The sequence below is a fragment of the Pristiophorus japonicus genome, chromosome 15 (genome assembly GCF_044704955.1).
Source record: "Pristiophorus japonicus isolate sPriJap1 chromosome 15, sPriJap1.hap1, whole genome shotgun sequence".
Taxonomy (NCBI): domain Eukaryota; kingdom Metazoa; phylum Chordata; class Chondrichthyes; family Pristiophoridae; genus Pristiophorus; species Pristiophorus japonicus.
The window spans coordinates 44,295,826-44,361,318 of NC_091991.1; the positions used below are offsets into that span (position 1 = coordinate 44,295,826).

Here is a 65,493-nt window from a genome sequence, read left to right on the forward strand (position 1 = left end):
CTGGGTACAAAATGGAAAATTCTCTGATTCATATCTCTGTAATCTTTCACCTTGGTCAGCAATAAGTATAAGTAAACATAGAGGATAAGTACAAATAACATTTGGAAAATATACCAGGGTCACATTAATCCTCATTACTAATGAACACTACAGGTTCCGTATCACCAATGATCCAATACACACAACATACAAGTGTAATTTTTTAAACTGACAGATTTTTAAATATCTTGTACAATAAAGTTAATGTACAAACTTCATCTTGTGACCACTCTGATTGGAGTAGTTTTAATTTCTTGCATGATATCATTAAGATGATTTTGTTTGAAGAGTTACACTACGAATGATACACCACTGAGGGCAATTCACATTGATAGCATATATTTGCATGTATGTTGGAACAATGTATTTGATTAACTGCTTAGGTCATTATTTCATCCTTTCGGAAACAATGACCTATCCACAACAAATATTTAGAAGTTGCAGCTGTTTTTTATTTAAACTCTTTCTGCCCATTCTGAATCTCTGTGCTTCATACCAGCTTCAGGTTCTTTCTTCCCATTATCTTTCAATAATTCCTTAGTGGGTGCTTCCGTTTCTTCAGCAACGCTGTCACATTCTGCTGAATCTAGGAGAGATTTATACAGCAATAACTTGCCAGAAGTCAACATGTTTAAATTACAATGCTACTGCGTCAATAATTTCCAGAGAACCATTGTGTGAAGGCTTACTAAAAGGAATAAGCTAATTAATTAATAGTCTGTGTTGTCTTCTGATGTACTGTATAGCACCTCTGGGCCAACTCCTAAGCAGGGGCTGAATGGAGTCAGGAATGACATTTCCTTTAGGATTTTTCAGGTTAAAAGGAATGCAAACATTTTATGCATCATGGTTGCTGGATATGTCAATGCCACAGACCTATTCAGCTGCTTTGCAGCAATTTTTTTAAATATATATATTACATAGTATATATGATACAGTCAGGGACAATTGTGAAAAGGACATGTGGTATATGGTGGTTAGTGGGACCAAAGAAAGACTTGTAGAAATTGTACTGAATTGTATTGGCTGAGACTTTTGACACTGGTTCTGTTTATTTGTCAAATAATTATATCAAGAGGAGATGTAGCACCAGCTCTGGGCAGTGCAGTGGCGACAGTCCCTGGAGGATAATGGTACCAGTGAAAGTATCTCTGGAGAGGAAATGGAAGATTTGTAAGCAAGTCGCAGCTTCTACAGAGAAGTGATCGCAGGACCACTGGGGATATCGAGTAGTATTTCAGGGACAGTTGTGACAGCACCTTTAGTTAGTTGCTATGTTGGTGCAGGATGTGGCAGCAGCTTTGTGAATGATAACATCAGGCTCAGGGGAAGTAATTGCGGCAGCAAGAGTGGGATAAAAGGGTTGATGATAAGATTGGCTCTAACTGTATGTGTTGGAGGATACCACACACTGAACAAAATAGATGCAGTTCCTTTATTATCATTTGTGCGAGGGCACAACTATTTCATCAACTCAATCAAGAGTAACAACAACAGCAACAATAACTTGTATTTATCTTGTCTTTAACATAGTAAAACATCCCAAAGCACTTCACAGGAGTGTTATAAAACACAGTGAGCCACATAAGGACAAATTAGGGCAGATGGTCAAAGAGGTAGGTTTTAAGGAGCACCTTAAAGGAGAAAAGAGCAGTAGAGAAGTGGAGAGGTTTAGAGAAAGAATTCCATTGCTTAGGGCCTAGGCAGCTGAAAGCATGGCTACCAATGGTTGAGCAATTAAAACCAGAGATGCGCAAGAGGCCGGAATTAGAGACGCGCAGGGGAGATGTAAGGCTGGAGGAGAGGAATTTGAAAACAAGGATGAGAATTTTTGTATCAAGGCGTTGCTTAACCGGGAGCCAATGTAGGTCAGTGAGCACAGGAATGAAGGGTGAACAGGACTTGATGCGAGTTATGACAAAGGCAGACGGGTTTTGGAGGACCTCAAGTTTATGTAGGGTAGAATGTGGGAGGTCAGCCAGGAGTGCGTTGGAATAGTCAAGTCTAGAGGTAACAAAGGCATGGATGAGGGTTTCAGCAGCAGATGAGCTCAGACAGGGGCGGAGATGAGCGATGTTATGGAGGGGGAAATAGACAGTCTTAGTTATGGCACAGATATGTGGTTGGAAGCTCATTTCATATGTCAAATGTGTCACCAAGGTTGCGAACAGTCTGATTCAACTTCAGACAGATGCTAATGAGAGGGATGGAGCCGGTAACCAGGGAACGCAGTTGTGGCGGGGACTAAATACAATGGCTTCAGTCTTCCCAATATTTAATTGGAGGAAATTTCTGCTCATCCAGTACTGGATGTCAGACAAGCAGTCTGCCAATTTAGAGACAGTGGAGGGGTCGAGAGAAGTGGTGGTGAGGTAGAGCTGGGTATCGTCAGCGAACATGTGGAAACTGATGCTGTGTTTTTGGATGATGTCGCCGAGGGGCAGCATGTAGATGAGAAATAGGAGGGGGGTCAAGGATAGATCCTTGGGGGACACCTGAGGTAACGATGCAGGAGCGGGAAGAGAACTCATTGCAGGTGATTCTCTGACTACGATTAGATAGATAAGAATGGAACGAGGCAAGTGTAGTCCCATCCAGCTGGACGACGGTGGAGAGGTGTTGGAGGAGGATGGAGTGGTCAACCATGTCAAAAACTGCAGAGAGGTCAAGAAGAACGAGGAGGGATAGTCTACGTTTGTCACAGTCACATAGGATCTCATTTGTGACATTAATAAGAGCTGTTTCAGAGGCGAAAATCTGATTGGAGGGATCCAAACATGGAGTTCCAGGAAAGATGGGCATGGATTTGGGAGGCGACAACACATTAGAGGAATTTGAAGTGGAATTGGAGATCGGAGATAGGCCGGTAGTTTGCAAGGACGGAGGGGTCAAGGGTTGGGTTTTTGAGGGGAGAGGTGATGACGGAAGATTTGAAGGAGAGGAGGACACTACCTGAGGAGAGAGAACCGTTAAAAATGTCAGCTAATGTGGGAGCATGAAAGGAAGTTGAGTGGCCAGCAGTTTAGTGAGAATAGGGTCGAGGGAGCAGGAAGTGGATCTCATGGACAGGATGAGTGTAGAGAAGTCATGAGGGGAGATCGGAGAGAAACTGGAAAAAGATACAAGTTCAGGCCTAGGGCAGGGAAGAAACTTAGAGGAAATTTGGCCCGATGGGTTAGGGGAAGGAAGGGAAGTGGCAGAGGCAGCAGATCAGATGGCCTCAATCTTAGAGACAAAGAAATCTTTGAGCTCCTCATACTTGCTCTTGGAGGTGACAGGGGAGAGGGGTTTAAGAAGACAGTTTGCAGTAGAGAAAAGAAACCAAGCATTATTTTTGCAGTCCAGACTGATCCTGGAATAGTGAGCAGTTTTGGCAGGTGAGAGCAGTACCCAATAAAGTTTTATGTGCTCCAACCAGATCTGGTGGTGAATGGCTAAACCAGTTGTCCACCATAGAAACATAGAAATTTACAGCGCAGAAGGCCATTTCGGCCCATCGTGTCCACGCCGGCTGACAAAGAGCCATACGGCCCTTGGTCAGCAGCCCTAAAGGTTACATATAAACCTATGAACAATGACAGAATGGCAAAGAGCACCCAGTCCAACCTGTCCGCCCCACACAACTGCGACACCCCTTATACTGAAACATTCTACACTCCACCCCAACCGGAGCCATGTGATCTCCTGGAAGAAACAAAAACCAGATAAAAACCCAGGCCAATTTAGGGAGAAAAAATCTGGGAAAATTCCTCTCCAACCCATCCAGGCGATCGAAACTAATCCAGGAGATCACGCTAGCCGTATTCTATTCCCTGCAGTACTTACAATTATATCTGCCCCATCCAACAAAAAGTCATCCAGTCTAATCCCAATTACCAGCTCTAGTCCGTAATCCTGCAGGTTACTGCACTTTAAGTGCCCATCCAACCATCTCTTAAAAGTGGTGAGGGTTTCTCCATCCACCACTCTTCCAGGCAACGAGTTCCAGATCCCCACAACTCTCTGCATAAAGAAGCCCCCCCTCAAATCCCCTCTAAACCTTCCACCAACCACCTTAAAACTATGCCCCCTCGTTATAAACTCCTCCACCAATAGAAATAGGCCCTTACTATCCACTATGTCCAGACCCCTCAACATTTTGTACACCTCAATGAGGTCTCCTCTCAATCTCCCCTGTTCCAATGAGAACAAACCCAGCCTATCCAAGCTAGCCTCATAACTAAGATTCTCCATTCCAGGCAGCATCCTGCACCCTCTCTAGTGCAATCACGTCCTTCCGATAATACAGCGACCAGAACAGCACACAGTACTCCAGCTGTGGCCTAACCAAAGTATTATACAATTTAAGCATAACCTCCCTGCTCTTATATTCTATGCCTCGGCCAATAAAGGCAAGCATTCCGTATGCCTTCTTATCCACCTGGCCTGCTACTTTCAGGGATCTGTGGACAAGCTTTCCAAGGCCCCTTTGTTCATCTACACTATTAAGTGGCCTACCGCCTAATGTGTATACCCTTTCCTTATTAGCCCTCCCAAAGTGCATCACCTCACACTTCTCTGAATTAAATTCCATTTGTCATTGCTCTGCCCACCTGACCAGTAGATTGATATCCTCCTGCAGCCCATGACTTTCCTCTTCATTATCAACCACACAGCCAATTTTAGTGTCGTCTGCAAACTTCTTAATCATACTCGCTATATTCAAATCTAAATTGTTGATATATACCACAAAAAGTACTGAGCCCTGCGGAACCCCACTGGAAACATCCTTCCAGTCACAAAAACATCCATCAATCATTACCCTTTGCTTCCTACCTCCAAGCCAATTTTGGATCCAACTTGCCACTTTGCCCTGTATCCCATGGGCTTTAACCTTCATGACCAGTCTACCATGTGGAACCTTATCAAAAGCCTTGCTAAAGTCCATATATACTACATTGTATGCACTATCCTCATCAACCCTCTTGGTTATCTCCTCAAAAAATTCAATCAGGTTAGTCAAAAACGATCTTCCCTTAACAAATCTGTGCTGACTGTCCCTAATTAATCCTTGCCTTTCCAAATGCAAGTCCGTTCAAGTCTGCGCCCCTTGGACTTCAGGGAGCGACGATGAGGGTCATACCAGGGGTAATGGCCAGGATGAGAGAGAGTAATGGCTTTAAAAGGGATTCGGGCATCAAAGATGAGTGAAGAGTAATATAAGATGCTTCCAATTTAGCTGGATCATGCTTATTTTATTTCTGTAGTTTTTCTGCCTCTTCCTCTCCTCTCCTCTTGAAGTTACCAATTCTTATTGATGCATGATTGCACAGGCATCAGCAGTCCTCCAGTTCCTTGCCCACCTGGCCATTCTTTATGTCAACTGAAACAATGAATGTCGGCAGGCTAGTTGCCTATGTTGTGCATCGCAACTGAGTCTGAACCTGTTCTCAGTTAATGTTCACACAAACATGCTTTCCAGATGGATAACTGAATTATGATTGGGAGTGGGAACTTTGGCTGATTTTTTAACTCTCCACACAAAGGGTGCTGAGACAAGCTGTATACCCTTACCACTACCCTGGTTGAGATAAGCTAACTCAGCATAGAATAGTCAAAGCATTTTTAATTTCAATTATTTATCATAAGATCTGAGTTTTTGCCTCCATGTATCGTATTTAGGATCATTTCTCTACAGCTTCGATAGCACAAGGGAAGGATCTGAGAATACATTATGTATATAACTGTAAAGAATTCTACCAATAGTCAAAAAAAATTGAAGACTTGCATTTATATAACGCCATTCTCAACTTCAGGATGTCCCAAAGCACTTTACAGCCAATTAAGTACTTTTGAAGTGTAGTCAATGTAAGAAAGACAGCAGCCAATTTGCGCACAGCAAGGATCCACAAAAAGCAATGTGATACATGACCAGATAATCTGTTTTTGTGATATTGGTTGAGGGCTCAATGTTGGCCAGGATACCAGGGAGAACTCCCCTGTTCTTCTTTGAATAGTGCAATGGGATCTTTTACATCCACCTGAGAGGGCACACATAGCCTCGGTTTAACGTCTCATCTGAAAGACAGCACCTCTGACAGTACCACAATGAAGTATCCCCCAAGATTTTGTGCTCAAGTCTCTGGAGTAAGACTTGAACCCACAATCTTCTGACTCAGAAGTGAGACTGCTACCACTGAGCATACACCAGACAGTTGGAAAACACTGTTAAAATGTTATTTTGCAGCAATACTTACTTGCAAATGGGTCACGGGGATCTTCAGGGTCGCGGTGGTCTTCACGGGTACTTGCCCTATGCAGGTTATTTATCGAATCAACCACATAGAGTTTGCTGTCACCATCCAAGTCAAAAAGGGCTAAATCCTTGAAACCGTTCTGCATTTTCATCTGACAGAAAAGGGAAGTTTTGTAACAATCTAGATTATAAATCTGCAGTAGTTTACCCTTGATACACAGGATTCTATTATGCAAAGGGGTGATTTTTAGATTATTTCCATATGCATATTGCTTATGACTTGTTAAAACAGTCTTCTTATTAGTGAAAATAAGTTTGAGAGGAGTCTCTTAAAAAAATTAAAGATGTGAATAATATGGGCGTAAGCAGATTATTCATCTTGAACTGAAATGAAAAAGTAGTAAACTTTAAGCACAAATGCAGATTAGAACAGTTTTGTTCCCCACGAAGAGATACATTCAATAGATTTTCCATCAAAAATAAGGAGAAGGAAATCATGGTAGGGAATATTTTCATTTAAAAAGTAACCCCACTTCTATTTAAATAACGTCAAATTGTTTTACAAAACCTCCCATTTTCATTTATATTTTTCAGCTCAGATGGACTTGCATTATCAGGTCTCTCCTACCTGTAGGGGTGTGCTTGACTAACACTAGCTGATGTGAGCTGCAACAGCATCAGTAGGTAGCTCTATTCAGGGCCCCAAAGATTGGTGTCTGGGAAGATCCTGAATGCCAATCAAGAGGGTTGAAGCCAGGAAATGTTAGTACGAACATTTTGCGGCTTTGCACATTAATGAAAGCTTTTAGTCTAACCACTACAGCTGTACAGGAGGATTGAAAATACATGTAGAAAAGCAAAAACTTCTAACTATTGTACAAATGTGTTTAAAGTTCTAATGTAAAAATATAAATATGCTTCTTCATAATACTGTTATTGCAGTTTTTTGTAAATGTTATTTTTATAATTTTTCTCCTATTTCATGCTATCCCCACCACCACTTCCCTATTCAAGGCCCTGGGTTTCCCCCTTATCTACAGCTGTGGCACTTATACAAGGACTGATTCTCCAATCAGCTGCTTCTGATGAAGACAGCGCTCACAGGGAGTACTGGAAACTGCAAGCCCGCATTTTCTGTATATTTAAATTAAGTGATCGTAAATCAGGCACGGCAGGCCTGCAATTTCCCAACCAGCACTCTCTGTGAGCATTGCTACTTGTTCAGACCATCCTGTCGGGAAATCGACCCTAAAATTCTAAACACCATAAACCTATTTTCTTTGAGTTTCTAGGGTACAGGTGATTTGGTTTCGGTACCCTGTACTTATTTTGTTCCTCAAGTTTTGTGAGAACATATGCTTTACTGATAACTGAAAATGGATTTGAGCTAAAATTACTTGATCTGGAAGTTTTGAAAGGATCCATTTAACATCTTTGCCATTTCCTGAGCCTTTATATTTCTATCTTACTTATCTCTATAAGGACTCATCTGATCTTTTACCTCCAATCTGCTACCTAGAGTCCCCCTTGCTGATATTTACAGTGCACCTTTCTATACTTGTGACACATGATGGCACCAATTAATACTAATTTCCTCATATTGCTTGAATCAGTAAATTTTCTATGCCTGGATCCTGATAATGTCATCAAGGCTTACTATTTAGACAACAATATATTTTTTAAAGCAGAAATAGACATAGAAAACAAATATTGAAGTAAATTATAAGGATGTTGGCTTTCAAAAGTGGTTCCTCAATTTAGTCGCTTCCTTAAAGGTGTGATAATTTTATGAAAACATGACAGCTTTTCTCCTTCCCTAAGCAATAAGCAAACACTTTTCTCACTAAGGTTTTAAGGGTAACCTACTGATAACTTTAAAAAAGTAAATCAAGCCTACATTTATTTTAAACACAAGGCTGAAAGAGACCTACCCTACTGTTGTTAAACTAGCAGCTCTAAAGCATTTAATTCAGCAATGCCTGTCAGTATTATACACCTTTTCATTTTCCCCAAACCCACCATGATCCAATTATCTCTCTACCCTTTAATCCTGCTTGGCCCAAAGACTGTACTTGATCTCAACCCCCCACATGCAATGCCACAGGAGATCAACTAGTTACACAAAAATGTCATTTGTCTTACTATTCACACTTTGCATACCTTGGGAAAATGACTGCTGTTCCAGCACTTCCAATTAGGCCATAAATGTTCCACCACATGTATTCTGCTGATATCAGCAGCAGAAATTAGAGCTTAGTTAACAGCTAAGTTTAATCCTCTTCTATTTGATGCATCTTCTATTATGGGTCTAGGCAATTCGTGAACTGAGTGGAAACCCCACACCAGTGATAGCTTTAATTAACCAATAACAAAGTTGACTATTATAATTAGAGAAAGCTGAAAGTGTTACTTGATTGGATATTAAAAAAAAATGAGAAATAAATCCATATGGGGGCTTTGGAGAATTGTGAGATGGGACTTCTCAGTGGAAGAAAGTAAATAAAAACTGTACTTATTATTTTAAAACAAATAAATTATCCCGGCCTAATTTAACTAAAATTTCCAGAATCACTATCCTAAAAAACTGTATGCTTCAGGACTATTGCTTATTTAAACTTTTGTTTCACTAATTAACTTTTTTGAGCAACTTTATATTAAATTGAATATTATAGAACCAAAGTCTCAGGTTGCTATTCAGTCTCCATGAAGGGTGGTTGAAAACCCAGCGTCTTAATTATAGCAGTCACGACTCTCGCTACTGCCACCAGAAATAAAATCTACTTACCAGGCTTTATTTTGAATCTAATGGAATTCTGTGAAGCACAAATCAAACCAACGGGTTACTAGTCAGCGTTCCCCAGGAAAATTACCAAATTGAGGCAACATTTTAATTTAAACAGCATACTATTTGAAATCCCTTTCCTGAGGCAGGACTGTTCTGGACCAGCTGTGAGATTCAGGCGGGTTGCTCCAAATATAGATCTGACCACATTAAGTACTCGGGTTTCTAAATTTTAAAATATCAAACCTGACGTGGGAATATCCACTAGAATCATAGGATGGTTACAACACAGAAGGCCACTTCAGCTAGTCCTAATCCACTGCCCATTCCCCGTAGCCCTGCAAAAAAAATTCCTTCAGGTAGTTATCCAATTCCCTTTAGAAAGCCATGATTGAGTCTGCCTCTACCACACTTTCAGGCCGTGCAGTCCAGATCCTAACTACTCGCTGCATAAAAAAGTTTCCCCTCGTGTCGCCCTTGGTTCTTTTGCCTACCACCTTAAATCTGTGTCCTCTGGTTCTCGACCCTCCCGCCAATGGGAACAGTTTCTCTCTATCTACTCTGTCTAAACCAGGGGTGGGCAATTATCTGGGCGGGAGGGCAAGTTTTGGTGAGCTGTTGAAGGATGCCCAACAATGTTCCCCCTAAGGCGCGTGGCCATACAGTCGCGCAACAATCGCGCAAAAGCAGGCTGTTCCCCAGGTCCTGCCGCTGGAAGAGACACTGCGCATGCGCAGCTGCATTGTAGCCGATTACGCAGCAAATTTAAAGGGACCGCGTGCAGAAAAAACATAGAGGCAACATTGCATAAACATAAATTCAGATAGTAGTCAGATGTTATCTTACATACACAACATGTATTCGATACTGCTTAAAAATTAATCAAAGATAAAAGTGGAAATGTTATGGTATCTTCTGGTCTCTGTAGATCAGTGCTGTGAAATAGAACTGTACCATCTTCAGAGCCTGTTGTCAGCATCAATTCCCCACCTCAGTCATCCTTATACCCCTCTGCAAAGATTACTAATACCGTCCCAATTGGTGCCACCATCTCCCCTGCTGTCGTACTCTGGATACCGGGAGAGGAAAGATGTAACACCAGTCATTTTCTTCGGTAAAAGAGTTGTGGAGATGAGCAGCCATGGCTCCACGCTAAATTGGAAAGGGGATATTCGAGTACGTAGCGCATTCTGGGTACGGATTTCCACCATTGGGGCCAAAAATCACGGAATGGATCCTTTTAAGATCGGGCCAGGGAGAATCGCTGTTGCGAATTATTAATTTGAATGAAGTATTACTGTAGTTTTTCCTTGGCTGCAGTTCGGGTCTCTCTCTGACCCATGAGAAGTGAAAGTGGACAGATGGATGTGCAGCTCGAGCTCCGGCTCTCGTTCTAATTCTGGCCCATCCAGCGGGCCGGATAGAATGACCTGGTGGGTTGGATATGGCCCGCGGGCCGTATTTTGCCCACCACTGGTGCAGACCCCTCATGACTTTGAACACTTCTATCAAATCTCCTCTCAACCTTCTCTGCTCCAAGGAGAACAACCCCAGCTTCTCTAGTCTATCCACGTAACTAAGAATCATTTTTGCAACATATTACTGTATAATTTCTCTCAGTATATTAGAAAGAAGAGTTTGAACTCCAACTCTTTCTGATTTAAAAAAAATCTTATTTATGGCTGCACATCACTTTTTTTAATATAATAAGCAAATTCATGAAATGATAACAGCCCAACTCTATCTTGGTGTATATATATGGCCATAGCTCTCGGGAAATTCTGACCTGTATTTTTACTAGATGAAAATATTGATCTTTCAATCTTGTTTGCTGGTTCCCAAAATAAAACACAAATGGATCTTTAACCTACAATAACAAAGATCCCTCCTGAGTCTGATGTGGTTACACTGACTGGCAAGCAAATCATTGAAAATGTGTATAAGCAGAGTCAATCAAACTAGTGTCACAGAGATCAATAAACTAGGCCTACAGATTAAATTTCATCTTATCACTTTGAAAGATAGTCCAACATAGGACCTGAAATTGGTCATTGCATAAGATCCGCCCATTTCTCATACCGCTGAGACCAAAGAGGACAAAACTGGTCGATTTTTTTCCGCCGTTGTGTCGGCAGTATGTCAGCGGTCTGCAGCAGGTGGTAGGTAACATAGCAGTCGTTCCAGATCGACTTTGCTGGATTTTTAGGGGAAGTGTTGCGGGACTTTTTCATGCTTGGAATCGGCCACAAGGTCATTCTTCGCAAATTGCTGTCTGCCGAATCCCTAGATCTGAGCAAGGCCATCACCATAGACCAAGCTTTTATGTCCACGAATGATAACACTAAACAGATATCATTGCAGCATCAATATTCACCGGCAAGTACTATGCATAAAATAATGCCTTCAGCAGGCAGAACTGTACATGGCAGGGCCTACACGCCCGCAGAGGCCAGACCTAGGATGACTCAGAGCCCACCGTGGGGCGTGAATGTGAATCCATTAGCACCATGTTGGCGCTGTGGGGGTAATCATCGGGCCCATCAATATTGATTCAAGCACTATGTGTGCAAGGGCTGTGGCACAATGGGGCACCTCCAGCGAATGTGCAGACGTGCTGCGACTCACCACATGACAGAGTCGGCAGAAGATGACTGAAAAGGTGCAGATCACGTGAACGAGTAAGAGAGGCAACTCAACCCAAGGCTGAAGAGGAAGTGTATGGGGTACACATCTTCACCACCAAAAGCCCTCCGAAAATGTTAAAAGTCAAATTAAACAGCATTCCAGTTTCCATGGAATTGGACACGGGGGCGAGTCAGTCAATTATGAGCCAGAAGGCTTTTGTGAAACTGCGGGGCAACAAGGCACAAAGGCCAAAACTAAGCCGATCCACACCAAGCTGCACACTTACACCAAAGAGCTCATACCAGTCATTGGCAGTGCGGCAGTGAAGGTATCGTACGATGGAACTGTGCATGATTTACCACTATGGATTGTACCAGGCGATGGCCCAACGCTGTTCGGCAGAAGCTGGCTAGCAAAGATCCGACGGAACTGGGACGACATCAAAGCACTGTCTTCAGAGTATGATGCCTCGTGCGCCCTTGTGCTAAACAAATTACCATTGTTATTCGAGCCAGGCATCGGCAACTTCACAGGCGCCGAAGTGCAGATCCATCTAGTCCTTGATGCACGACCCGTTCATCACAAGGCCCAAGCGGTTCCATACATGATGCGAGAGAAAGTCGAGATCGAGCTGGACAGACTTCAATGAGAGGGGATCATATCGCCAGTCGAGTTCATCGAGTGGGCCAGTCCAATTGTTCCAGTGTTGGAAAGCGATGGCATGGTCAGAATCTGCGGGGACTACAAGGAACGATCAACCAAGTCTCGTTACAGCACTAGTACCTACTACCCGAAGCAGATGACCTGTTCGCAACGCTAGAAGTGGGGGGGGGGGGAAGTCGTTCACCAAGCTGGATCTAACCTCTGCTTACATGACAAAGGAGCTGGTTGAACCTTCGAAAAAATTGACGTGCATCAACACGCACAGAGGACTGTTCATATACCACAGATGCCCCTTTGGGATTCGCTCGGCTGCGGCCATCTTCCAGAAGAACATGGAGAGTCTGCTGAATTCAGTTCCGTGCACCATGGTGTTTCAAGACGACATCTTGATCACTGGCCTCAACACCACCGAACACTTGCACAACCTGGAAGAGGTTCTAAAGCGACTAGACAGAGTGGGACTCAGGCTGAAATGCTCCAAGTGTGTTTTCCTGGCACCAGAGAGCGGATTTCTGAGGAGAAAGATTGCGGCAGACGGCATCAGACCCACGGACTCCAAGACGAAGGCCATTAAGAATGCACCCAGACCACAGAATGTAATGGAGCTGCGTTCATTCCTGGGCTCCTCAACTATTTTGGTAACTTTGATGGAACCTTTGCATTTATTGCTACGCAAAGGTAACGACTGGGTATGGGGTAAGTCCCAAAAGACAGCCTTTAACAAGGCCAGAAACCTGCTATGTTCTAACAAATTACTTGTATTGTATGACCCGTGTAAACGTTTAGTATTCGCTTGTGATGCATCTTTGTACGGGGTCGGTTGTGTGTTACAGCAAGCCAATGTATCAGGCAAACTGCAACCGGTTGCATATGCATCCAGAAGCTTATCTAAGGCTGAAAGAGCCTACAGTATGGTTGAGAAAGAAGCATTAGCATGCGTATACGGGGTTAAGAAAATGCACCAATACCTATTTGGACTCCGGTTCGAGCTCGAAACCGACCACAAGCCGCTCATTTTGCTGTTCTCAGAAAGCAAAGGTATTAACACCAATGGTTCGTCCTGCATCCAAAGATGGACACTAATGTTATCTTCGTATGACTATGTAATCCGCCACAGACCAGGCACTGAGAACTGTGCTGATGCCCTCAGTTGACCCACCACCAGGGTTGAAATGGCGCAACCCGCAGATTTGCTTCTTGTAATGAATGCTTTTGAGAGCGAGGGGTCACCCGTCATGGCTCGCCAGATCAGGACCTGGACTGGACAGGACCCGGTGCTATCACTAGTAAAAAGCTGCGTCCTTAATGCGAGTTAGTTGCCGGTTCCCGGGGAAATGCAAGACGAAATTAAGCCGTTCCACCGACGCAAGAATGAAATGTCCATCCATGCGGACTGTCTCCTATGGGGGAATCGTGTAGTTTTGACAAAAAAAAGGCAGGGAAACATTTATACGCGACTTTCACAGTACCCACCCAGGCATAGTCATGATGAAGGCTATCGCCAGGTCGCACGTTTGGTGGCCCGGCATTGACTCGGATTTGGAGTCATGCGTACACCAATGTAACACTTGCTCACAGTTGAGCAATGCACCAAGGAAGGCCCCACTGAGTCTGTGGTCATGGCCCTCCAAACCGTGGTCCAGGATCCACGTAGATTTCGTTGGCCCTTTTCTAGCAAAGATGTTCCTAGTAGCAGTGGACGCTTACTCTAAATGGATTGAATGTATAATAATGTCGCCATGTACGTCCACTGCCACCATTGAAAGCCTCCGGGCCATGTTCATCACCCATGGTTTGCCCGACGTCCTTGTTAGTGACAATAGACCATGTTTCACCAGTTCGGATTTCAATGAGTTCATGACCCGCAATGGCATCAAGCATGTCAGGTCTGCGCCATTTATGCCCGCATCCAATGGTCAAGCGGAACGGGCAATCCAAACCATCAAGCAGAGCTTGAAATGCGTGACGGACGGTTTCCTGCAGACCCGGTTATCTCGGATTCTGCTCAGCTACCACACGCGACCCCACTCGCTTACCGGGGTTCTCCTTGCATTTTCTCCTCCGTCTCCTGCACGCTCTCCTCAGGTGGTCCCGCAGTCCCCTGCGGCAATTCCTGTCCCCACATGATTGCTAAATTATGCAGCATGCAGCACACCACTGTGAACTGAGCAACCTGCTCCAGGTGGCATTGCAGCCTACCTCCCGAGTGGTCCAAGCATCGAAAGCGCTGCTTCAGCACTCCAATTGTCTTTTCAATAATATTACGTGTGACTATCTAGCCCTTATTATATCGTTGCTCAGCTTCTGTCTGAGGGTTCCGCGGAGCGGAGGTGGGGTCAAGAGCCAGGTGGCGAGGCCGTACCCTTTGTCCCCCAAACATCCAGCATTTATCTTGTGGCTCAGACTTCAACAGGTCAGACACAGTGCTCTCACGCAAGATGTGCACATCATGGGTGCTCCCTGGAAAGTTGGCATTCACTGCCATTATGCGTTGTGTATGGTCGCATACGAGCTACACGTTGAGGAAGTGAAATCCTGTTATGTATGCAATAAAGGTTTAAACTGAGTACTGTTTAACTAAGCAAGATATAACCTTGCTTCTGCTTTATTTTGGCTCAAAGTACCTGACTCACAAAATGGCTGGCCTTTTATACCAGAGCAGCACCATGTGCATGCTGCTCAATGGCCTCCAGCAATGGCACCATCTGGTGGCTACAAACAGCATGTACATACATGTCAAATCCCTTATGATTTTGGTACACCTCCGCCTCCTGTAATGGTGTTCGCAGGGCAATATGGGTACAGTCAACAGCACCCTGCACCTTGGGGAAGCCGGCAATGCATCCAAATCTCAAAGCCCTGTCACTCTGTGCCTCCCTTGTCATTGGGAAGTTTATAAGTTTATAAATCCCATCTGGCGTGCACAGTGCTTCGGTTACCTGTCGAATGCACCGATGAGTAACGTGCTGAGAAATGCAGCATATGTTCCCAGCTGATGCCTGAAAAGAGCCGCATGCATAAAAGGAAAGTGCCGCAGTCACCTTCATCTCAACAGAGAGTGCAGTAATGTTGGTGGTACTGGGCTGCAGGTCTGCCTTAATGAGCTGGCAAATCTCATTGATCACCTCTTTTCGGAAGCGCAGCCTTCTAATGCACTGTCGATCGGTCAGGTCCAAATATGAACGCTTCTCCCTGAAAATCATTTGCGGGTAAGGCCTCCTCCTTCTCCTCATCAGTCTGCGACGTCCTCCATTACCCTGATAACTCTGCTCAATAAACCTTCTCACAGCTGTATCCTCCATTCGACAGGTAGTCAGCAATACAGGCTGAGATAGGCCCCATTCTTTTTAAATCTTCAGAATATTTTTCAATGAAAAAAATATAACTAAGTTAGTCAAACCCACTCCAGCCTCAATTTTCACAGGCTGAGCCTCATAGGAACAGAATGGTAGAGCCAGAGACTACCGCCCCCTTCCCGCTCTGTTCATTGCTGTTTTGTTTAGGGCCTTCACAAGGGAGGAGGGCAGAGGCACCTGTGTAGAATGTGAAGTGAGCAAGGAGTGCTGGGAGGAGTTGATGGCTGTGAGAAGAGATTGTTTTTAGTATTGGGGTGAAGAGAACAAAGAGGTGAACGTGTTTGGAATGAGAGATATGTTGCAGTCTAATTGGATGCTGAAAGATGTGATGGAGGGGAGGGATTTGTTGAGAGTGGTCGGGAAGAGGGCAAAAGAAGTGTTGGCAGGTGTCATTGAGAGACATGGAGAGATGACGATCTTTACTCACTCTTGCTGCTCTTGTGAGATTATTGAAACTCTTCCTACATTGAACTCAAGTCCCGGGGGTGATGCAGCTGGCACTGTTGCTCCCAACCACCGCTGTCCAGGACTGCTGGATAGTTGCATTGGGGAACAGTACCTCTCTCCTTCACCATGACCTCCAGGGAGGCACCTGAAAACTTGGGAGCTGCCATCCGACTCATGACTGCCAACAGAATTCTATGGTCGTGTTGTAAATGTGAAAGCTGGGAACACATCCCCGCTTTAAGTATGCCTCGGATGACCCGGGCAGGCTGCCCATTTTCCCCGATGTGATCCCGTCAATCTGAGGCCGGGGAGTTAATATCACGGACGTATGCTGTTCGATTCCCGCCCCAACTTAACATCGGTGTTTAGGATTCACAGACAATGATGCGCTTTTCAATTTTGCAGACACCGAACGGCTGGTGGCAGGGCATTCACCGTGTCCAACCAAATGCAGCAGGGGGGCCCGAACCATTAGCTTAGTCAGGATTCATTTAAAGTTCAGGGCGAGCTGCCCATACTTGTCACGTCCTCATATCGGCAGCTCCTCCATTGGGAGGGGTCATTGCGGCTGGGCTACTGCTGTTTAAAGGTAAACTGCCCCTATTAAAGGACTGGTGTATTTCCATATGGAAGACATTGGAGCAAGTTTTCACATTCTGAGCAGATGACTGCAGCCCCGGTCCTTAGGTTTTCAGATGGTGCTCTCGAAGTGTTTATTGAACAGGAAGAAGAACGTCCTGTTCCCCAGTGAGGGACACCGGGTGCCCAGACAAATAGACTGTAGGCAGAAAAAAACCCAATATAGATCAATTCTGACTTTTAACTTTAAATGTATTTACACCAGCTTTACCGGGCAATAAAGAGGTCTCTCTCACTGCAATGCTTTGATTGATAAAACAGCACACCGGAATAGTGCAGCATGTTAGAAGTACCAATTTATGTGCACTATGCAGTAGTGAGAATAGTCTGCTCCCTCTATTTGCTGAGTTCATAATTCATCGAGTAGGCAGAGACCAGAAATGCATGGCTAGATAAAAGAAGCAGCCCCAGAAGAGCAGCGTATAAAGAAAGCAACCCAATTCATGGGACAACATAGACTCGAATAATTCAGATAAAACACAAGCTTTAGAAACTAGAGCATGAAGTGCATTAGAGTCCCTGGAAACGTGGAATTTTAAACGTATGAGTCATGAAAATCATTTAGTATTTTATGTTTTGTATATTTGCTCACACACGGCCTATTAAGCTGCAAGTGGATGAATTTTTAATTTATACAGTTCACTGAAAGAACAAAAAGGGGAACGTGTAGCAGAAGTTTAAACTGGATGTTCTGCTTTATAGCTCACACTGCAACTAATCCACTCAGAGATAAAGGCCAAATGGGCTTTTCATAAACACAGAATTGGAAAATTCTCTAAAGCCTCCAGCTATATTCATTCAACAGCCCCAACACCAAATTGTTCAATTGGCCAATTTTACATATCAACCTGGAATTTCCACTTTGGGTGCAATCGGCGATCTGGGTGAAAACAGCGTCCAAAATTGCACTCGTTTTGAGAATTTTCTTTTCATGCAACATCAAAGCTGCATGATGCAAGATAGCTTTCTTTGGAAGTTCTCACACTTCTCCCCTCCAGACTTACATGTAGTTTAATTACTGCAAAAGTGGAAACAGTTTTGAAGTGATGCATCCTAAGTTAGCTAATTCAACAACAACTTGCATTTATATAATGCCTTTAACATAGCAAAATATCCCAAAGCACGTCACAAGAGCGTGATCAATTAAAATTTGACACTCAGCCACAGGCGGAGATATCAGAACAGATGACCAAAAGGTTTTAAGGATCACCTTGACAGAGAGGTAGAGAAGTGGAGAAGTTTAGGGAGGGAATTCCAGAGTGTCGGGTCGAGGTAACTGAAGGCACGCTCACCAACAGTGGAAGAATTAAAATCGGGGACGCGCAAGATGCCAGAATTGGAAGAGTGCAGATATCTCGAAGACTTGCAGGTCGGGAGGAGGTTACAGAGATAGGGAGGGCCGAGGTCAAGGAAGGATTTGAAAACAAGGAGGAGAATTTTAAAGTTGAGGCATTGTCAGAACAGAAGTTAATGTAGGCAAGCAAGCACTGGGTGCTAGTTAAGACACATGCAGCAGAGCTTTGGATGAGCACAAGCTTATGTCGGGTGGAAGATAGGAAGCTGGCCAGGAGAGCATTGTAACAATCTAGTCTAGAGGTAACAAAGGCATGGATGAGGGTTTCAGCCACAGATGAGCTGAGGTAGGATCAGAGTGGGGTAATGTTATGGAGGAGGAAGGCGGCAGTCATGGTGATGGAGCAGATATGTGGTGGGAAGCTCATCTCAGGGTCAAACACACCAAGGTTGCAAATGGTCTGGATCAGCTTCAGACAGTTTCCGGGAAGAGGGATGGCTCTCTGTGGCCAGGGAAGGGAATTTGTGGCGGGGACCAAAGAGAATGGCTTCGGTTTGCACAATATTTTGTTGGAGGAAATTTCTGCTCATCCGTCGGACAAGCAGTATGACAATTTAGAGACAGTAGAGGAGTCAAGAGAGGTGATGGTGAGAGAGAGCTGGGTGTAATCAGCTTACACGTGCAACCTGACATTGTGCTTTTGGATGTCGCCGACGGACAGCATGTGGATGAGAAATAGAAGGGGGCCAAGGATAGTATCATGGGGGACTCCAGAGGTAACGATGTAGCAGTGAGAACAGAAGCCATTCCACATCAGCCTCCTCCTGAGGTCCCCACGATCACAGAAGCTAGTCTCCAGCCACCACGTGATATCTAGAAACGGCTGAGCGCACTGGATTCAGTAAAGGCTAAGGCCCTGACAAAATCCCGGCTGTCGTGCTGAAGACATGTGCTCCAGAACGAGCTGTGCCTCTAGCCAAGCTGTTCCAGTACACATACATCATTGGCATTTATCCGGCAATGTGGAAAATTGCCTAGGTATGTCCTGTCCACAAAAAGCAGGACAAATCCAATCTGTCCAATTACTGCCCCATCAGTCTACTCTCAATTATCAGCAGTGATGGAAGGTGTCATCAAGAGCTATCCAGCAGCACTTACTCACTAACCACCTGCTCACCGATGCTCAATTTGGGTTCCACCAGGACCACTCAGCTCCAGACCTCATTACAACCTTGGTCCAAACATGGACAAAAGAACTGAATTCCAGACGCGCCTGACATCAATGCAACATTTGACCGGGTGTGGCATCACGGAGCCCAAGTAAAATTGAAGTCAATGCGAATCAGGGAGAAAATTCTCCACTGGCTGGAGTCATACAGGAAGATGGTTGTAGTTGTTGGAAGTCAATCATCTTAGCCCCAGGACATCACTGCAAGAGTTGCTTAGGACAGTGGCCTAGGCCCAACTATCTTCAGTTGCTTTATTAATAACGTTCCCTCCATCATAAGGTCAGAAGTGGAGATGTTCGCTGATGATTGTAGCGTACAATTCCAATTGCAACTCCTCAGATAATAAAGCAGTCCATACCCACATGCAGCAAAACCTGGACAACATTTAGGCTTGGGCTGTTAAGTGGCAAATAACATTTGCACCATACAAATGCCAGGCAATGACCATCTCCAACCAGAGAAATTCTAACCACCAACTTTGACATTCAATGGCATTACTACTGTCAAATCCCCCACCATCAATTTCCTGGGGGTCACCATTGACCAGAAACTTAATTGGACCCAGTCACATAAATACTGTGGCTACAAGAGCAGGTCAGAGGCTGGGTATTCTGTGGCGAGTGATTCATCTCCTGACTCCCCAAAGCCTTTCCACCACCTACAAGGCACAAGTCAGGAGTGTGATGGAATATTCTCCACTTACCTGGATGAGTGCAGTTCCAACACTCAAGAAGCTCGACAACATCCAGGACAAAGCAGCCCACTTGTTTAAGTAGGTGGATGGGGTGCCATTCACCCCCTCCACCACCGGCACACCATGGCTGCAGTATATACCATCTACAAGATGCACTGCACCAACTCGCCTAGCCTTCTTCAGTAGCCGCTCCCAAACCTGTGACCTCTACCATCGAGAAGGACACAGGCAGCAGGCGCATGGGAACATCTGCAAATTCCCCTCCAAGTTACACACCACCCTGACTTGGAAATATATTGCTGTTCCTTCATCGCTGGGTCAAAATCCTGGAGCTCCCTCCATAACAGCACTATGGGAGTACCTACACCACACAGACTGCAGCAGTTCAAGAAGGTGGCTCACTACCACCTTCTCAAGGGCAATGATGGATGGACAATAATTGCTGGCCTTGCCAGCGATGCACACATCCCATGAAGAAATAAAAAAAGTGTTTCTCTGGCTACGAATAGATAAAGAGATTGGCACCAGGCAAGGGTAGTTCCACCTAGCTGAGTGATGGAGGTGGTGTTGGAAGAGGATGGTGTGGTCAACCATGTCGAAGCCTGGAGATAGGTCGAAGGGTGGAAAGAGGTAGTTTACCATGGTCACAGTCACACAGAATGTCATGTGACTTTGATAAGGACATGTCAGTACTATGGCAGGGGCAAAAACCTGATTGGAGGGCATCAACCATGGAATTACAGGATAGATTGATGTCCTTGAGCGTGTTGCCTTCCGAGGAAAGTAACAGGTGACCGAGTCCTGTCTCCCTCTTCCCCCAAGCTCCCACCCCCCCTCTCTAAATAAGATCAGAGTTAAACACATGGCTCAAAGACAGGTGAGGGAGAAATCGGTCTTAGTTCATGGGGCACTGGCATCAGTACTGGGGTAAGAGGGAGCTGTTCCAGTGGGACAGGCTCCACTTAGAGCGTGCTGGGACTAGGGTCCTGGCGACGAATTAAATAACTAGGGCTGTAGAGAGGGCTTTAAACTAATTTGGGGGGGGGGGTTCAGGTGAGCGGAAATTAAAAAAGTCAAAGAATAAGGTGAAGGCAATAGAGAACGGTAGCTCTGGGGGAAATGAAAACCAAAGCATGACAGGAAGGGCAGAATGTATAAACATAAAAATGTATCAGAAAGTAGGGTCAAAGCAGGAAAAAATTCATAAAAAAACAAATTTTAAAGCTCTTTATCTGAACGCACGCAGCATTCGTAACAAAATAGATGAGTTGACGGCACAAATAGATACGAGCTGATAGCCATTACAGAGACGTAGTTGCAAGGTGACCAAGGCTGGGAACTAAATATTATGGGGTATTTGACAATTCGGAAGGACAGAAAGGAAAAGGATAAGATCAGTGAGAAACGCTATTGGCTCAGAAGGTCAAGATGTAGAATCAGTTTGGGTGGAGATAAGGAATAATAAGGGGAAAGTCACTGGTAGGCGTAGTCTATAGGCCCCCTAACAGTAGCTACAATGTTGGACAGAGTATAAATCAAGAAAGTATTAAAAAAGCAACGGCAATAATCATGGGAAATGTTAACCTTCATATTTATTGGACAAAGCAAATTGGCCAGAGTAGCCTTGAGGAAGAGTTCATAGTGTGCAACCGGGATGGTTTCCTTGCACAGTACGTTGCGAAACCAACCAGGGAGCAGGCTATCTTAGATTTAGTACTGTGTAATGAGACAGGATTAATAAACAATCTAGTAAAGGATCCTCTCGGAATGAGTGACATTTCAAATTCAGTTGCAGGGTGAGAAAGTTGGATCTCAAACCAATGTCCTAAGCTTAAATAAAGGAGACTATAAAGGTATGAAGGCAGAGTTGGCTAAAATGGACTGAGAAAATAGATTGAAGTGTGGGACAGTTGATGAGCAGTGGCAGACATTTAAGGAGATATTTCATAACTGTCAACAAAAATATATCCCAATGAGAAGGAAAGACTGTAGGTGAAGGGATAATCATGCATGGCTAACTAAGGAAATAAGGGATGGTATCAAATTGAAAACAAGGGCATACAAAGTGGCCAAGACTAGTGGAAGGCCAGAGGATTGGGAAACTTTTAAACGCCAGCAAAGAATGACTAATAAACTAATAAGAGGGAAGATAAATGATGAAAGCAAACTAGCACAAAATATAAAAACAGATAGTAAGAGTTTCTACAGGCACATAAAAAGGAAAAGAGTGGCTAAAATAAATGTTGGTCCCTTAATGGATGAGACTGGGGAATTAATAATGGGGAACAGGGAAATGGCAGAGATTTTCAACAAATATTTTGTATCAGTGGAAGACACTAAAAACATCCCAATAGTGAATAATCAAGGGGTTCGAGGGAGGGAGGAACTTAATACAATCATTAAAGTAGTTGTACTCAGTAAAATAATGGGACTAAAGGCGGACAAGTCCCCCCTGGACCTGATGGCTTGCATCCTAGGGTCTTAAAAGTGGCTGCAGAGATTTTGGTTGTAATCTACCAAAATTCCTTGGATTCTGGGGAGGTCCCAGTGGATTGGAAAACCACAAATGTAGTGCCCCTATTTAAAAAAGGAGGTAGACAGAAAGAAGGAAACTATAGACCAGTTAGCCTAACTTCTGTTGTTGGGAAAATGCTGGAGTCCATTATTAAGGAAACAATAGGACATTTGGAAAAACATGATTCAATCAAACACAGTCAACATGGTTTTATGAAAGGAAAATCATGTTTGACAAATTTGCTGGAGTTCTTTGAGGATGTAACGAGCAGGGTGGATAAGGGGGAACCGATGGAAGTGGTGTATTTGGATTTCCAGAAGGCATTCGATTAGGTGCCACATAAAAGGTTACTGCACAAGATAAACGTTCACGGGGTTGGGGGTAATAATTAGCATGGAAAAGAGGATTGGCTAACAGAAAACAGAGTCGATATAAATGGGTTATTTTCTGGTTGGCAAACAGTAACTAGTGGGGTGCTGCAGGGATCGGTGCTGGGGCCTCAACTATTTGCAATCTGTATTAATGACTTGGATGAAGAGACGGAGTGTAATGTAGCTAAGTTTGCTGATGGGTGGGAAAGCAAATTGTGAGGACACAAAAAATCTGCAAAGGGATATAGACAGGCTAAGTGAGTGGGCAAAAATTTGGCAGATGGAGTAGTGGGAAAATGTGAAGTTATCTACTTTGGCAGAAATAGAAAAGTAAATTATAATTTAAATGGAGAAAAATTTGCAGTACAGAGGGACCTGGGGGTAATTGTGCATGAAACACAAGAAGTTAGTATGCAGGCACTGCAAGTAATCAGGAAGGCAAATTGAATGTTAGTCTTTATTACAAGGGTGATGAGAGTATAAAAGCAGAGTATTGGTGAGGCCACACCTAGAGTACAATGTAGTTTTGGTCTCCGTATTTAAGGAAGGATAATACTTGCATTGGAGGCTGTTCAGAAATGGTTTACTAGGTTGATTCCAGAGATTAACTTATGAAGACAGGTTGAGTAGGCTGGTTCTATACTCATCCGAGTTCATAAGAATGTGAGGTGATCTTATCGAAAAATGCAAGATAATGATGGGGCTCGACAAAGTGGATAGAGAGAGGATATTTCCATTCATAGGGGAAACTAAAACTAGGGAGCATAGTTTCAGAATAAGGGGTCGTCCATTTAAAATTGAGATGAGGAGGAATTTCTTTTCTGAGGGTTGTAAATCTATGCAATTATCTGCCCCAGAGAGCTGTGGAGGCTGGGTCATTGAATATATTTAAGGCAGAGATTGAGATTTTTGAGCAATAAGGAAATAAATGGTTCTGGGGAGCGAGTCGGGAAGTGGAGCCAAGTCCATGATCAGATCAGTCCTGATCTTATTAAATGGCGGAACAGGCTCGATGGGCCAAATGGCCTACACCCTTTTTCTTATGTTATTATGTCCATCAGCTTTGCCACAGTTTTCATGAGATATTATCCAAAATATCCAAAGACATGGAATAGCTTAGCCGTGCTTCTGAATATTAATGCAGATTGTCTGCTGCTTAGAATGACACAAAACCAATAGACCAGAGTTATGATACCATCTCCACGTGACATTTATGTCCAAGAACAATGGAATTCTATGTGCATATGCAAAACTCCACAGTTCTGATGAAATGTGTTGCCAGCATTTTCTGTTTTTTAACTGAAGAACTCCACTCGACATCCACATTCATTTTATTAGAACTGTTCTGGCAGTTATCCTTAACAAGATACAGAATTCAATTCGAATGGAGTGGCTAAGCACTTTTTGAAACTTCCTTCTCTTCTGCAGCTGACAAGAATCAGAGTGATGCAAGACCACCTCAAACCACATTTGGATGCTGGGAGCAAAGCATGTGTGTGGTTTTAAGTTGCAGAGATGGGCATTTTCAAATTACAACAAACATTAGATACAATACCTGATCCACTCAGCCTATTAATAAAACTTTTAATAAACCCATTAAAAGTTGGCTGCGAGTTCAGGTTTTCATTCTACTCAAATTGCAACATAAATAAAATGTAGTTGCAGCCGCGTTAGGATTTGCAGTATTCTGGATAATAAAATTTTCAGGAGGAATAGGGAAGAGAGAAGGGATAGTGTGGTATGGACTAATTAACATAGGCCAGTTAGACACAAGCTGTTGGTAAATCACTAGTCTATGTAATGCAGCACAGAATGAGTCAGTTCTTGGAGAACAGTTAATCAGGCTGGTTAACAAGCTTTCTAAAAGGCTGGTGTGTTTGACTAAATTTATAGCATTCTGTGAATAACTAAGAGGATAAAGGAAATGCAATGAATTTCTTTAATATGGATTTTTAAAACATCATTTGATAAGGCACCATAATAATAATGGCACTTGTAATTAAGTGGACTGCGACCTTATGTGCAGAGATAGTTGGAGGACGGAAAAGAAGATGGGGTAAAGGGAGGTTTTTCCACCCTGAGAAGACGAGTGGTGTTCCATATACTTGCGCTGGGCTGTTATTTATTTATATTCATAAAATGACTGACACTTGGGAATTGAGAGAATATTAATTTGCTGATATCAAATTGGTACTTATAGCAAATTGTGACAAGGATTGGTGAAAAACTAAAGGAGAGCTAGACTCGTAGGCCAGACTGATGGGTAGCAAATGTAGCCTAATGTGGAAACGTGTGAAGCAATATATTTTAAAGAATGAAATAATGGCACAATTTTAAAACAGAGCAGAGGAACTTGGTGTGCAGATATACAGGCTTTTTTTAAAAAAAAAGGTGGCAGTGTATTTAGACATGGCCATAAAAAGGCAAACTAAATCCTTACTTTTGCATCTAGACAGAATACAAAATCAAGCAGGTAAATAAAATTTTGGGCACCCCATTACAGGGAAAATATAAAGCCAGTGGAAAAAGGTGCAGTTTAGCTTGACCAGCATGAAGGGTATAGTTATGGAGAGAGACTTGAGAAGTCTTGAGATTTTTCAATTAGATTGCAATGTTTATTATGAAGTGTTGTGACAAGGTAACTAAAATATTGTCTTGATAGCCCATTTTGAACAAAAATTCAAGATAATCAAAATACAGAAAACAATTAAAAGGGAGTTAGGAAAACATGGAGAGGGTGGTTAGAATTTGGAACTCTCTGCCATTAAAGCAAAACCCATAATTTAAAAAAAAAAATAATTGCTTGAAAGAGAAATTAGAATATGGGGAGCAAGGAGAATGGGATCAGCCGAGGTGATGAACAGGTGAAACAGCAGCAGACTTTTAGCCAAATTGCCTGTTTCTGTGCATATATCCTAAGTGTACACATATCCATCTCAAATTAACAGCGAATGAACAAAGGATAACTTAAAACTTCTATATGGATACATATGGTGCACTTTTTCAGTAATTGGAGGAGAAGTTGAAACCAGAAAGTGGCATTGTTAGTTTGTGCATTGATAAATTGTTTGCACAGTATACAACACATCTGCAGCAAACACAGGCTGGAATCAAAGAATAAAGTTAATTTGGCGCCATTTGCCACTTTAAAGAAAGAAATTCCAATTCTTGTCCATTACTACTGAACTACACCTTAAAGCAGAGCATCACATTCCAGAAAGAACAGGTTTTTGTGCAAGCAATTGTAATTAAAGATTGTTGAATGACTAATGGGCTGGGATATTCAGTTCCTATGGATACCAATTATAGTATGAAATCCCTTGGAAACTGGTTACTGATTCACTTAAGCTCTACATCCAACATAGTAATGAGATTGGATGACAAACAATCTATTATATATGGTTTCATAATTATTAATTTCCCTATTGCAAGTACAATATAAAGTGATAAAAATTCATAGCACAAATAAAAAATAGAAATTCAGGTCAGCCCATGCTACAGGTCTTCATAATCATTATCTGAAAATCTACAATTATACTCGGCTCGTGTCACATAGTTTAACTCAATACATTGAATCCTTGTGAAATGATACTCCTTTGGAACAGAATGAGAATATATTTGTAATAGTGAAATTTTAGAACCTTCACTCATCTTCTCTCCCTGTCCTCAGACAGAAGACTCAAATGGTAGGTAGTCACTGAAAATGTTGGCCATTAGTCAAGATGGCATCTCAATTTCATCTAACTTGCATAAAACTTTGTGGAGTGGAGTTGTAATGTACCATAGGCTAGAATTTCCACTCCATTTCCGCCGGTTTTCTTGGCGGTACTGCTCGTTTTTAGCGGAAAACCCAGCCAAAATTTCCACTCCATTTCAGAGTTCCGAAATATCGCTGGGGAGTGGACCACCGGCGTGCACCGCCGAAAAAACCACTGCCGCCCAAGTTTGGGCTCAGCGGTGACCCGTAGGTAAGATTTTAAAAAACGCCCACGAAAATCAGCCGGAGCTGGGCGGTAGGTAAGTAGCCCTGCAAAGAAAGATAAGTTAGTGTTTTTCATAATTTAAAAAAAAAAATTATTTTACAGCGATTAAGTTAAAAAGGGTCGAGAAAGTTTTCTGGTTTTTTATTTCTTGGGAAAAAAAAGTGTTTTTTTCCCCCCTCCCTAGGCCCAACCGCAGCCTCGATCTAAATTTGAGTAAGTACCGTCCATTTTGATTAAGGACTGCCAATTTTGCCCAGGATCGCTTTTAACCGGCGAGAATCTGCGAGACATCAATTTTCTCACCGGGCACTATTTTTTTCCTTTTTTGTGCAATTTGGGTGGCAATCCGGCAGTGGTGGGTTTTATGGAAATTCTAGCCCTAGTGCTTTATCGATTGAAGCAATACTCCAGTTATCAAATATTCCTCATCCGGTTGCCGCTTACTTATCAACACTAAATTTTTTTGTTCTCTGTTGTTGGAGATGCTGAAAAGGCCACATTTATTGCCCATCCTTAGTTCCTTTGATATGATGGTGGACCTTCTCCTTGTGGTAATGGTGCTCAGTCGGGAATTCCAAGATATTGGCCCAGCAACAATTAAGGAATGACAATATGTTCAAGTGTGACTTGGAGGTGATGATGTTCCCATGACATTGCTGCTATTGTCCTTCTCTGTTGTAGGAAAGTACATTGATGTGAGGTACAAGACTTTTGAAAGCTACTAACTTGTTTTCCAGTACAGAGCAGATGGATGTAATGGAGTTGCGCTATGTTTGTGTACATTGGGTGGGGGACAGAACAGGGGGCATTTAATAAAAAAATAAAGTAAAAGTATTGTGTGGGATATTAAGATGGCTGACGTCATTGAGCTTGGTTAAAGATATACATCCTGTCCACTATAAAACATGCATTCTCGACATGGTTCCAGAAAATTAAGGGGATGGATTTTGTATTTAGAGCGCACATTTAAACATTTACCTTCCAATAAGGATAGTGCACATAATTGTATCTCTAATGCTGCGTTTAATGGGTTGTTTTCTGAAGTTTCCTTTTCGATTTACATTCATGAAAACTTCAGAAAATTAATGAGACAATATTTTGCCATCAGTTTTTTTTTAATGCAGTTATTAATCAAACAGACACCAGGGTCAGCACAAAGTGGACGTGATATTCATTTTATAAATTTAAAAATCAGGTCACATTAAACATGAACAGCACTTCATTATAGCATTATATAGTACCAACTGTAAATAAAGCTAGAGTTACAAAAGTTTACTTACACCAATTAAAGTCATGTACAAATTAAGTAGCATCATTCTCATCTGTGCAAAATTCAGTTACAAAATAAATAGAGAGGAAACCATTATACCCAGTTTCAGGTGGTTAGTTGAGATTTAGAAATGATTGGAAAGTTAAGCATGACTAGGTAAACATTTTTATGGGAAGGAGGATTGGGAAGAAGAGGAGAGAGAGATATTTCCTCCATTTACTATGTCTAAAAAAAGATCAAGTATAATGGTTACATATGGTTCACAGAAAACCTCCCCCTAAATTCTGGCAAGAATTTAAATATATTCTCCAATGTCTGCTCTCTTGTCACGGAATTTGTTCCTGGCCTTTGTCCTAGCTTTGCAAACAGCAGCATTGTAAAAGTGCTGAAAAACAGAGCAAATGAAGAAAACTTAAGACTGAAAAGAAATCTGCACCAGTTAAAACCTATATAATCTAAAATAAAAGTCTAACACCTCATGTATGACAATCAACAGTAGCAGTACTTTTCGTGATCAGAGGCAAATAGTTGGAAATACACATGTTGGCAATCACCTGATCAGAAAATAATCTAACATTTAATTTGCACACAGTCAACCTCTTTTTCAAATACTGACTTTGTGCATTTGGTTTTTTGCAATCACATTCTGAATACAGGAAGGTTTATGTTCAATTTTCTAGTGTTAAAACAATTTTTTGGCCTTACCCGTTCAACCCGAGAAGTTTTGGTTGCTTTAAGAGTAGCAGCATCAAGCAACAGTGGTGGGCCAAGTTCAAAGACACTTCGCACAAATTCATTGGCCTGTTTCACAAAAACACATATTAAATCAAAAGCTTTTAGCTACTTTCAAAATGGTTTGGCCATGTTGAGCAAGCAAGTCACTAGGCAACCATCAGTACGGAGGATTTTTCAGGAAATTTATATTCACCTCATTCCATCAGAGAAGCAGTTTCACAATGCAGCGTGTATGCCTAGTGACTATAATGTAAGTCAAAAAGACTTTGGTTTGTAAGCTAAAGCTAATCCATCATCCTTGAAAGTTTTAAAATGCAACTTCCCACTTAATATTCATTGATCATCATAGAAAATAAATAGAATCAAGTACTTCAGGAAGAGAACATTCTGGGACACTTAGAGAAATAAACTTTCAAAAGAGAGATTTTCATTTTCTTTTATTGGATCTCTCTACTCCATCACCAGCCAAAGAGTAACTAGGCAATCTGATCTGAAGCTTCTGCCAAATAGACTTTAAAAGCAGCTGCAAGCAGTTCTAGGTCACATTGCTCTGGGGAAAGAGTGCCACACCTCCACCTGGAGCCATCTACAGCTTCACAACTGAATGGAGATCAGCATTAGGGGTTGGGACAAACCTAGCTTCTCCTACTCCATAAAGTGTAATGCACCCTGGTTACAGAATTTCCTCCTCCAAATGGCTCAAAAGCATAGTTAGTTTGTAATTAAGTTCATTTTTCCTTGCTTAGCTTATGATTGCTAACCAGTGATTCCTACTGGAAAGTCTGCTTGGACATAATTAAGCTCTATTTCAATGTCTGCCATGCTCAAATGACTCACAGCTAGTCAATTCCTAAGGGATCACACTAATACCACTTGGGCTAGCTCCAAAGAGCAGCTGGCACCAAGAAATTATAGCCTGCATGGATCAATGCCTTTGGGGAGCCAGCAGATGAATAATAGGGAAATTGTAGAAGCTTTGCAATACAAAGCTAAAAATGTGCAAGAAAAAAGTGAAACTAGTCACTTGATGCATTTAAGGGGAAGCTAGGTAAACATGAGGGAGAAAGGAACAGAAGGTTATGCTGATAGGGTTAGATGAAGTGGGTGGGAGGAGGCTTGTGTGGAGCATAAACACACCGGCATGGATCAATTGGGCTAAATGGCCTGTTTCTGTGCTGTACATTCGATGTAATCTATACTTTCAAGGTGTCACAAAAAAAGGCCAGTTTGTAAAATGAAAGCATGTTATTAGAAGGAGTGTGACAGCATAGATAGCAAGTTGGTTAAAAGAAGTGAGTTGTTTTTGGTCAGAGGGCTATAAACAGTAGTGTCCCCATAGGGTCAGTAACTAGAGGGCATAAACTTTGAATCATCAAAAGGAGGTTAGGTTAGGAAAATTTTGTTTTAATAAAAAGAACATGGAATATATTACCAGAAACACCGGTGGTAGCAGAGTACAGAATAGTTGTTAGAGAATTGGGTAAATATTTGCAAAAGAAAATTAGAAAAGGAAATGTGGAAAGGGCAGAGCGATGGGGGCTAAGTGAACAGCTCAGAAAACTGGGGTAGTCAGTCTTATTTCTGCAAGCTTTGGTAAGGAATGTTTAGAATACCCAAGGAACTGGATTGAAGGAGGTTCTGAAACCAATGCTGTAAGTGGTCTCAGTGAGTGAGCACAGCTGCTAATACACCCAACCTACCAAAGACAATGCCCATTGTTGTCGTCTGCATGTGGAAGATTAATTTTGTGCGCTTTTGACCGAAATACACAAGTTGGGAAACTGTCCTATTTCTCTTTTGGAATGGTGGATTCGGATTTTCTCCATTCCCCAATTTATCCCATCTTTGGCATTTTGTCTGATTTTTATATTGTGAACTAAGTACAAAATAAAAACACTGGTTACGATGTAGACTAGGCTCAGTTCTTGTGGCATTCCACCTTGCTCAAAGAGTTTTATTGAAAAATATATATATTTTTTAAATTTGTAAAGTAAATGGATCATTATCCAGCTAGAATCAACACCGAGTGGGTTCAAACAGCATGCCAGGACTTGAGCATTTAACCTAGGCTGACATTTCAATGCAGTATTGAGGAAGTGCTGCACTGTCAGCGACACTTTCACAATGCTAAATCAAGACCCTGTCTCCCTATTCAGGTGGATGTAAAAGATCCCATGGCACTATTTGCAGAGCACGGTAGCTTCTCTAGTGACCTGACCAACATTTATCCCTCATACGACACCACCAAAACATTAAAATATCACCTCATTGCGGTTTGTGGCATGTTGCTGCATACAAATTGGCTGCTATGTTTGTCTTGCACAACAGTGACTACAATTCAAAAGCAATTCATTGGCTGGAACTTGTTTTGAGACATCTTGGAGGACCTCAAAGCTGGGCCTTTCAACGACCTCACAAAAGCCTTCGACACTGTCAACCATGAGGGATTATGGAGCGAACTCCTCAGATTCGGCTGCCCCCAAAGGTTTATCACCATTCTCCACCTGCTCCACGATGACATGCAAGCCATGATCTTGACCAACGGATCCATCACAGACCCATTCCACATTCGGACTAGGGTCAAGCAAGGCTGTGTCATGGCACCAACGCTCTTTTCGACCTTCCTTGCTGCAAAGTTCTATTTCACCCCGGCAAGCTCCTCGCTGAAGTGGAGTTAAATTACAGGACAAACGAGAATCTGTTCAACCTCCGCCACCTCCAGGTCAGATCCAAGGTCGTTCCATCCTCAGTCTTCGAACTACAGCATGCAGACGACGCCTGCGTCTGCCAACACTCAGAGGCTGAACTCCTAGCCATCGTACGTGAGCATGGGCCTTACACTAAACATCCGTAAGATAAAGATCCTCTACCAACCTGTCCCCACACAGCACTGCCCCCTCAGTTATCAAAATCCACCACGAGGCCTTGGACAACATGGACCATTTTCCATACCTCAGGAGTCTACTGTCAACAAGGGCAGAAATCGACGATGAGGTCCAACACCGCCTTCAGTGTGCCAGTGCAGCCTTCGGTCGCCTGAGGAAGGGAGAGTGTTTGAAGACAAGGACTTCAAACCCGGCACCAAGCTCATGGTCTACAGAGCAGTGGTGATACCCACCCTCTTATATGGCTCAGCGACATGGACTATGTACAGCAGGCACCTCAAAACACTGGAGAAATACCATCAAATGTTGCCTTTGCAAGATCCTGCAAATCCATTGGCAGTGTCCTCACTCAGGCCAATATCCCCAGCATCGAAGCATTGACCATGCTCGATCAGCTCCGCTGGACGGGCCACATCGCCTGCATGCCTGACACGAGACTCCCAAAACAAGCGCTCTACTCGGAGCTCCGGCCTGGCAAGCGAGCCCCAGGTGGGTAGAGGAGATGCTTCAAGGATACCCTCAAAGCCTCCTTGAAAAAATGTAACATCCCCACCAACACCTGGGAATCCCTGGCCCAAGACCGCCCAAAGTGGAGAAAAAACATCCGGGAAGGCGCTGAACACAGAGTCTCTTCGCCAAGAGCAAACTGAAGCCAAGCATCGACAGCGGAAGGAGCGCGTGGCAACCCAGGCACCCCACTCTTCAACCACCGTTTGCCCAACCTGTGACAGAGACTGTAAGTCCAGCAATGGACTCTTCAGTCACTTGAGAACTCATTTCTAGTGTGGAAGCAAGTCATCCTCGACTCCGAGGGACTGCCTATGATGATGATGATGATGTTACGTTATTGCTCAAACTTGAATTAAATTAAGATCTACTAACCTGTAGATGGAATCTTATACCAGATGCAAGCAATTCCTTGAAGGTTTCATAGGTGCGCTTTTTAACCCAGCTATCAATATACATGCATTCAGGACCAAATGTAATAGTTTCAGGGTCAAAGTCTCCCTCCTGTGGAAAGCAAAAGTAACCTATTCAGGAGCTTATTACAACATTTTGGATCTCTTGTGTTGCAGTGCAGGTTTCAAGGGCACAGATTCCCAGATCCTCCAGAAGATTAATAGCTCCAGTGATTCAGAACATGCCAAACTTGCCTAGCAAGGACTGATGTTTAAGCTTCAACCAAAACCACCGTATATTTCCCCATTTGTACCACTCGAACATTAGTTCATACATTTGCTTTGTATTTGATTTGTATGGTGGGAGAAATGGGAAGTTTCTCAGCTACATCGTCACATTCTGGATTCCTCAGGATAGCTCTGAATGAGATTTGAGTATGTTAGAAAATGGTCAACATGAAGTACAGTGTTGGGGAGGGGGGGGGGGGGGGCGGGAGAGAAAGAGAAAGAGAGTTAGTTAAATAAGAATTTCAGGAACTGTAATTTAGTTATTTAAACATTTTTCCCACCAACAATGTGGTTTTGAACGTGACTTTTTCCACCATTTAGCAAATGGAGCATCAGCTTGCCAGTATGTTCTCACGCTATTTATTTACTGTAACAGTTCTTGGATATTAGGTGCACCAACAAAACCAAACTTCAGTTTACTGAGCCAATGTGGCTTAAAAACAGAGAGCAATTGCAATGTTGTACAAAGTAGCCACGAAAAAAAAATCTTAATTCCCTTAGTACAGATCAAATACAAAAAGCAACCACTTGAATCGAGAAAATAATCTAATATTTCATTTACACAAATCAATGTTCAATGGATACTTGCATTCAAGTAAAAAGTAAAACTTCCTCCAACAACAATTATTCTTTCTAAGAACATTATGCAATTAGACAAACTTTTAAAAAAGTGAGCACACACTAAATCCTTCAAACATTTCAAAAAATGCATTCCCATTAATATTTGGACTAATTTTTGGTTGGGTGGACAGCTTCATTGATAAGAATATACTATATAATTGATAGAGTATCTGATGTAACTCTTAAAAGCTTGTGTTTCCAACTAAAGAGCATACTACAGTATTAATTTACAACACTGTTCTTGGTTTAGTCAAACTGCCAAAAATCAGGCACTGATGTAAAGCAGAATGCAGATCATAAAAACTGAGACCTTCTGGAGTGTTCATTTTATTGTATGCATCCAGAAGCGAATGTTCAAAAAATTTGGCTGCTATGTTGCCACGTAGTAATGGGTCGTAATTGGTTTTGGAGTGAACCTAACAGCATCTGCCATTAGTTAGACTTGGCCTTGCACGTTTAGATTTTTACTTTTTTGCGTGGCAAGTTGCTGCAAGTGCGAGCTGATAATGTTGCAGTGAGGGAAACCGGGCATCTGGGACCCGAGAGAACAGGGCAACCAACTGTGTACCTCTTTCACCAGTCAGATTGAAGGATTCTGAAATTAACAGAGCAAGGGCTGAGAAGGAAGTGTAAATTAGAGTGGGTGAATTCATTGTCAAATCAGGTACAGAAAGAGAAATAAAGAAAGAAGGAGGGAAAGATAAAAATGGGATTGAGACACAAAAAACAGAAAGGAAGTTAAATATATATATATATTTTTTTTAATTTTAGGTTTTTAAAATCTACAACATTTAAAACCTGAAGGAATGAGACTCAGCATGTGTAATCGTTCATTTTCAGTGCCAGAGGTTGATTGGCAATAATTAACACTTATCACGACATTAAAAAGGTATTTAACTGGACACGACAACTTTATGTGGCGAGTTAAGTTAGTATGTGCTGCACAAATACAAAAGTTTCATGTCTTTCAATGAATTTCAATGGTGAGGCAGACAACGGATGCCATTTTCACAAAGTTAACGGCACACTCATCTCTTGTATGGGATCTTGTCAAAAGCCTTTTGAAAGTCCAAATACACCACATCCACTGGTTCACTCTTGTCCACTCTACTAGTTACATCCTCAAGAAATTCTAGAAGATCTGTCAAGCATGATTTCCCTTTCATAAATCCATGCTGACTTGGACCGATCCTGTCACTGCTTTCCAAATGCGCTGCTATTACATCTTTAATAATTGATGCCAACATTTTCCCCACTACTGATGTCAGGCTAACCAGTCTATAATTCCCCGTTTTCTCTCCCTCCTTTTTTAAAAAGTGGGGTTACCCATTAGCTATCCTTCAATCCATAGGAACTGATCCAGAGTCGAAAGAATGTTGGAAAATAACCACCAATGCATCCACTATTTCTAGGGCCACTTCCTTAAGTACTCTGGGATGCAGACTATCCGGCCCAAGGGATTTATCGGCCTTCAATCCCATCAATTTCCGCAACACAATTTCCCGACTAATAAAGATTTCCCTCAGTTCCTCCTCCTTACTAGACCCTCTGACTTCATCTAACTCCCTTTTGAATACATTTAGTGAATTGGCCTCAACTACTTTCTGTGGTAGTGAATTCCACAGGTTCACCACTCTCTGGGTGAAGAAGTTTCTCCTCATCTCGGTCCTAAATGGCTTACCCCTTATCCTTAGACTGTGACCCCTGGTTCTGGACTTCCCCAACATTGGGAACATTCTTCCTGCATCTACCCTGTCTAAACCCGGCAGAATTTTAAACGTTTCTATGAGGTCCCCTCTCATTCTTCTGAACTCCAGTGAATACAAGCCCAGTTGATCCAGTCTTTCTTGATAGGTCAGTCCCACCAACCCGGGAATCAGTCTGGTGAATCTTCGCTGCACTCCCTCAATAGTAAGAATGTCCTTCCTCAAGTTAGGAGACCAAAACTGTACACAATACTCCAGGTGTGGCCTCAACAAGGCCCTGTACAATTGTAGCAACACCTCCCTGCCCCTGTACTCAAATCCCCTCGCTATGAAGGCCAACATGCCATTTGCTTTCTTAACCGCCTGCTGTACCTGCATGCCAACTTTCAATGACTGATGTACCATGACACCCAGGTCTCGTTGCACCTTCCCTTTTCCTAATCTGTCACCATTCAGATAATAGTCAGTCTCTCTGTTTTTACCACCAAAGTGGATAACCTCACATTTATCCACATTATACTTCATCTGCCATGCATTTGCCCACTCACCTAACCTATCCAAGTCACTCTGCAGCCTCATAGCATCCTCCTCACAGCTCACACTGCCACCCAACTTAGTGTCATCCGCAAATTTGGAGATACTACATTTAATCCCCTCGTCTAAATCACTAATGTACAATGCAAACAGCTGGGGCTCCAGCACAGAACCTTGCGGTACCCCACTAGTCACTGCCTGCCATTCTGAAAAGTATCCATTTACTCCTACTCTTCGCTTCCTGTCTGACAACCAGTTCTCAATCCACGTCAGCACACTACCCCCAATCCCATGTGCTTTAACTTTGCACATTAATCTCTTGTGTGGGACCTTGTCGAAAGCCTTCTGAAAGTCCAAATATACCACATCAACTGGTTCTCCTTTGTCCACTTTACTGGAAACATCCTCAAAAAATTCCAGAAGATTTGTCAAGCATGATTTCCCTTTCACAAATCCATGCTGACTTGGACCTATCATGTCACCATTTTCCAAATGCGCTGCTATGACATCCTTAATAATTGATTCCATCATTTTACCCACTACTGAGGTCAGGCTGACCGGTCTATAATTCCCTGCTTTCTCTCTCCCTCCTTTTTTAAAAAGTGGGGTTACATTGGCTACCCTCCACTCCATAGGAACTGATCCAGAGTCAATGGAATGTTGGAAAATGACTGTCAATGCATCCACTATTTCCAAGGCCGCCTCTCGAAGTACTCTGGGATGCAGACCATCAGGCCCTGGGGATTTATCGGCCTTCAATCCCATCAATTTCCCCAACACAATTTCCCGACTAATAAAGATTTCCCTCAGTTCCTCCTCCTTACTAGACCCTCTGACCCCTTTTATATCCAGAAGGTTGTTTGTGTCCTCCTTAGTGAATACTGAACCAAAGTACTTGTTCAATTGGTCTGCCATTTCTTTGTTCCCCGTTATGACTTCCCCTAATTCTGACTGCAGGGGACCTACGTTTGTCTTTACTAACCTTTTTCTCTGTACATACCTATAGAAACTTTTGCAATCCGCCTTAATGTTCCCTGCAAGCTTCTTCTCGTACTCCATTTTCCCTGCCCTAATCAAACCCTTTGTCCTCCTCTGCTGAGTTCTAAATTTCTCCCAGTCCCCGGGTTCGCTGCTATTTCTGGCCAATTTGTATGCCACTTCCTTGGCTTTAATACTATCCCTGATTTCCCTTGATAGCCATGGTTGAGCCACCTTCCCTTTTTTATTTTTACGCCAGACAGGAATGTACAATTGTTGTAATTCATCCATGCAGTCTCCAAATGTCTGCCATTGCCCATCCACAGTCAACCCCTTAAGTATCATTCGCCAATCTATCCTAGCCAATTCACGCCTCATACCTTCAAAGTTACCCTTCTTTAAGTTCAGGACCATGGTCTCTGAATTAACTGTTTCATTCTCCATCCTAATGCAGAATTCCACCATATTATGGTCACTCTTCCCCAAGGGGCCTCGCACAATGAGATTGCTAATTAATCCTCTCTCATTACACAACACCCAGTCTAAGATGGCCTCCCCCCTAGTTGGTTCCTCAACATATTGGTCTAGAAAACCATCCCTTATGCACTCCAGGAAATCCTCCTCCACCGTATTGCTTCCAGTTTGGCTAGCCCAATCTATGTGCATATTAAAGTCACCCATTATAACTGCTGCACCTTTATTGCATGCACCCCTAATTTCCTGTTTGATGCCCTCCCCAACATCACTACTACTGTTTGGAGGTCTGTACACAACTCCCACTAACGTTTTTTGCCCTTTGGTGTTCTGCAGCTCTACCCATATAGATTCCACATCATCCAAGCTAATGTCTTTCCTAACTATTGCATTAATCTCCTCTTTAACCAGCAATGCTACCCCACCTCCTTTTCCTTTTATTCTATCCTTCCTGAATGTTGAATACCCCTGGATGTTGAGTTCCCAGCCCTGAACATCCTGGAGCCACGTCTCCGTAATCCCAATCACATCATATTTGTTAACATCTATTTGCACAGTTAATTCATCCACCTTATTGCGGATACTCCTTGCATTAAGACACAAAGCCTTCAGGCTTGTTTTTTTAACACCCTTTGTCCTTTTAGAATTTTGCTGTACAGTGGCCCTTTTTGTTCTTTGCCTTGGGTTTCTCTGCCCTTCACTTTTCCTAATCTCCTTTCTGTCTTTTGCTTTTGCCTCCTTTTTGTCTCCCTCTGTCTCCCTGCATTGGTTCCCATCCCCCTGCCATATTAGTTTAACTCCTCCCCAACAGCACTAGCAAACACTCCCCCCCTAGGACATTGGTTCCGGTCCTGCCCAGGTGCAGACCGTCCGGTTTGTACTGGTCCCACCTCCCCCAGAACCGGTTCCAATGCCCCAGGAATTTGAATCCCTCCCTGCTGCACCACTGCTCAAGCCACGTATTCATCTGCGCTATCCTGCGATTCCTACTCTGACTAGCACGTGGCACTGGTAGCAATCCCGAGATTACTACTTTTGAGGTCCTACTTTTTAAATTTAGCTCCTAGCTCCTGAAATTCGTTTCGTAGGACCTCATCCCTTTTTTTTAAAACCTATGTCGTTGGTACCAATGTGCACCACGACAACTGGCTGTTCTCCCTCCCATTTCAGAATGTCCTGCACCCGCTCCGAGACATCCTTGACCCTTGCACCAGGGAGGCAACATACCATCCTGGAGTCTCGGTTGCGGCCGCAGAAACGCCTATCTATTCCCCTCACCATTGAATCCCCTATCACTATCGCGCTCCCACTCTTTTTCCTGCCCTCCTGTGCAGCAGAGCCAGCCACGGTGCCATGAACTTGGCTGCTGCTGCCCTCCCCTGATGAGCCATCCCCCCCAATAGTACTCAAAGCGGTGTATCCGTTTTGCAGGGGGATGACCACAGGGGACCCCTGCACTACCTTTCTTGCACTGCTCTTCCTGCTGGTCTTCCATTCCCTATCTGGCTGTGGACCCTTCTCCTGCGGCAAGACCAACTCACTACACGTGATACTCACGTCATTCTCAGCATCGTGGATGCTCCAGAGTGAATCCACCCTCAGCTCCAATTCCGCAACGCGGACCGTCAGGAGCTCGAGGCGGATACACTTCCCACACACGTAGTCCCCAGGGACACCGGAAGTGTCCCCGAGTTCCCACATGGTACAGGAGGAGCATATCACGTGACCGAGCTCTCCTGCCATGCCTTAACCCTTAAATTGGTAATAACAATGTTACAGTTCACTTACTGATATAAAAATAAAAAGAAAAGCTACTCACCAATCACCAGCCAATCACTTACCCCATTGGCTGTGACGTCACTTTTTGATTCCTTTCTACTTCTATTTTGCTTTCTCTCCCGCTGTAGCTGCACTTTCTGTCTATCCTTCCTGAATGTTGAATACCCCTGGATGTTGAGTTCCCAGCCTTGGTCACCCTGGAGCCATGTCTCCGTAATCCCAATTACATCATATCCGTTAACAGCTATCTGCGTAGTTAATTCATCCACCATATTACGAATGCTCCTCGCATTGAAACACAGAGCCTTCAGGCTTGTTTTTTTTAAACACTTTGTCCTTTTAGAATTATGTTGTAATGTGGCCCTTTTTGATTTTTGCCTTTGATTTCTCTGCCCTCCACTTTTCCTTATCTCCTTTCTACCTTTTGCTTCTGCCCCTATTTTACTTCCATCAGTCTCCCTGCATAGATTCCCATCCCCTGCCATATTAGTTTAAACCCTCCACAACAGCACTAGCAAACATTGGTTCCGGTCCTGCCCAGGTGCAGACGGTCCAGTTTGTACTGGCCCCACCTCCCCCAGAACCGGTTCCAATGTCCCAGGAATTTGTTTGGAGACATAATTAGTGCCCATGCTGAACACAGAATATGAAGTATTGCTACTAACCTAACTCACTGCACCATATCCAGCTTTGCAAGAAAGTTTTGTTATCATGAAAACCACTAGACAAAAGAAATGCCTCATTTTCAGGGGATCCATGACCAGAGGTAATTTCAAGCCTGCTCCTCTTTATTTATAAAACCGACACTGATTCAGTTCTTGCGAATTATTCTCAACTGCTCGGCACGTCTCCTCTGAGGTCCACAGCTCCTACTCACTTTGCAACAAGCGCTCCCTGCCAGTTAAGCGGTTTCCTCTCCCTGGTGCCGCGACCTTTTGATCAGAGCGCCTGCGTGGCCCTTCAAACACTTAAACGTGTTCACGCAAACATCTACAATTCCAGTGCAGCTGTTACAGAACATGTCAATGGAACAGTATGGCGGTGAGCAATGCTCCAGGGGTCCCGCGCAGCTGGTGAGGCGGCTTTTAAATTGTAAACAAAACACGCAAATGTAGAGTTTTGAATGGGCCACGCAGCCCGTTAAAGGGTTGGTGCAGCCCCCCCAAAAAATGACGGGGAACATCAGCTATGAGTCATGCTTCCAGCAGCATCCTGGCATGTGCATGGGTGCTCATGCCTGCCAGCCTGCTGACTAAGTGGCTAAAGTGGTCATCTGTTGCTGTGGAGTACCCAGAATTGATGTGAAAAGCAGGCACATCCATCTCACTTATATCTAAGTAAATACCTGTTTTCTTAAAAGCATTATTAAAACACTCTTCACATGCAGCACTTTCATATGATGAGTATTATATAGGTACAACGTCTCAAATCCAGCAACCTCGGGACCAAGACCCTGCCAATTTTTGGGATTTTTCCAGATTTCAGACAAGAAAATCAAGAGTGTACAAATGCTACTAATACAGACAATGTACAAATGGTGGCGTGGGTCAGGTCGGGTCGGGGGTTATTCCGCAAGGCTCGGACTGATCGCACGCCATTTAAAATATAGCGGCGAAGCCGATAACTAGTCCGCCCCGCCAATTTGTGGACAATAATTCCGGATTTTATTTTACTGAATATCAAATGGGATTTTCTAAAAAAAAATGGCCAGTTTTCTGACAGCCGGTTCGGAGACGTTGTACAATTTAGATGAGAGTGTCAGAGATTAGTAATCAATTTGAAAAGGGGTCCTTCAACCAAATGTTTGAGAACTGCTGTCTTAGAAGCCACCACCACCAATGCATTACAACATTAATTTTAGAAACTGTTGAAGCAATCTCTTGCTCTCTTCCTCAGTTTCTGGTTTTAAGAAAATGTGTTGCACATGAGTTACAGAGCAGCAAGTCAACTGAAATGGAAAAAAACTGTAGCTACAAGACCAGCAAGTTGAGCCCAAATAAGATCTAATTGACCCAAAGCAGAGCTGAAGTTTCAAACCAAGAGGCAAGACAAAACATAAATAAGTCAAAAGTATTCTAACATCTGAAATAAAATGAAGACCTTAAGTTATTTAAGCAGAAATATACCTCTACAGTCTTCAAGACATCTCTAAATACAGAGCGCTGTTTCTTCCGGTCTATTTTGGCTCGATATTTGTTACCATCTGTAGCCAGACCTTTCAGCTTTCCACATAGAAGTTCCATATCTTCGTACTCAAAGTCCTGTTGAAAGATGTGTAACCATTACAGAGTGCCCTACAATACCTGACAATTTGAGGAGTTGAAATTGTATATGAAATTCAAATGAAAAATATATATGTACTTCAGCAAGGTCTCAAATTCAATCATTCCTGTAATAAATTCTTGATACCTTCAGCCACTATGTCACAGCCTCATTGAACTAGAGGAAAGTGTGCATAAGACAGCATATTACTTTTAGTTCCAGGAACAACTTTGCATCCCATCTCTAACGAAGTTCATCATAATGAATGATTTATTTATGATCCAACAAAGATCAGTGCAGATGAGGGAGCCAGTATTGAATGCTTGAATCTTGCAAGTTTCTCTAACAAGCGGGCAAAATGGTTCACTCGGTTTGAGATATACATGCTATCTTCTGCAAGCAACACACACTTCTAAATTTGTGGCAGGCACAAGTTATGCAATTTAAACCTTCCAATATAGTTCAGCAGGTCAGTTGCAATTCTCAGTGGTTTGAGCATTTCCACCTCTTCCCAATTTTCTCTGTTCCCTCAAGGCACAGGCTCCTTACTGTACACAGTTCCATAGTGCGGCTCATCTTTTGGCACCTTATCCAAGTTGTCATTAATCCTTTGTGAACTTTGACAGTGAACGTCAGCATGAAATTTGATGGTACAGCTATCACAGCAAAGCCCAATCAGGTCCCCACCCATCTCACATACATGTATAAAGTTAGCGAATAAGAGCACTGGTTGGTTGATACTTTCCCCCTCACTAATCCAGAGCACTGAGGCCAACAATAGTGTTGCCACTTCCAAGATCAGCTAACCCAGCACAGACCAGGAGTCAAACCAAGGGCCGCCTTATTCAGCATGGCTCAGCTATTCACTTAATAAACCATATTTTACATCTATTAACAGATTTATTTTGTAAAATTATTCCAGTAAACTCTAAGCTTGCCACACTCATCCTAATTTTACAGTATTGGCATTACACATGAAGGACTAATTTTTTGTATCAATGAGATCCAACACATACTACTTTAGGATAAAATAAGTTATCTACAAATTCTCAAAAAAGTGCAAAGAAGATTTACACGGCTGATACCAGAACTGCAGACATAAAACTATCAGGAAAGACTAAACATGCTAGAGCTCTTTTCTTTCGAAAAAAAAGAGAAAAGGGGTTGGAGAGGGTAGACGTAGAGGTGTTTCCACTTGTTGGGGAGTCCAAAACTAGGGGTCATAAACACAAGGTAATCACTAATGAATCTAATAAGGAATCAAGAGAAACTTTAACTAGCATGATTAGAATGCACTTGCTACAACATGGAGTATTTGAGGCGAATAGCATAGATAAATTTAAGGGGAAGCTCGTACATGGCGACCCAACCCGACCTGGGAGGGAACACTACCACTGGCAGCAGAGGATAAAAGAGCGCCGCCCCAGGACACAGCACGCTGACCCAACCTGGGAGGGATGACATGCAAGCCGTGATCGTGACCAATGGATCAAGCAAGGCTGTGTCATCACACCAACGTTCTTCTTGATCTTCCTTGCTGCAATGCTCCATCTCACCCTCAGTAATCTACAGAATAAACGGGAAACTGTTCAACCTTCGTCACCTCCAGGCCAGATTCAAGGTCGTCCCAAATTTTATCATTGAATTACGGTACGCAGATGACGCTTGCGTCTGCTCACACTCGGAGGCCAAACTCCAAACCATCGTCAACACCTTCACAGAAGCATACGAGAGTGTGGGCCTTACACTAAACATCCGTAAGACAAAGGTCCTCCACCAACCTGTCCCCGCCACACAGTACTGCCCTCTGATTATCAAAATCCACAACGAGGCTTGGACAACGTAGACCATTTTCCATACCTCGGGGGCCTACTGTCAACGACGAAGTCCAACACCGCCTTCAGTGTGCCAGTGCAGCCTTCAGTCATCCGAGGTAGTGTGTTTGAAGACCAGGACCTCAAACCCGGCACCAAGCTCACGGTCTACAGAGCAGTGGTGATACCCGCCCTCCTATATGGCTCAGAGACAGGGACTACGTACAGCAGGCACCTCAAAGCACTGGAGAAGTACCACCAACACTGCCTCCACACGATCCTGCAAATCCATTGGCAGGATAGGTGCACCGTCACAGTGTTCTCGTTCAGGCCAACATCCCCAGCATCGAAGCATTGACCACACTCAGTCAGCTCCGATGGACAGGCCACATCGTCCGCATGCCCGATACAAGACTCCCAAAACAAGCGCTCTACTCGGAGCTCCAACACGGCAAGCAAGCCCCAGATGGACAGAGAAAACGCTTCAAGGACACCCTCACAGCCTCCTTTAAAAAGTGCAACATCCCCACCAACACCTGGAAATCCCTGGCCCAAGACCGCTCAAAATGGAGGTGAAGCATCCGGAAAGGCACCGAACACCTAGAGTGCCTTCACCAGGAGCAAGCGGAGGCCAAGTGCAAACAACGGAAGGAGTGCACGACAACTCAAGCACCCCACCTACCCGTCTCTTCGACCACCATCTGCCCCACCTGCGACAGAGACTTAGGTCCTGCATCGGACTCATCAGTCACCTGAGAACTCATTTTAATGTGGAAGCAGTCATCCTCGACTCCGAGGGAGTGCCGAAGAGAAGTAGTACATGAGGGAGAAAGGAATAGAAGAATATGCTGATAGGGTTAGATGAAGTAGTTAGACGAAGGGTCATCGACCTGAAACGTTAACTCTGTTTCCTTGCCACAGATGCTGCCTGACCTGCTGAGATTTCCAGCATTTTCTGTTTTTATTCCAGATTCCAGCATCCGAAGTATTTTGCTTTTGTATTAGTGTGGGAGGAGGCTTGTGTGGAGCATAAACACCAGCATCAACCAGTTGGATGCAATGGCCTGTTTCTGTGCTGTAAATCCTATGTAATTCTAATTTGCAGAAGACAAGAAGTGAAACTTACAATATTCCATGGAGTATGCAAGAAAGAGACTATATTTATACAGATGAAGTTAATTTTTAAAGCAAGGTCTGTGAAAAAGACGGTATATTTTGAGCTAGCTTTCAGCATCATTGAAAAACTCCATCTGCAATAAAATATAGGTTTTCAAACAAGTGTCCCAGAACTCCCCATTGTCAAATTTCTGTCCACATGTGACCAGATATGCTACAAGCTAAAAGTGCAACATCTTCATAATTTAGGTTTCTATTTTTGTGACATTCTGTTGCTATATACTAAAAAAAAGTATCTTCGATAACAATAGTTTTCCTTTGGGCAGCAGGCACGGCCTTCTGGAACACGGGACAGGTGGTGCTCAGGTAGAATTAATATTTGCAGTGGTTCCTCACAGGGAAACGTTTGAAACCTATTGCACTGCAGAAGGTTAGAGGGCCTCATGGTTTTGCTATTAAGCCGCAACGTAGTGCATAACTTAAGTGAATAACACAGTCAAGAAGGTCATAAAGATACTGATAGGCAAGTTGATCAATTCAATAAAGGACAAAGGGGACACTTTTCTAAACCCTTTAAGCCTAGAGAAATCTGGATGAAACGACTATATTTGGGGAAAATAAATACAGGTACAATTAACTCAATTTAGGCCAATTGGATGAAATTGTTGCACCATACAAATTGTGGCATAACTATTGGTCATTCAGGGACCTGGTTCGAATTGCTTTTAGTCCAATATCCAAACTGCAGACTTAAAACTATGGCTACTATTCTAACTATACCAAATGTGTTTGCCAAGTTAGCTATATTGCAGCAAATCAAAAAACAATTTTTAGTCACTTAAACAACAGTCATCACTTAAGTTCTACTTCAGTGAAACACAACATTCTCAATTATTACTATCTTTCCATTCTGCCCTTTTACCAAATTCAATGCTATATAGATTTCTGATGGTAGTAATGAGTACAAGATAAACAGCTTCAAAAATAATACTTACATCACAGATATCCCTGGCCAGCTCAAATAGAACAGCCATCGTCTCTCCAGCAGCAATTCTCATGTTCACGTCACCACAAGAAAGAAGACTTGGAAGTTTGGTCAAATGGCTAAAATGCAATTCAGTTGGAAGGCATTACTACCTGTGTAAAAATTAATTTGTTCTCTGATAACCGTATATATCCATTTAACGATACTGTATATACTTGTAATATTTTCAGTAATGAATGTTTATTTACAAAACATTTATATTTTAAGATGAGCTTTACATTTGTATTGGAAAAAAACCCTCCTCAAACATGAGGTTAAATGCAGTCTTGCAATAAGATTAACTTTTAATTATATTGCAATTGCTATTTAAAATAGAAATAAAGCTAATTCTGATCAGGGTACTGGCTTGCAAGATTTACTAAACCAACATCAACCAATAATGATCAGAGGTGTGTTAGCTGTACACATGGTGATTCAGTCCTACATCAGGAATGAGTAATTTTGTGGTAATCCAAAATATTAGCAGCACTCAAAACAATTTTACAAAAAAAGTATGGAAACAAAAAAAAGTTCATATTCTTGGCTGGCTGACTTTGAACAGTCAACTGGAAGGCAAGATTCCCAATAAACAGCATTATGTCATCTAGGACACAGAGAATAATCTTACGGAAAACATTTTGTCTGTTTGTTTATTAAACTACTTAATTAGAATGAACATACATTTCAAATATTTTCTTCATTAATGAGGGTGGACAAACTGTTAGCAGCAATGTCCATGCTACCAAAGTGCTGATGTCCAGAATTGTAGTTTGGGCACTGTGAAAACAGTCAGTCTGATCCCCCTTCTGATAGGATGCAGTGAAGACACTCTCAAGGTAGGTCATTGTTAAATGCAGATCCTGTTGGCAATCAATTTGCAACGGTTAAGTTTTTGGCATCATTCTTCAAAAGGATCTACTTCACATCCATCTGTTTAGTAAAGTACGTCTATGCTTACCTCGATATCATCAGCTGCAATATAGCAGCAAACAGCCAAACTGGTGGCACACTTGAAGGAAAGCAGAAATGAAAGTTAACAACAGAAGGCAATTACTTCAACAGACATTTAAAGAACTAAAAGTCTACTTACAGCTCTCCGTGTCTGCACACTGACTGATTCATCGGTAAGGATGGTCTTCAAAATGGGCCTCAAACTTTTGAAGACCTCTTCACTTTCAATGCTAGATCCCAGCTGAATGCAAAGAAGAGAAGCAACTTGGGCAGCAACACATTGTTCTTCACTTTTTCCTTTACAATTAAAATAGGCTAGTTATTGTTTCGCAACTACTCAGTAGTACAAGCAGCTCAACTTCCAGTTAACTTGTAGTTTAGGCAATAAATACACCAATTAATGCCATTGCTTCAATGCTTACAGAAATAAAAAGTTACGCAACCATCAATAACTAAACTGAAAAGATCTTAAAGATTTATGCCAAGTTCGAAACTCGGAAGAACTCAGTAATCACATCGTACCAGTTGTTCATATTTAAATAGTTTTCATCACAGTGTCAAGATTACCAATGATCTTCAAGAGGAGACAACCCTGATTTCTTTAAATATTACCTTGCTTTGTTTTTAAGCTGCAGGAAAGAGAAAATTAAGAATTCCTGCATCAGTTACCTTTCTTCAGACAGCGTTCAATACTGTCCGTTAAGGTCACTCTTCTTTCCAGGATAAAGTCAAAAAGGATTTTAGAAGAGAAGGCAGACTTTAGTCCCTCGAGAGCAGACAATCTGATCTTTGCACTGTGGAAGTAATTATATGTAGATTAATGAAACATGTTTGAGTTCTACAAGATCCATATGGATGGAAGTAGTAGCAATGCCTGTTGGTGCATTATTACACAGTACTAATGGGTACAACCTCTAGCACTAAGCTCAACTGTACCAAGCAGAAGTCATACACTTCCCGACAATAAAAAAGTTATCCCTGGCTTTCACAATTTTTGGTGGCCAGCTCAGTGAAGAGATGGAAGTATGGGAGGTGACCTGCCTGACCCAGGGAGAAAAATAATTGTCATACTCAACATACAGGTTACCATTACCAGCTGGCACAAACCTTCAAGAATCCCAAACTTCCAAGCTATTGCAGTAACTCGCCCAGATTCGAATGCCGTGCTGCCTAGCAAATGAAGTATTTCATAATGCCAAGTGTACGCTTTAAGGGGTTTAAGAACAAAAACTTGTCCGATACAGATATAGAAAACCATATGTTCAAACATCTGCATTTTCCATAAGAAAACAATTTCATGTTGAAACTCAGAACTAGTACACTTCACTAATTATGTCCCTTTTCTGTTTACAGTATTTTGCCATAGATTTTCATGAGTAGGAGCAATAACTAAACCACTGTATAACTGATCAGAGTATACAAATGATTAATTGAATGCTCAACAATTTCCTGGGGGGGGTGGGGGGGGGGGGGTTTACAGTAGCTCACTTCTGTTCAGCTCCTCCCCAGACAGTTCCAATTGACAGCTAACTCACTAAGAAATGAGAGCTTGAGTTTGAGTCCGACCGGTATACTGGTGGTCTGAACTGCTGAATCAATAATCCATTACACTTTCAAACCAATTATTAAACTATTGGTTATGAAACAATTATCTTACAACTATTTCTAAAGCAAGGACACTTAGTACCCAGTGATACATGTATTTAAGTTCACCTTTTATCAAGAGTGCTGTCAATAAATCCTCTCAGTTTATATTCATAATCCTCTTGGCTTGCTTCTTCGTCAACATCTTCAACAGCTGGAAGATAGATTGGTTTTCTGTTAGAGAGTATGCTGCCATTTTAGTCATTTGAAAAATGTATTTGTGTGCTAGTTTGCAGTCAAATATGTTGGTGCTGCTGCGTGAATGTGTGTGTAAAAGGCATGGGCTAAAATGCTCTCCTTTTACTGCTGATGTCTCCTGTAACTTTACTTCAAAGAAGTTATAGACAAAGATGATCTTCTAAGTGACCTGCTTAGGTAGACTCCACCTGGTTCTCAATAGGCTAAACTTGACACCAAAAGGAGTAATTTTCTGACTTTACTTTCCATTAAATGGTTAGAAAATTGTCCAGTCAAACTTTGAACATATGCTCCCAACAGTGGCTCCACTAGGAGCCCAAAGTCCAAATGCTATTGCTAACTGTGGAATCTCAAGACCTAAAATTTAGTACAGGCTTCATCATTCTATTTGTGGTTCAACTCCATGTTGATATAGGAAATTGCAGCCATCCAATGTGTGTGGAATTGAATGAGGAATAAAAAGTGTGCGAACTGGAGGGGTGGAAACCAGTGGTAATACGTGGGTTGGGAATCTTTGTTTGGAGTTTAAGTTGCTGGGGAGTTCAGCAGTAATTCAATTACACTTGCAGAGTTACCCAGAAAAAGTCAAGTTTTATGATGATCAAGTTGAAAACTTCAACAATAAGATATCCAATTTCTTGAAAAACAATTAAGTGGGGATCTTCGCGTGAAAGTGGTGCCTATTTGCATGGAGCTACTTCGAAAACTGAATTAGAGGTGCAACATTAACTGCTTATTTAGTATTGAATTGCAATACTAACCACCATCATATAGAACATAGGAATTGCTAGCCAAAAAACAGACACATCTTGCTTTGCCTTCTACCATCCTGGTAGTTGCATGATACAATGATAATAGGAGTTGTTGACTAATCGTGGAAATCAATCTCTATCAGTCTACAACAGACCCAGAGATGATGCAAGAAAACCCTAGTGGTGGAGAGCTTTGGGAACCACAGGTTCAAAGTCATCTGCTCCTCACAAGCATACTACACCTCCCAGATATTGGGGTCAAGTTTCGGCCTGAGTTGCTCCTGTGTCTTTGGAGCAACTGGTTTAGAATGGAGTATCTTAGAAATTGCAATTCTCGACATTTAGTTTGCTCCAGTTCTAGTCAGTTAGAACAGTTTCAGTTTGGAACAGATTTTTTTTTCCCCAAAAGGGGGCATGTCCGGCCACTTACGCCCGTTTTGAAAGTTTAGGCAGTGAAAACATACTCCAAACTAACTTAGAATGGAGTAAGTGTAGATTTTTGTACGCTCAGAAAAACCTTGCCTACACTTAGAAAATCAGGGGTAGGTTGCAAATCAGGCGTAGGGAATGGGGAGGGGGGGGTTTTAAAGGGAAGTTTACAAACATTAAACACTTCAGTTTTACAAATAAAGAGCCATCATCAATAATAAATGATAAATATATCAATAAATCAACCAATAAATCAATCAAAAAAAATTAATAAAAAATAAAAAATTATCAATAAATAAAACATTTTCTACTTACCGACTGCAGCACCGGGAGCCCTCCAACAGCGTGTCTCTGTCAGTGTCTCTATCTCTCTGTCTGTGTGTGTCTCTATCTGTCTGTCTGTGTCTCTCTCACTCTGTCTGTCAGTGCCTGTGTTTCTGACAGCGAGGGGAGGGGGAGGAGGGAGGGAAGAGAGGAGAGAGGAGAGAGGAGACTGAACGGGCCCTGCCCGGCCCAAGACTTCGGGCGGGGTCCGCCCCCAGCACCGGAGTTAAAGGTAGGTGGCCAGGTCAGGTCCGGGGGTGGGGGAAAAGAGTCGAGAGTCGAGTCCAGGGGGAGGGAGCAGGGGTCGGGGGGGCCGAGTGTCAAGTCCGGGGGGGAGGGGGTTTGAGAGAGCCCGCTGAAGGGAGGAAGCAGGAGCTGGGCGTGCGAGGTGCAGCCTGATCCACGCCGCAGCAGTGAGCCCATTCGGCCAGGGCTAGGGGCTGCGTGCTTCGGTACCCTCCCACACAGTTTTGGGCACCTGGAGCTACTGCACATGTGCACCCATTGTAGCGCGCCTGTGCAGAGGTCCCGGCACTGTTTTCAGCGCAGGGACCTGGCCACGCCCCCCACAGCTCGTGCTGCGCCACGCCCAGCTCCAGAGGACCTGCAGGGAGCCAGAGAATCTGTAAGTATTTTTTAGGCGCACTTGTGGGCGCGAAAAGCGGGCGTCCAGGTCGGGGCTGCGCCGTTCTAGGCGCGGCCTGAAATTTGGGCCCATTATGTCTCAAATTACTCATATACCTATAATCCCAAAATGTTATTTTCTGAAAGAAATCCATCTAATTTGCATTTGAATGAATCAATACAAGGTCTCCCTCGGAAGCCTGCTCCACGCAATACTTGCTCAATTAAATATTGTTTCTACACATTTAGTTCGGAATTTAATCCCCTTCAAGCACCGGCCACGTCCTCCATTCTGGAAAAGGTGAAATAGTTATGCATTGAATTCAGGAGTTCCCGTTCGTCCTTATGACGGATACTGAATTTTAAGTTCCAAAAGTATCTTTACAGCAGGAATTTTAGACCAGAAGGGCTACTTAGAATTCAATGATACTTTTCTTTGACCAGTTACTGTACCTTCATCGGCCAAGCTGGTTGAATCACTAAAGCTGCTGCAGTGGCTCATTGTTTCAATGGATGCATCCTCATCACTGAAAGGCTGCACTGCTCGGTGCTGTCTACCTGGCAGGGAAAAAAAACATTATTTGGCTAGTGTTCAAAGATTGATAATCCATTTTTCCAACAGATGCTACCGCATGAAAGCAAATCCACTAACTGTTAAAAAACATTTGTATATAGATTTAAGGAAGTCATTTAAAGAACTTCAATTTGGTTTAACTGTAGTGAGCAAACTTCATATTCTGCCACAAGTGTTGATTAAAAGGAAGCAAATGACAGAGCAAAGGAAATTCAATCTAATTGAGCAATATACGTGTATTCACAGGTTACTAGATTTACTATTTTTCTTGGTTATACACCATGTCCCCTCCCAACAGTCAACAAATTATACTAGAGGCCTGAAATTGCGGTTGAAGGCTTCATTCGTACGAATGCCTCCGACCCAAAAAAAAAAATCTACAAAAGTAGCTGGTGGTCTCGGAGGAACGCAAGATCCCAGTCGGAGGCCTTCATTTGCTGTGCAGCACAAGGGGGCCTGTCTGAGGTGCGCAAGTCCAAGCTGGACAACCAATCACGATGCAGTATTCTGATTGACAATAATGGGAACTTCGTTTGTCCGAGTTCCCATTATTATCAATGAGAAAAACCCCAATAACACCCAAAAACAGCAAAAATAAATAAATAAAACATCTCATTTAAAATTAATTGAAATTAAATGTAATTAAATATTTTAGAAAAAATATATTTTTTGAATTTTTTTTTTTTAAATTGGCTTTTACCAGTGTTAAAAATAAACTTACCTTAATGGACAGGGTTTTTACTATAAAAATGTGTATTTAATTTTTATATGTTTTAAAACTCTTAGCTGGTAAAAGTAGGCTCTGCGCCTGCTTTCACCAGGCGTAACAGTTTGAAGGACATTCACTGGGCAAATAGCCCAATCTCACCCGAGCGAATGTCCTTCTTCCTGGGATGCAAAGGATCGGTCAAGAGAAATCTTGACCGATTCAGAAAAAACGGTTTTCGGCAAATGCGCATCGAGCCCTGAAAACCGGCTTTTGCGATGCCTCGCCGGGTCCCTGCGCACTTCATACGGACCCTGTGAGGCTGGAATTTTAGGCACAATATTGTAGCAGCAGACCACATGCCATTATGAAACCTCAATTCTTGCAAATGAATATTTCTTGACCAAACATAAAAAACCTCTGTCCTGTTTCATCAGTACCTGGCTACCAAGGTTTTTTATTTAAACAGTGCAACTGAAAGCTATCAAGATTTGTTTAATGATCAAGATAAACTGATGGAAAAGAATCTCTCCCCTGAAGGATCCCCTCAAAGTTGGCCTGATCAGCAAGATTGGGAAATTCAAAGTTCAAATGTTATTCCTGTTTCTAAAACTAAAACTGAACTCAATCAAATTAGTACTTGAACTCTGCAATGGAATTCTTGCCTTTGTTAAAAGGCTAAATTCAAGCATCATAATCTAACCGGACACTTCACTGTAATACTGAGGGAGTGCTGCATTGTTGGAGGAGCTGTCTTTTTAAACATCTCCGTGCTCAAGTGGACATTAAAATTCTTGTGTCAATACTTGAAGAGCAGGGAAATTCTCTCCATGTGCTGACCAACATGTGTCCTTCTACCAAGAGATTAACTGATGATGTATCTTGATCACTGCTTGTGGGATCTTGCTGTCCACAAATTTGGCTGCTGCATTTGGCTGCATCACAGTGACTCTACTTGAAATTAATTAACTGACTTTAGTCCTTAGGACTCAATGGGGGCTATATAAATGAGAGTTCTTTGTTCCTCTTCGAGGACAGTACAGCATTTCATTTCTCAGATGAAGGGGATTTAAAAGTCATTTAGGTTCTTTGGGAAGTTGATTCTTTAAAAGCTTATAATGTCATGATTGATTAGGGAAGAAAAAAAAATTAAGTTGATTTTCAAAAGCCAAGCATCATTGCATATGCTACAATATATATGAATTCAGTGCCCAATTAAATATTACTAAGCTATTTTAAATTACTAGATTTTAAACCAGGCTTCAAATATGCTCTCTTCCTTCATCTTACAAGCTACAGGTTTTAAAACCCAATTTTGGTGTTGCTGAACAATTATTTCCACCCAGTCAGCAACCCCCGCCAAAATATTTCCTTCTCACTCTTACCTTGACAGTGCCCCAAACATTGGGCCTTGGCCCTTTGATCGAGGTTTCTAATTTGGCAAACTTGCATAACAATAAATCACACTACATGAACGTGGTACATAGATTTTTCTGAGTGAAAAATCAAGGGCGTGCATACTGTAATAGGAATGAGATGCTTCTTCATCAGAAATACAACTAGAAGCCCAACCGCTGTTAGACCTTATGCAGTTGAATTGCTGTTGCTCCAAAACCCCAGCCAATTTTAGTTCTATGCTATGAGAATATAAGTAGTAGGAGCAGGAGTAAGCCATACGGCCCTTGAATAAGATTGCAGCTGATCTTTGACCATTTTCCCATATCCCTTGATTCCCGTAGAGCCGAAAAATCTATCTATCTCAGCCTGAAATATAATCAATGACTCAGCATCCACAGCCCTGTGGGGAAGAGAATTCCAAAGATTTACAATCCGCTGAGTGAAGACATTTCTTCTCGTCACAGTCTTAAATGACCAGCCCCTTATCCAGACACTATGCCTCCCTCGTGGGGGGCATGGACTCTCCAGCCATGGGAAACAACCTCTCAGCATCTAACCTGTCAATCCCCCTTAGAATCTTCTATGTTTCAATGAGATCACCTCTCATTCTTCTAAACTCCAAGGAGTATAGACCTAATCTACTCACTCTCCTCATAGGATAACCCTCTCACCTCATAGGCCATCCCTCGAACAAGGATGACTTGCTTCCACGAGTTCACATATTAAAACAAATTTGCGCACAGGCATCTTCCACCCCTTCAATTGGAGTTCAGGACTGGAACATCGGGTACCGGTGGGGGTGGAAGATGCCCGTGTGTGAATTTTTTTTAACGTGTGGTGACCGTCACCAGCCACCACACGGGCTTGACAGAGCTAGGTGTTGGTCCAGTGACAAGGATTAACCAAGACGACTGGAGACCTGCTCTGCTGCACGGACCGAGCGCACACATATCACAGTGTGGGCTGGCCCGTGCTGCCCCTGGGCCCTCGGCTCTTCTGGGTCCCGTACCCTCATCTGTCGCACCTCCGCCACGATCTCTCGCCACTCCTCTGCCATAAACATTCACCGCATCTTGCCACAAACACTCGCTGCTCATCCACCCCGACCTTCTCACTCCTCTGTACCTGGGTCCTCCCGATGTTCCTGCACACGCTCCAAAACAGCGACCCGGGTTTTGATGACGTCACCCAGTCGCCCATCTCAAAATCGTCGCACACTTGGAGCCACTCCAGCTCTTTTATAGCCTGACCTGCGGAGCTGTTCTCTCGCAGGTCGGGGGAGCCACATTGTACTTATCTAGCTTCCCCTTAAATACACCCATACTATTCACCTCAACACTCCACGTGGTAGCAAGTTACTCTTTGGGTATCTAGTGAACCTACGTTGCACGACCTCCAAGGCAAGTATATCCATCCTCAGATAAGGTGACAAAAACTGTGCACAGTACTCCAGATGTCAGCTGACCAAAGCTCTATACAATTGTAGTAAGACCTCTTTACTCTTGTACTCCAAACCCCCTTGAATAAAGGCCAACATGTAATTTGCCTTCCCAATTGCTTGCTGTACCTGCATGCTAACTTTGTGTTTCCTGTATGAGGATACTTAAATCTCTCTGAACATCAATATTTAATAGTTAATAGTTAAAATTTTAAATATATTGTTTTTCTATTCTTCCTACCAAAGTGAATAACCTCACCTTTCCCCACATTATTCTCCATCTGCCACCTTATTGCCCACTCACTTAACCTGTCTATATCCCTTTGCTGGCTCTTTAAGTCCTCCTCCCATCTTATTTTCCCACCTAGCTTTGTATCGTCAGCAAACTTGGATACATTGCACTCAATCCCTTCATGCAAGTCATTGACATAGATTGTAAATAGCTGATACAGATGAGCAAATAAAAATGGAAATGATCTAGAGTGGGGTAACCTTTAACTCGTCAAACTAAGCAATGGAAGGAATGCAAATTTGGCGTTGATTAGCCATAGTAGAATCACAATCCTAAATACAGACACAGCATAATGTCTTTGGCCAAATTTTAAGTTACAGGATGCATTACTTTTGTAGATAGTGACTTTCTCTTTACTTGAATCTCTCGAATTACATGCCATCACTGGCTGAGGGGAGCCCCACATTTCATAGAATGCCATCTTGGCACTTGACAAATCACAACAGCATCCCTGAGAGATCCCTAGGATTTGTCTCACCTCACACCCCATGGCCAAGTGCTAACTTCCAATCACAGCATCAAGATCCAGAACTTAGTGAAAACCAAATATTCATTTCCATCACACCCACTCAAGGGCATAGTGCACAGATTCCCACACACTGCACAACCTGCATTTATTGCAAAATGCCTACCATTATGTTCTTTCAATACATTAAGATTTGTTTTTATAAAAAAAGAGGCCAAGTCCTATAGAATGTAATGCGAGAAAGTAGCGAAAGTAAAATACTTGTATCATCTTTCACAGATTTCGGGGAGAACCAACTAACACTGCAGAAGAAAGTCTGTAGTTACACTGTAAAGCTTAATACAGTGAGCTGCACACAACAAAGATATGCAGTCCTGGCATGCATTATTGTACAATATGTTCTTTTGCATCAATAAATGTAAAGTTAAACAGGCCACAGTAAAATTAACAGTTTAAATAAACAACTAACAGATGCTTATTTACATTTCCAAATCTTTCACATGTAGTTATTTTCCATATTATTACACATTCTTCAGGATCAAGTTGGTGTTTGTGCCAATCCAAAAAATGCTGCTGAAATCCACACAAGAAATGGATATAAAAAACACAATTCCCTTACCATTAAATCAACAAAAATAAGCTGCCAGATGTTCAATCGTTGCTGGAGTAACTATCCTTAGCACAGCAAGTGTTTTCTGTGGTATTTTGAGATAAAATATTAAATGAGGCTGTGTAACACCATCACCCATCCACACGTTTTCTTGCATAACATGCAGAGATCTGATCGACCATTACAGCCCAATATGCTGGTTGGTGATTAGTGGAATCGGAACAGAAAATAAGGGACTATTAATGGCAAGTTTCTAAAATTAAATGATCAGACACCCATACAGTAACACACCAGTCCATTTTTATATTGGCCAAAAGGGCAAGAACAGAATTTTAGTAGCAAATGTTTTAGTTCAGATACCAGGAGTCGCCATCGGACCTGGATCTCAGCGTTTACACTGCTATCACAGCAGACACAAAGACCCACAAAAGAAAGGATTACAAAGGCCTCTTTGGTATTTGTTGCACATTATTTGAGCCACTTTCCACTGTTAGCTCTCAGGATAAATGGCAGTTGTCACTGCAATCCATCTCCTTTATGGGGAACAATCGCGTAAGCCTACATTAGTGCAGTACAAATAAAAAAATAATCTGGAGCTGATCAGGAAGTTCTCGACCTTGCAAACCATTTATTTTATGTCAACCTGGTCAACTGGAAAGATTCTGTTGAATTGTTCGTCACCAAATATTAGCTTTTAATCATAACTGTAAAGAAATTTCTCCTCTTATCAAATTTTAGCCCAACTAAATATGCTCCACAAAGTCAAATGGAGAAGATAAGATGCACCTCTACCACATATTGCAGTACTAACGTGACTAAAGTGGCAAGATACATTTCCTCTCATTCACAAAAATGTGCCATATGGAGAGGCAAAATGCAGGTTCTTGACATTAGCGGTCTCTGAATGCAAAGTAGCTCAAGTCAGAAAGGTAGTGAATTTCTTGAGTGCACTCTAGGAGAGTTTTCTGGAGCAAAATCAGCAAGAGGGCAGGCCATACTAGATTTAGTAATGAGCCAAACTTAGTTAATAATCAAACAGTATGGAAACATTGATCTAACAGTGATCATAATATGATCAAATTCAATGTTGGGTTGGAAAATGAGAAACAGTTAGCAAGATTTCAAATTTTGGTATGGTAACTTTAATGGGATAAGACAGAGACTGACGACAGCAAAACTGTTATTGGTAAAACAGTCGGAGGTGTTCAGAAAATAATTTAGCTTAATTAAGGACCAATATATACCAAATAAAACATCCATGGTCGACATAAGAGGCGAGAGGTAACATAAAACTAAAGGAAAGAGCATACAAAAGTGCAAAGAATAAAGGATAATGTACCATTAGCCTTTCTAACTAGAGGGCTCGAACAGAAAGGGTAGGAAGTTTTGCTACAGCTATACAAAGTCCTGATTAGATCACATCTGGAGTACTGTGTACAGTTCTGGGCACCCACACTTTAGAAAGAATATACAGGTACTAGCCTTGTAAATCTGCCTTACCAGAATGTTACCAGGGCTTCAAGAGTTAAATTATGAGGAGTGCTAATATAAACTGGGATTGTATTCCCTGGAATAATACATAATTAAGAAGTGGTTTGATTAAGGTTTATAGGATCTTGAAAGAAATTGATTGGATAAAGAGAAACTTTTTTCGCTGGTGTGTGGATTCTAAGGCAAGCAGTAGATTAATCATTTTAAATCGGAGATCGATAGATTTTTTTACTAGGTAAGGGTATTAAGGAATATGAAGCCAAGGCGGGTGGATGGAGTTAGGATAAGGTCAGCTATGATCTCACCGAATGGCAGAACAGGCTTGAGGGGAGTTGAATGGCCTACTCCTGTTTCTATGTGATAAGTAAGAGACTAGGCATTGTGCCAAGCAAGTTATGCCAAATTGTGGAGTCACACACTTCCCAGCAATTGCCAAGAGAGCCATGCTCAGGTCGTCATCCACAGATGATAAGGATCATTAAAACATTTTTTACTGTTAATGTTAAAAGCCAGTTCTTTATCTTTCCACCCATCCCTCTCCAGTGTTTTGTGCTTTTAATGTTCTATTTTTAAGCATCAAGAACCAAGAAAATAATTAGACTCCAAATAATCCAGGACTATTTGGATCTGGGCTGACAGTGGCAGTAGGTTTAGTCCAACACCAACTGGACAAAATACTGTACCACAATTGCTCTTCCCAAGAAGTCGTCACAGCCAATACAAATATAACACAAATGGCCTGGCCAGACTAATTTTGCATGTGTTGTTGGATCAGAATCTGGTTTTCATGGTCAATAATTGTGTCCAATGGTGCCTAACGGGTATGGAAGGCATCAAGAATCTTGTTCCAAGGTCACATAGGTGCACACAAGGCATCAGATAAATTCAGAGAATCAGTAAAAAAAAAAGTTTTGATCCATTGCTAATTCCTGCTCAGATTAAAAAGAGCAAATCAAATCCAAGACTGGCTACAAGGAGTATTAGATGCTGTAATCCTGCAGCCTGTCCCAAAATAATTAGTCATAGGAAAAAAGAACCCGACTACAGGTGCTGTGCTCAAGAGAAATTGGTAGCTCAATTAGCCCTATTTGTAGCATTTCCTTCATCAAAGTCAGCATTATCTTCATTCCCCTATTTCATATGGAGCGAGCCTTTGATTTAGCAGTAGTACTTTCACCTCAAACTCAGGTGAGGGGTTCGAATACTCTGCCGTTTAAGTCTACTTTATTGACCTGCATTCTGATGCATAATTTCCGCATTTAATTTGGTTTGCTGATTGCGTATCCATCACAGGAGAGCTTCACCCATTTTGTAATTCCCTACATTTACTAAATGTTGGCTAAGAACACCAGTAAAACTTCCCCTAGTGTCATGAAGCCTTCTACATCCTAGTTGTTAGCTGTGGTTCAGTAGGTGCATCCTCGCCTCGGAGTCAAAAGGTTGTGGGTTCAAGTCCCACTCCGGAGACTTGTGCACAAAATCTAGGTTACCACACAGTGCTGCATTGTCAGATGTGCTGTTAAACCAAATCTGCACTCAGGTGGCTGTAAAAGATACCATGGCACTATTTTAAACAGCAGGGGGGTTCCCCTGCCTCCTGGCCAATATTTATCCTTCAACCTTCATCACCAAAAATGAGATTATTTAATCATTATCTCAGTGCGGTTTGTGGGACCTTGCTGTGCGCAAATTGGCTGGCGCATTTCCTACATGACAACAGCGACTGCACTTCGAAAATACTTAATTGGCTGTAAACGCGTTTGGGATGTCCTTGGATCGTGAGTGGCGCTATATAAATGCAAGTCTTTCTTTTTACATCCATCTGCGGTTTAATCTCACCCAAAAGATATCTCCAGCAATGGCACTCCAACTGTACTGCATGCCAGTCGAGATGACCTGCTAAAGGCCTGGAATGCACCTTGAACCCACAACTTTCTGACTCAGAAGCAAGTATACCACCGCCCAGCCAAAGAAGACACTTCCATCGTTTAAAATCTTTTAATCTAATCAGCTCCTGCAGTCTGGGGCACGTCAGCCAGATCTGTGGCATTCCCACGGTGCAGAATGATGGTTACAAATGCGATTTTAAACCACCTGTTACAGAATAAGTGAGCGAAAAGTGTGTGACGCCAGTGTGGGTAAACCAGCGTCGTTACCAGAAGGAGCCTGGGTTCTTGGAAACGTCTATCCCGCCTAACCGGTTTTGCAGTCTTGCCGGCACCGGCTGGGCTCGAGCTACAAAAGGCGGATTATTTCCCTCTCCAGTCATTTCAGATCAGCGGCACGGTCCCAGTAGTAAACAAGTGTTCACCGCCGGGACCGGGCACAGCCACACGTGGCTTCTCATACGATCAATGTTCGGCGGCCGCACGATTGTCCCCGGCCCGCCAGCTGGACAGGCGGGTCCGTACCTGCGCGGCGTGCTGGGAGTTGTAGTTCCACTGCGCTTTCCCTCCCGGCCGTCACTACTGAACCATTTAAATGACGCAAACTACAACTCCCAGAGAGCACTGTGGCGCCGCGCTTGCGCAGTGTCCCGACAAGCCGATAAGTCCGTCTGCTTACCTCCACCGCCTCCCTTGTTGTTCCGCTTCTTGGATTTCGGCATTTTCCCGTCTCTTTCTCTCCGGGATTGACACGCCGCAGATTATTAATATCACGTTATGACTACCACCGATCAGCCGACTGAAGAACACTTTTTACTGTAACGTCTTTCAGGAACCAGATGTAAATCACCAAACGGCAATAAAAAGTAATAAATAATCCCGGTAAATGGCGACGAACCAAAACGACTCATTTTACCTCTGCATTAACCAGAGTCAGCGTAAGACTGCCCACGTCGCCCTTTATATGGCCGCAGTGACACACGGCGACGTAAAGGCTGCACGTAAAATCGAGCGCGTGGGGTGGTGTCCGCGCTCAGCCAATCGGCGCCGACCTGTGAATCACTGCGAAGCTGCGGGCCCCTGTGACACGCTGGCGGAAAAATTCCCTTCTTGGGAGACCTGTCATTGTATTGACCTTTGCACAGAGTGGCAACAGGCGTCTTTACACAAAATGGGATAAGATCTCTCGCAGAATATGCAGCAAGAAATATATCCAATTAAAACCCTGCATATTGTGATTGGGTGTCTTGAGTTGCGGCTGGGTGCCAGTTTACAGTGAAGTTAACGCTCTAGATTTCGCTGAAGATTAAATGATCCCATAACATGCCTGCAAGCCGTCCAACGACTGATGCTGTTAATAACATTGCAAATATTCACGAAAAGGACAATAACACAGTTCACATGCTGCCTGCTCAGGATTTAGGAGAGTTATAGATTTCTTCAGTGAATAATTAGTAACATATTAATCATGAGTCACTAAATAAATAGTAAATCACAATTCAACATTATTTTCAAATCACAAGTAAAACATCTGGACACAATTGTTCAGAAAAGCTCTAATAGATTCTAGCCATCTTAATTTGACAGTGCTATTGTTTTTGTGCTGGAGTGTCAAGGTGATTTACATAGGAATGTGACTCACCCAATGTGGTGGCAGTAACTTAGAATTACTTTTCCAGTGCATGTGTCAAGGCTAGTTAAAATCAAATTTAGAAAACTAGCAAAAGCTAACCAACAAAAAGCAAACAGACCTCAAAGCTGACAATTCAAAAATGACCCTGATTAAAAACCTGACATGTGAATCAGGTAGTCAAGTGACCTTTAACATTTAAGCTGTAGGTAAAGCCAACACTATTCATCATTAGTATTGGATGGCCAAAGACCGCCCTAAGTGGAGGAAGAGTATTCGGGAGGGTGCTGAGGACCTCGAGTCTCGTCGGCAAGAGTATGCAGAAAACAAGCGCAGGCAGCGGAAGAAGCGTGTGACAAACCAGACTCCCCACCCACCCTTTCCTCCAAATGACTGCCCCACCTGTGACAGAGATGGTAATTCCCGTATTGGACTGTTCAGTCACCTGAGAACTCACTTTGAGTGGAAGCAAGTCTTCCCCGATTTCGAGGGACTGCCTATGATGATGATGAGTATTGGAGGAAACTATAAGTACCTTAATGTGCTGCTTTTGTATATATTATAAAAAATAAAGATTGATTGGATTGTTATTCAAGTTTCCTAAAAACATAGTAAGTAAAAATTAAGGGCAAACACCTATTTGTACTGGAGCTAGGTATGTGAGCAAGAAGAGCATGCCAGAAGCAGCACCGGGAATAACTAAAAATGAGGTGCCAAACTGGTGAAGCTACAACATAGGACTACATGTAGGCTAAACAGCAGAAGCAGCATGTTATAAACAGAGCAAAGCGATCCCACAACCAACGGATGAGATCAAAGCTTCGCAGTCCTGCCACATCCAATCATAAATGGTGGTGGACAATTTAACAGCTAATGGCAGGAGGTGGCTCCATGAACATACCCAACCTCAATCATGGAAGAGCCCAGCACAAGTGTGGTTGAAGCGTTTGCAAACATTTTGAGCCAGAAGTGCGGAGTGGATAATCCATCTCGGCCTCATTCTGCGGTCCCCACCATCACAGAAGCCAATCTTCAGCCAATTTGATTCACTCCACGTGTTATCAAGAAATGGCTGAGCGCATGGATACAGTAAAGGCTATGGGCTCCAACAACATCCCAGCTGTTGTGCTGAAGACTTGTGCTCCAGAACTAGCTGCGCCTCTCACCAAGCTGTAACAGTACAGCTACCATATTGGCATCTATCCGACAATGTGGAAAATTGCCCGGGTGTGTCCTGTCCATAAAAAGCAGGACAAATCCAATCCGTACAATTACTGTCCCATCAGTCTACTCTCAATCATCAGCAAAATGATGGAAGATGTCATTGACAGTGCTAAGAGGCGGCACTTAAACACCAATAACTTGCTCACCGATGCTCAGTTTGGGTTCTGCCAGGACCACTCAGCTCCAGCCTCATTACAGCCTTCGTCCAAACTTGGATAAACGAACTGAATTTCAGGGGTGAGGTGAGAGTGACTGCCCTTGACATCAATACAGCATTTGACCAGGCATGGCATCAAGGAGCCCAAGTAAAATTGACATCAATGGGAATCAGGGAGAAAATTCTCCACTGGCTGGAGTCATACCAAGCATAAAGGAAGATGGTTGTAGTTGTTGGAAGTCAATCATCTCAGTCTCAGGGCAATGCTGCATGAGTTCCTCAAGGCAGTGTCCAAGGCTCAACAATCTTCAGCTGCTTCATCAATGCCCTTCCATCATTAGGCCTAAAGTGGGGATGTTCGCAGACGATTGCGGTGTTCAGTTTCATTCGCAACTCCTCAGATAATGAAGCAGAGCATTCCTGCATGCAGCAGGGGACAAATTGGGTTTGGGGCAAAAGCCAAGAAACTGCCTTTGTAAAAGTGAGAAGATTGTTATGCTCAAACAAATTGTTTGTGTTCTATGATTCATGTAAGCGCTTGGTATTAGCATGTATGCGTCGTCATATGGCGTCGGGTGTGTATTGCAACAAGCTAATGATTATGCATCCAGGAATCTGTCTAAGGCTGAGAGAGCCGACAGCATGATTGTAAAAGAAGCGTTGACGTGTGTCTATGGGGTAAAGAAAATGCATCAATAACTGTTTGGGCTAAAATTCGAATTGGAAACTGACCATAAGCCACTTGTATCCCTGTTTTCTGAGAGTAAAGGGATAAATACCAACGCATAGGCCCGCATCCAGAGATGGGTGCTCACATTGTCCGCATGCAACTACGCCATCCGCCACAGGCCAGGCATAGAAAACTGCGACGATGCTTTCAGGAGGCTGCCATTGCCCACCACGGGGGTGGAAATGGTGCAGCCCGCAGATCTAGCCATGGTTATGGAAGCATGAGAGAGTGAGCAATCACCCGTCACTGCCTGGCAGATCAAAACCTGGACAAGCCAGGACCCCTTATTATCTCTAGTCAAAAGCGGTGTGCTTCACGGGAGCTGGTCCAGTGTCCTAGTGGAAATGCAGGAAGAGATAAAGCCGTTCCAGCGGCGCAAAGCTGAAATGTCTATACAGGCAGACTGCCTTCTGTGGAGCAATCGAGTAGTGGTCCCCAAGAAGGGCAGATACACTTTCATCATGACCTCCACAGTACCCACCCAGACATCTTAATGATGAAAGCGATAGTCAGAACGCACATGTGGTGGCCCGGTATCGATGCGGACTTAGAGTCCTACATTCACAGATGTAATATATGCTCGCAGTTAAGCAATGTACCAGGGAGGCGCTGCTAAGTTAATGGTCTTGGCCCTCCAAACCGTGGTCTAGGGTACACGTAGACTATGCAAGCCTGTTCTTGGGTAAAATGTTACTTGTGGTTGCAGACTCGTACTCCAAGTGGACTGAATGTGAGATAACGTTGGCAAGCACGTCCGCTGCCACCACTGAAAGCCTGCGGGCCATGTTTGTCACACACGGCTTACCCGATGTCCTGGTGAAAGACAACGGGCCATGTCTTACCAGTGCTGAGTTCAAATAATTCATGACCTGCATCAGGATCAAACATGTCACATCTGCCCCGTTTAAACCAGCGTCCAATGGTCAGGCAGAGAGAGCAGTGCAAACCATCAAGCAAGGCTTGAAGAGGGTAACTGAAGGCTCACTGCAGACTCGCCTATCCCGAGTCCTGCTTAGCTACCACATGAGACCACACTCACTCACTGGGATCCCACCTGCTGAACTGCTCATGAAAAGAGCACTCGTTAGTTCACCCTGATCTACATGAACAGGTAGTGAGCAGGCAGCTTCAACAAAGTGCATACCATGATAGCGCAAATGTGTCATGCGAGATTGAAGTCATTGATCCTGTATTTGTATTAAATTATGGACAAGGTCCCAAGTGGCTTCCCGGCACTGTTGTGGCCAAAGATGGGAGCAGGGTGTTTCGGGTTAAACTTTCAAATGGACTCATTCACCGGAAACACTTGGACCAAATCAAATTCAAATTCATGGACTACCCTGAGCAACCCACCTTGGACCCTACCTTTATTGATCCCCAACACACACACCAGTGGCAACAGACACCACGGTTGACCACGAAACAGAACCCATCATCCACAGCAGCCCTGCAGGGCCCAACACACCAGGCAGCCCAGCAAGGCCAGCTGCACTGCAGCCCAGCGAGGTCCCAAGACATGATTCAACAACAGCAGCTTTCACACCGAGACAATCAACCAGGGCAAGAAGGGCCCCAGATCGACTCACATTGTAAATAGTTACACTATTGACTTTGGGGGGGAATGTTGTTATATATGTGGACTTGTATTTACTCTGTACATCCACCAGAGGACTCATTCCCTGGAGTCCCAAGAGTTCCCATAATCCCTTGGGAGCACAGGTATTTAAGACGGCTTCACAGGTTAGAGAGGCACTCTGGAGACCTGCAATAAAAGACTAAGGTCACACTTTACTTTGAGCTCACAGTGTTCAGTCTGACTCTTTCTCCATACACAACAGAATCCTCCACCATCAATCTCTTGGGGTTCACCACTGACCAGAAACCTAACTGGACGCAGCCACATAAATACTGTGATGACAAGAGCAAGTCAGAGGCTGGGTATTCTGTGGCGAGTGATTCACCTCCTGACTCCTCAAAGCCTTTCCACTATCTACAAGGCACAAGACACAAGTCAGGAGTGTGATGGAATGCTCTCCATTTGCCTGAATGAGTGCAGCTCCAACAACACTCAAAAAGCTCGACATTATCCAGGAAAAAGCAGCCCACTTGATTGGCACCCCATCCACCACCTTAAACATTCAGTCCCTCCACCACTAGCATACTGTGTCTGCAGTATGTACCATCTACAAGATGCATCACTGCAACACGTTAAGTCTTCTTCAACCGCACCTCCCAAACCCGCAATCTCTACCACCTAGAAGAGTAGCAGGTGCATGGGAAGCCACCATCACTGCAAGTCACACACTATCCTGACTTGGGAATTTATCGCCCTTCCTTCATTATCGCTTGGTCAAAATCTTGGAATTCCCTACTTAACAGTGCTATATGAGAGTACCTTCACCACACGGACTGCAGTGGTTCAAGAAGATGGCTCACCACCATCTTCTCAAGGGCAATTATGGATGGGCAATAAATGCTGGCCTTGCCATTGACGCCCATATCCCATGAATGAATAAAAATACATAATCTCACCGGTCCTGCCCAGGTGTGTTAAAAAGACAAGCCTGAAGGCTCTGTGCCTCAATGTGAGGAGTATTCATAATACGTGGACAAATTAACTGCGCAGATAGCTGTTAACGGATATGATGTAAATGGCATCATGGAGACATGGCTCCAGGGTGACCAAGGCTGGGAACTCAACATCCAGGGGTA

General features: G+C 43.0%; 2 protein-coding genes across 8 annotated transcripts in view; both read right to left on the minus strand.

Moving 5' to 3' along the window:
• Window positions 1-9,223, minus strand: part of LOC139281463 (leucine-rich single-pass membrane protein 1) — an 18,314-nt gene extending 9,091 nt beyond the window's left edge. The window contains exons 1-4 of one of the 3 annotated variants that reach the window (XM_070901627.1): window positions 9,060-9,223; window positions 6,903-7,001; window positions 6,276-6,426; window positions 536-625 (exon numbers count right to left, since the gene is read on the minus strand). In XM_070901627.1, coding sequence (XP_070757728.1) covers window positions 536-625; window positions 6,276-6,426 — 241 coding nt within the window. In that variant the 5' untranslated portion in view covers window positions 6,903-7,001; window positions 9,060-9,223. Of the gene's footprint in view, window positions 1-535; window positions 626-6,275; window positions 6,427-6,902; window positions 7,002-8,434; window positions 8,475-9,059 lie in introns of those variants that run through there. The other 2 variants (XM_070901626.1, XM_070901628.1) reach the window with 2 other exon arrangements.
• An 18,745-nt stretch (window positions 9,224-27,968) lies between these two features.
• On the minus strand, window positions 27,969-60,004 carry ifrd1 (interferon-related developmental regulator 1). Of its 5 annotated transcripts, none has more exons than XM_070900383.1 (12): window positions 59,720-60,001; window positions 50,633-50,733; window positions 47,922-48,006; window positions 46,878-47,002; window positions 46,348-46,505; window positions 46,216-46,266; window positions 45,939-46,117; window positions 45,229-45,337; window positions 41,168-41,302; window positions 32,645-32,773; window positions 28,848-28,943; window positions 27,969-28,527 (listed from the first exon to the last, which is right to left on the minus strand). In XM_070900383.1, exons 2-12 carry the CDS (start codon window positions 50,679-50,681, stop codon window positions 28,438-28,440), a joined length of 1,206 nt encoding a protein of 401 aa, XP_070756484.1. In that variant the 5' UTR covers window positions 50,682-50,733; window positions 59,720-60,001; the 3' UTR covers window positions 27,969-28,437. The 5 variants fall into 5 exon arrangements, with proteins under 5 accessions (XP_070756484.1, XP_070756482.1, XP_070756485.1 ...); XM_070900381.1 differs by having other exon boundaries at window positions 50,633-50,737; XM_070900384.1 differs by lacking the exon at window positions 32,645-32,773 and having other exon boundaries at window positions 50,633-50,737; window positions 59,720-60,003.
• Window positions 60,005-65,493: the final 5,489 nt, after the last annotated feature.

Coding starts and splice junctions, on each gene's coding strand:
- ifrd1 (XM_070900381.1), bottom strand. CDS start 59,762: ATGCCGAAATCCAAGAAGCGGAACAACAAGGGAGGCGGTGGAG. Junction 46,506..46,877: donor TGAACGCTGTCTGAAGAAAG/GTAACTGATGCA, acceptor TTAATTGTAAAG/GAAAAAGTGAAGAACAATGT. Junction 28,528..28,847: donor AAACTTCTCGGGTTGAACGG/GTAAGGCCAAAA, acceptor TCTGTTTTTCAG/CACTTTTACAATGCTGCTGT.